Source organism: Lissotriton vulgaris, chromosome 7 (assembly GCF_964263255.1).
Source record: "Lissotriton vulgaris chromosome 7, aLisVul1.2, whole genome shotgun sequence".
NCBI lineage: Eukaryota > Metazoa > Chordata > Amphibia > Caudata > Salamandridae > Lissotriton > Lissotriton vulgaris.
Genome location: NC_141695.1, coordinates 979,716,801 through 979,788,889, shown reverse-complemented (window position 1 = coordinate 979,788,889; position 72,089 = coordinate 979,716,801).

The following is a 72,089-nucleotide window of genomic DNA, read 5'->3' as shown; positions in this document are numbered from 1 at the left end:
TACAAACATACCTTAAAGCTTTCTGCAATCAGCATTAATATAAGGCCCAAACGGCAGTAAAATCCATATCTTGGAATAGCATATACAATGACTTCTTGTAGATAATCTTTAGTAACAAAACAAAAACGAACACAAAAAATTTGTAGGGCCTCTTTATCCGTTAATGTATGTTTCTATAAATAATTCTGAAACCGAGTTCTAAACAACATCTTGCCTATCTTGTATATCACCAGAATGCAAGTAGAAGGAAAAGAACAGGAACTCCTGTGGCCAGAAGAACATATCAGATATGTATAAGCAAATAATATACAACTTGTAACAGACCAAGTGTTGAGCAGATTCCCGTCTTAGAAGACTCTGATTCTTTAAATGTCTTGTCCTTGGTGTTTTGCAAGAAGATCCAGCCATGGAACAAGGAGTGGTGCCAAAGTGTAGGAGGATGCTGAGCAAGATCAAAGTAAACCGGTGAACTTCAGCCCACTGGAGAGGTCGACCGCGATGTATAGATGCACTGCTGCATGCCGTCTACTGGCCATTATGTATATTTTCATTTCATTCATTTGATCATTTTAAACAGATTTTCTCTTCTTTAAACCTCTTTTCCATTTCTTTGTATGCAAATCCACGTTCGGTATGTTTTGCCTTTTTTCCAGACTTCTGATATTAACACTGTGCCCCTCCGGACCTCTTGTGAAAATACAAGAAATGCAAGGTTCATCACAAGCAGTGTTTTATTCAATAAAATCCCAATGCATTTTGGGCTGCGAAGCGCCCTTTGTCAGGGGTCACTTTAAACAATTGTTAAAAACAATCACCGTTAGTATTATAGTCTTGAACTCACATGTTACATTTGATTTAGCAACATAAACTCCTGTTCCGAATTAAACACCATATTAAATCTATGTTATTCCTCATTTACTTTCCCTATGGTGTACTCTTCAATCAACAACTGTTTTCATAATTGCGACAAACACTCCACCAAAACAAGTCACAGCTTTCAATCTTATCACCCTCCCTTCTCATATGACCATCGTTTAATTCACAACCGGCCAACCTTCGTTTTATCAACCTCTCTCTCTACATCCCCTCTGTACCGTCTGAATCACCACCCAGTTATACAAACATTTTAAACCCTTCACATTGCTTAATAATAAACTTTTTTCCTTTTCCTTCATTTCTTTCATTCAATCATAATAAACTTTGTTCTATCAATTCAAATTCAAACAGTCCCCCTTCGTTACACGATCTTTAAACTTACTACAACAAACGTCTTAACTCTTCTCGTACCTGCTGTGTGAATTAAAAACATTTCATCCTTCCTATCATTTTCAAACTGTGACCTTTACTTCGATCTCGCTCCCACTTATCCACATTCTCCCCCTCCCGACATACTCCAGATTGGCCCAATTCTATAATTTTTCCCGCCAATGTGAGTTATGCAAACTCCATTTCCCATAATGATGTTCACCAGTAACATTTCAACTTGGATATTACGATCATGTACTGAATACCTAATCATGGCTGTTAAACATTAATCTTTTGACCACACCAAATACGTAACCAGTTAATTTTTTTAATGCTTCAAGTTCCATGTTTGTGATGAACTACGATGTTTCACTGTTATTGTGGATTCATAAAGATGCTTTCCTTTAAATATCAGTCATAGGGGTGGGATGCACCTCATGTGTTTCTCATTGTAATCTCCGTAATCCAAGGATGCGTGCTGAATGGTGAGTAGCATGCCCAAATGCCACTGAAACAAAGAATTACTGCATGACATGGGTGCAACCCCTTTGCTCCAAACAGACGCACTGCTGCATGCCGTCTACTGGCCGTTACGTATATTTTCATTTCATTCACTTGATCATTTTAAACAGATTTTCTCTTCTTTAACCCCTCCCCTGCTGGTGACGGAACCACTCTGTCATCAGCCACGGTCGCGCTGTGCTGATGACGGAGCGGTTCCGTCACGGCCCGCTCGGCACGCCTGGGCGGCACGGATTCCGCGCCCGCGCTGAGCGTTCTATTGAGCGGGCGGGGCCGTGACGGAACCGCTCCGTCATGAGCACAGCGCAACCGCGGCTGGTGACGGAGTGGTTCCGTCACCAGCATGGGCGCGCCGCGCGCGCCCCCGCCCCCTTAGCACTGCGGCGGAATAGCCGCCGCAGTGAAGGGGTTAAACCTAATTTTCCATTACTTTATATGCAAACCCACACTCTGTATGTTTTGCCTTTTTTCCAAACTTCTGATATTAACACTGTGCCCCTCCGGACGTCATGTGAAAGTATGAGTAATGCAAGGTTCATCACAGGCAGTGTTTCATTCAATAGAATACCAATGCATTTTGGGCTGCGAAGTGCCCTTTGTCAGGGGTCACTATAAACAATCGTAAAAAAGAATCACCCGTGATTATTTTTTACGATTGTTTATGGTGACCCCTGACAAAGGGCGCTTCCCAGCCCGAAATGCATTGGGATTTTATTGAATAAAACACTGCTTTTTTTTTGTTCTCATACACCATTAGATGTATCCAGAGCTAGTTTGGTCTACTCTGCAGAGCCCCAGTTGATTAGCACCAGCAAGAGATCTCTGATATAAATGCATTTACTTTACACAAAATCTCTCATATTCGGTCTGTTCAACTCTTCTATCTAATTGGCCTCCGGAACTGAAGTGTTTCTATGTAGAGGCATAATCATTGGACATATATGCCCTTGCTTACATAAATTATCCAACCAAACCTTACAAGGCAACCAAAACTCTTTCTTGTTCTTGCTCTTCTTTTCCCATATAGTTTTAGCTAATTGCATTACATACTTCATAGAATTAATACAATCTAAAAAGGTTGGCGGTATGCACTTAATCCAGCATTTACAAATTCCAAATTTACAAATTCCTCTTTACAAATTCCTCTCCAAGTAGAATGAGGTAAAAACACAGCTTATTTTTATCTAGAGATAATAGTTCATAGTTTGAAAACATACCAAAGAATACTAAAGATGTGCTCACCTGGATATCAAAACCAAATATGTCTTCCATACCTCTGATAACAGAACCCCAGAATTGATGGAACATAGGGCAACTTATGAACATATGATCATCATCTCCTTTTTCCTGCTGACACTTTGGATAGCATGGGATAGCTCCCCCAATGCAAACTTAGAAAGCTTAGAGGGAGATCAGTATACTCGTGGAGAGAGAAGAGATGATTTCTCCTTAAATTGGCAGCTTGTGCTTTAGAGTATAGTAAATCAAAAGATACTTGCCATATTGCTTCTGTGCAGGAACCCAGCAAGCACTCTCCCCACAGCTGCGATGGAAGGGTGAAATCACCATCTGCCAGATCTATCAGGGGCTAGTAGAGATTTGCCACCTCTTTCTTATTCCATAGTCTCATTCTTAAGGCTGTCTCATAGGGTCATATGTATCAAGCAAAATTGCATTTGCAAACGCCGAAATTAGCAGAATTTCGGCGTTTGCAAATGCAATTTTGCCAAATCGTATGGATTAAGGCAAAATAAGGAATTGCGAAATTTGTGATTCCTTATTTTGTGATTGCATTTAAGGAATCGCAAATTACCACCAACTTCAAGCTGGTGGTAATTTGCGAATTCCTTGAAAAATGCACTTTTCTGCATTTTTCAAAGTGCAATGTGAAGCACATACATGCCCTTAGGGCATGTATGTGCACCACATGTGCACCCATGCTAATTTCAAGGGGTCAGCAGGGTGTCCTTTGGACACCCATGCAGCCTTGAAATTATTCTCAATTTGCGATTCTCAAATTGCGAATCACAAATTGAGAATACCTTCCCATTCATTCCTACGTGCCTCCTGGCCCATAGAATGAATAGGAAAGTATTCCATAATTGCGATTCGCAATTTGCGAATCGCAATTAAGAATACTAAGAAATTGCAAAAAAATTGTGAATTTGCACATACATCCCTATTTGCGATTCTCAAATAGTGATTTCTAAAAAATCGCTATTTGAGAATCTCAAATCAGGTTGTTGATACACATGGCCCTAAATCGTTTGTACAGCCAACCGTTATACCAATTGCCTGGGACCAACTTTTTATTTGTTGGTATTTAAATTTGGATAGTTGATTGTCTGTGATTTCCATCAGGTATTCCCAAGATAACAAACAGCCATTAGGAAAAAGTTGGGCCCAAGGGTTTATCCCGGCTGATTTTAGTGGTGTTACTAACAAGTCTTTAGTCCACTCAGGTGAGCCTGGTGTGTCCCAGATAGGAGCCATTGCGCTGTAGTAGCTGATCTTTATGAGCTTCCTGATTTTAAACCAAGTGTTAGCTAAGTGCTTTAGAGACATCAGATGTACCTTCTTGGCGAAACGTGGATCTCCAAATGTATATAAGAAAGCCTGATCTCCTCCATTTAGGTCCTGCAACATTTCCCTAAACATTTTCCCTATATCTGAGGTATTTGGTTCACTCATAAGCATTTTCCCTGTCCTCATTAGAAAGACCCATGCATAAAAGATTATATCAGGCGTACATAACCCTCCCTTATTCTTCATTCTCCAAAACTTTGTATACGAGATTCTTATTACTTTGGAGGCTCATATAAAGGAATTTATTTTTGCCTGTTCCTTAGACCTTCTTCTTTAAAAGCCAATGGTCTATTTTGAAACAAAAAACTAAGTCTTGGTAGAAGCATCATTTTTATCAAATTGACACTCCCTATTAGTGTCAAAGGTAAGTATGCCCAGCTTTTCAGAGTATCGGAAATGTCTTTATCAACTGTACGCAGATTTGTATTAACTATATCATTAATACCTTGGGTGATTCTAATACCTAGATACCTTATTTCTCTTTTCAATTCAGGGGAGCAAACATTCAAATTCCAGGTCATACACCCAGTTTTGGACTGTTTAATCTCATACCCCGAGATATAACCTAATTGCTGTGATAAACTGTACGATGGGGATAGCCGTCGCGAGGTCGGACGTATATACACCATCATATCATCGGCATATAACAATACTTTTTTCCCCAGTTTTTGCATTTAAAAGGGAGTATGTCCTCATGCCTCCTAATCCTTTCTGCAAGAGGCTCTATATATGATTAAAGAGCAAAGGTGAGAGAGGGCATCATTGCCATGTCCCTCTCTGCACTACTATAGAAGAAGAGAGGTTCCCGTTTATCAGTATTCTGGCCGTTGGAGTTTGGGAAATCGAAGAAACTGCTCTACAGAAATTTTCCCCAAAATTACATTTATTCAATACATGAGTTACATAGGCCCAGTTGACCCAGTCAAACGCCTTGGTAGCGTCGAGCGTGATGATAGCCATTGGCATTTTATATAGGGTTGCTATATCTATGGCTCCGATCAGGTTATATGTTAGATCCTAAATGCCTCGCCCTCTGACGAATCCCTTTTGGTCTTCATGTAGTAAGCCTGTTATAATTCCATTCAGTCTCTCTGCTAAAATATTGGTAAAAAACGTATAATCAAGATTAAGCAGAGAGATTGATCTGTACTAATCACACTGACTGGGTGGCTCAGATGGTTTTAAGATCAGGGCAACAGTGGCCTCATCCCACGAGGAGGGCATTTTTTCACCCCTTTCAAAAATATGAGAAAATAGTTTATTCAATACTGAGATAAGGACCAGGCCCAATCATTTGTACAGCTCGGCCGGTAGACCATCCGGTCCTGGCGCCTTGTCTTTTTTTCCAGTCTCTATTGCCTTCCTGATTTCATTCATGCTTATTGGTCTATTGAGATTACTAGACATCTCATCACTGATCTTTTTTGAAGGGAAGTGTTCAAGCCATGCTTCTATCATCTTGGGCTGTGGAGTTAGATCTTCTCAGTAGACTTTATTAAGGTGTTTTCAAAAGGCTTCTTCAAAATCTGCTAGACTCTCACCAAGATGTCCAGTAATGTCACATACTACTTCTTTTATGTTCGCTTTTGCTAGTTCCTGTTTAGTTTTCCAGGCTAAGAACCTCCGACAGCCTTCCCCATATTCAAAATGAGCCAGCTTGCTGGCCTCCCACCTCTTCTTCAGCCTAGCATATAACACCCCTGCCAGATCTGTTTTAAGAGATTGCAAAATCTTGCAGGTTCTCTCTGCCCTTCTATCCCCCTGAGGGGTAGGCTCATTCTCTAACTTCCGGATTTCCATTCTATTTCTTCTACCTCTGCTTTGTATTTCTTCTGTATGGAGATTTGAATTGAGGATATGCAGCCTCTTAAGAAGGCTTTATAAGCATCCCATACTGTTTCTATGGAGGTACTTTCCATGTTAATCAAAAAATAGTTATGTATGTCTGTTACTAAACTTTCGATTACTTCCTCCTCTAACAGAATGGCTCAATCTAGGGTCCATCTTCTGTTGATTATTTATTACTGCCACATGGTCAGATAAGTGTCTCCCTAGGTGCTTCGTGTCTTTCACCCAGTCCCTCAACTCCATACTGACTAGGAAGAAATCCAATCTAGACTTATGGCCATGTTTCTTATTATGAAAGTATACCCTCTCCTGCTTCCCATTCTTTCTCTCCATATATCCATCCACCCAAGATGTTTCATTGTGCTTTTCAATAAAGATCTCATTTTACAATTCTGGGGTGTTCTTCTGTTTAAGATCTGTCCATTACAAATTAAATTCACCTGCCAATATTAAGGGATCTCGAAAAAGCAGTAGCTCAGCAAGTAGATCCTTTAAAGGGGCTGGGTTGTCTATGTTATGACCATAATTCCCTGCTACTGTAAATGTATGTGTATGGAACCTTATTTTAACTATAGCCCATCTTCCCATTTTATCAACTTTGAAACCGTCTACTGATAAGGCAGGTTTTTATAATGATGATTGCCCCCCGCTTTATTGTTATCTGTTGTGTCGTGCATATTACTTCGTGAATCCAGCTTTTAGTTTTGCACAAACTTCTCATCTCTTTCTCAGTAAGGTGTGTTTCTTGGAGAAGAAGGATTTGTTCTGGAGTATTTTTCAAGTATTGAAATATCCTGTGTTTTACCATCAGCCCATTTAGTTTCCATGACATCATCCTCAAATATATTTCCTGATCAACTGGGCCTGTGTTATCTCTCCCTATGTGGATGACAAATTGCTTATAGGATTTATTTTGGCGAACTGGACTTTTCATTTTAATTTTTTCCCTTATGCTTCCCACCCAGTGGCCATCCCCTTACCACCCCCACTCCACCCACCCCTGTGCTCCCCTGGAAAACCCTACTCTTCCTCTTATTACCCTACCCTGGCCTTTGAGGCTTCCCTCTCATTGGTCAGGACAGTTAAAAATCCATAGCTCTTGATTTAGTTGCTAGCTAGTGCTTTCAAAGATTAATTTACAGGTCTTCTCCTAGTTCGCCTAATTGTTATAGCAGAATTACCCTGGAGATTTGAAGCCAAAGGGATTGGCTAAGCTAATGAGCCGGTGGTCCACTACCTTGCCCTGAAATAAACTGCGAAAAAGTTTCTGCCTCCCCACCCGCCTAAATACGTGCATTTAGTTGTTAAACATCACTTTTAATGTGGCCGGCAATTTAAGCTGTGCTGTTTCACCTAATTGTCTGAAAGGATCAAATAACTCCTGCTGTTTAGATGATGTTATGGAGGAGACATAAGACCGAATTTGAAAGAAGAGCCCATCCGCACTTAGAACATTCGACTTCAGTGCTTTGTTCCATATTTCATCTTTTAAATTATAGGTTAGAAGTGAATCAACATTTTTCTGGGTCTGATTTTGTTCTGACTTAGTCTGAATGGGTCGCTATGCACCCTCTGGATATCAGCAGCAAGAACTGCTCAGAACAATCAATTTTAGTTGTTTCCTTAATCAGTTTTACTACAAATTCTATGATATTGTCTCCTTCAACTCACTCGGGGACTTTAAGTAACCAAAGATTATTTTTCTGCTGAGAGTTCTCAATAGATTCCAGCTTGTACTGTATGCCAAATTAACGTTCTTTTAATCTAGTAAGATCTTTTGCATTCTCATCTGTTTTTACTGTTAACTCCTCCACCATGATCTCTAGAGCTGTGGCTCTTGCTGTTAATGAATATAGCTTGTCTTCCATTTTCTCGCAGAATACCTTAATTTCAGCTTGTTTTTTTTCTGACACCTGGAACCTACGTCTCACTTTGTCCGTTAGGGCTGTTAAAGATCTAGAGCTGTCCGAGACATGAGTGAATTCGTTATGGCCTCTTTTGATGTTTTAATGTGATCTGCTTCCTTATCCAGAATTTGGCTATCTGTTAAAGAAGTCCCTTCCTCGGTCAAATTTATTGCATCGCTACTTTTATCTGGCATCAAAAATTCTTCTGACCTTTCTTCTGGTGACATACCTACTAGTGGCCGGAACTTATTGGGACATAATAGGCCCTCAGGAAATTGAATTGGCTTACAAGAACTACAGGGGTTGCTCTCTTTATGTGTAGACATATGGTCTACTGGCTTTAATACCAGTGCATTAGGCACTGCTTTGAAATAATCTCTTAATGAGGGCGTGAAATTTGCCCTTGTTTGATTATGTATTAATGCCTTCGCCTTTCTCTTGCTATTAGGTTTATATTTTGCTAGTTTTATTTGGTTCTTGGTGGTAGCCTTGTAACCTGAAACATCCAAATCAGCTGTTTTTAAATGATCTGGTGAATTCCTGTATATACTTCTTAAGGCATACCGCGATGATGTTTTAGTGCTTACTGATTCTCTTTTCTTTTTTTCTTAGAGAGCCCTTTTCCGACAAACCTCCAGAATTCCCTAGTTCCATGCAGTTTACTCTTACTGTTTGTTGCAGCTTTATAACTGTGTCTTCCAGAAGCTCCACTTGTCGTCTGCTTCCCGGTGCAGTTCTGGTGGGTTGTGTGGGTTCAAGTCTCTCTCCTCCACCTCCTCTGCCCTTGCTGCTATGAATAGGGAATCCCCCAGAGCCGCCCATGACCATAGGGCAACCTGCCCTCCATGACTCTCTCTCAGCTTTTCACCAGCAGCTGCTAGCGCTACCGCATTGGGAGCGGAAACAGCCATCCCTGCCACCTCCTCCGCAGGTCCAGGGAAATGACGGCGAGAAAGATACCGCAGAACCTAGACCCAATCTGGAATGTGTCAGCAGCACTTTTCCAATTCTTTCACCGCATCTACCACAGCTAGCTGGAAACTCGCCCACAGCTTCACCATCAAGGTGCACTGGTTCCACTCACTTCCTCCATCCTCCGGGGTTAGCTTGACAACAGACCCCTGACTTACAAGATTACATTTCTTTCACTAGTCCAGCAGATCTCAATGCGCTTTCACAAACATTTAGAAGCTGTTACAGGCTGTAAAGACTGGTAAAACCGCCCTGACCCTTTTGATCCTTGCGCGACCCGCTAACTGCTGGCCGCCATGTTCTCTCAATAAAACACTGCTTGTGATGAACCTTGCATTACTCGTATTTTCACAGGAGGTCTGGAGGGGCACAGTGTTAATATCAGAAGTTTGGAAAAAAGGCAAAACATACAGAGCATGGATTTGCATATAAAGAAATAGATAAGAGGTTTAAAGAAGATAAAATGTGTTTAAAATGATCAAATGAATGAAACGAAAGTATACGTAACGGCCAGTAGACGGCATGCAGCAGTGCGACTGGTTGGGTGCAAGGGGTTGCACCCATTTCATGCAGTAATTGTTTGTTTCAGTGGCATTTGGGCATGCCACTCACCATTCAACACGCATCCTTGGAATACAAAGATTACAATGAGAAACACATGGAGTGCATCCCACCCCTATTACTGAGAACTTTATGAATGTGGCATTTTAGAAATGGTAATAAAAAAACGGAATTTACCATAAAATAGGGCATTTCACTACAATTACAAAGATGTCAACATGATACAGCTACCTGCTCTCAATTGGAAATAGCGGATTTTTATATGTAATAAGAAATCCCCAATATTTATTCAATGGGAGGAGTAGGCCTCACAGTAGTGAAAAGTGAATTTAGGAGTTTTTTACTAACAACACATGTTTTATCGTGCTACTTAAGTAAATGGCACAATAAGTGCTGCAGGCCCAATATATAATTTAATTTACAGGACCTGGATATGTGGTGCACCACCCTACAAGAGACTTACAGGTAAACTAAATATACCAATTATGTATAAGCCAATCTAACTAGTTTCATGGGGGTAAGCACAAACACTTTAGCACTGGTTAGTAGTGGTAAAGTGAGCAGAGATCTAAGGCCAACAAAAACAAATTCAGCAAAAAGGCAAAAAATCTGGGGGTGAGCCATCAGAGAGGACCAGGTTGTTGGGGTGGTCTCTCTACAGGGTAAGAACTTTACAGTGAATTATAGAAATGGGACTGAACATGCTAATGCAGATTGCCTTTTCAGCTTCTTATGCTTAGATGATGAGAACTGCCAAGGGGATTTATGAGTTCCTACACCTTTCATCTGTGGGGAATGTATGAAAATGCACTCTCATTTGTTCTGGACTGATACTGCACGTTTTGTGACTGGGCACTATGACACTGCCAGCTAGGCCCCAACACATGACTTCTGATCCCTACAATATGTCACAAATGGCTACACTCCTGATTGGCATTGTTAACTTACCTATACATGGAGTGGAGAAGTGTGGCTCAAGTGGTTGGAGCGGCAAACCCTGATGCAGAGGTCTGGCCTGGACCAGGGTTCAATTCCCCGCCTCGGCGGGTCTTGGGCTCAAAATTTCCCCGGACCTGACAATTCTCGCCTTGGTGCCTATTCCAATCATGGAGTCCCACTCTGTAACTCTGGGCAATAGCTTGCTTAATCTCCACAACGGCTCCTCGCAGCGGGATGCCTGGCTTTCACCTTGGGGATGCCCAGTAATGGGTTATCTCGCAGGGGAATACCAGGACAGGTTCCCTAAGCAAGCGCTGGGACGCTTTCGGGCAGCCATGCGCTCTACAAATCAAATTTCATTTCATTTCTACAAATCAAATTTCATTTCATTTCATTTCATTTCATATCCTTAGTATATGGTACAGAAGAGTACCCAGGACCAGTACATTAAAAGTCACTAGTGGAATACAGCACCTATTGTGCCATTATTAAAAGCACCATGCAATTCATGTCTCCTGCACTGCTCCTGCAGCCTGGGTAGGCAGTTTAAAGCTTCTGATTTGACTTGACAAAATCAACTTTTTTTCGACTTTTAAATACTTTTAAATGACATGTAATGTAGGCCAGTGGGGTAGGGTGCTTGGTATTCAAAAAGCAGAACGTCTACTTATGTTGCATGTCCTTTCAGTGAAATTCCTCCAAAGTTGTTTTTCACTGTGTAATGCTGGCTGTTACGTAGGATAAACACTGGGTTACATTATAACACCTTATAATGCTTAACTTCAGTTTGGCAAATACCTAGAAAATTGATTCAAGGGCACATTTAAATGGTAATTTAAAATCCAACAAGTCAGATTTTAGACTACTATTTTGAAAATGAAGCTTTTTGAAAGTTGCCATTTTCCTGCTTTAGTTATATGTGCCTTTCTGTCAGTGTTCAGTGTCACCGGATTGTTGAGAGTTCCCTTGTGGGAAAAATTGCATTGCTCCTAGACAGCAGATAAAGGACTTGGGTGCGGGAAGATGTTATTCTCCATGACAGGACAGCCATCTGGTCTGCGCCAAGGAACTAATTTCAAAGAGTGCCTACCAAGTCACAGACAGATGAAGCTAATAACTGGGCCTGCCTCTCTATTGTCCTGCTAGAGAGTAAGGCATCATTCCTAGTGGGAGAGTGGCAGCCCCAGAACCACTTTTGAGTGACAACGCAGGAAGGTTTCCCATTACCATAGATACATCTCTGGGTGAGCACAGGGAGCTCTGCATGGGGGCAGAAAGGTTCTACCATGTTGGATTTGGAAACAGAGGGGAACTGTGATATTCTTGAAGTAAAATACACAGGAAGTGTTGCAAAAGTGCATAAGGTCAACCTTTGGAACATTTACAACATTGGTTAGGGTAGTTGCCCACCCACAGGCTGGCATTATGCATAAATATGGCACACCTGGTGCTCTCTTCGGAAAACACCTCTGGGCTTGTTGAAGACAACACAAATGATGACATCTGCTATTTCGATCAGTGAGGAGACCCCCAAGGGATGGACCTGTTTCCGTTTGTATGCAGGACTGAGAAGAGGACTCCAAGGGTCAGTTGGCTGATCTCCTGTTAAGCTAAAGGAACACAAAGCTGTAGGAAACCCACTTTCCTGAAGAGCCCAGCCGACCAGTTCCAAATGGATCTGCCCTAGAACCATATTGTAGCTTCCCCTGGAGTGAATCCTGACCTCTGAGTGGTGTTTTAGGTCTTGGGGCCCTTAGATAAGTGTCAGAGTGTACTCCTCTCCCTGCCTAACCCTAAACGCTGGGACTTAAAAGTTTTAAAGAGGTTTTTTTTCTGAAGAACTGACTGAGGACCGTGGAAAACTTGCTAAGTTCTGACGAAGGTGCGTGGCTGCTGGGCCAAAGATTCACATGGCTCCCACTTGAAGCTTTCCCACAGCCGCAAGTCCATTTCAGTAGGACGCGTGGAAAAGGTATCTGGACTTGTGGAGCCCTGTTAGGACGCATCTTGCTGACTTGCCCCTCTGGAGGAACCTATGCTCCAAATACTTTTTAAATCTGAAGATAGAAATCCTCAGCGGGCAGTGGCACCAAAAGCGTTCAGCTATAGAGAGAGCTCTCCCACTCAGAGGTTCCCAACAATTGCTTCACCTGCACTTTGTCCATTGGCTATCCAACCTCATTGAACTCATGTTGGCCACAGCCTACTTCCTTACCTTGCTGGGGACCTTTGACTTCCATTTCAGAGACATTGTCAGAAGTTAAAACCTCCGACCACGATGAATCTCGTCTCTAGCTTTTCAGCGCTCCATTGCAGTGGACTTTAAACTTTAACCTTGTACCCTTCTAGCATGACCAGTTGCACATAGTTGGCCCTTTGAGCTTTTTGGAGCTATTTATCTAAAATATAAAATATAAAAACTTTTCTCTGGTTCCCTATATTTGGTTGTTGTTGTTTTGACTTTATTTTGTTTATTAATATGTTATCTATTTTTTTAAATTTGAGTAGGATTTGTAATGTGTTGTATTTTTGACTTTTTAACTGTTTTGGTACTTCTAAATCATTTACACAGTTTCCTATTTAAGCACGCCTTCTCTGTGCCATAGCTACCAGGGATTGAAATCAGGTTTAATTTACTGAAACATTTAATGGACCTAACGAGGATAATCCCATTATTGCTTGTGGTAGACTACAATCTGACCCAACTAATAATCCCTTTTCTCCCAGGGTCCAAATGGTGTTCTTCCTTTGCATCATGGAAAATGAAGCACTGTATTAGGTAAAATGATAGAAAGGGGCAAATGATTTGAGTAAAGTGTATATGTAACTGCCTGGCGCAAATGCATCAGGACTGCATGTTGCGGGTGCCAATGCCTATGGGATGGGTAACTGAATCATTTTATGCTATGGTGCAGTTGATGATAGACACTGGTATCGAGATGTCACTTACGGTATTATTGGAGATGCAGATGAGAAGTTTATATATGTTGCTTTAAATGTGAATATGTGTAACCTGAAAAGCTTGTCTGGAGGTCGTCATAGAAGTAGGAAAAAATCCTGGGTGAAGAATGAAGATAGAGGTAGAGAGGTTGAAAGTAAGTAGTGGAAGAGATCTAATAGGGGGTGATCTGGATGAGCTTGGTTTGGGTTTTAGTGTAGAACAATTCTTTCTCCCTAAAGAAAAGTAATTGGTATTTGTTTCTGTTAGAGGGTGAGTAGTATTTCTATATGGGACCCTAATTCGATATTCCAGATTCATGCCCTTATGTGGTTATAACAAATAATATCTTTATAAAGGCATAGGAATCATATCCATATTTAGTAATAGCCCATGCAGTCCAAATCACGGCAAGGCTACTCCCATAGACTCCTAGAAAGCACAACGCGTTCTTTAAACAAACCAAGCCTCCAGCAGCCCGGGAATTCCCCCTGGTTTTGTTTTGATTTGCACAAGAACTCCTGGAGTGCAGAAAGAACTGTTAGTTCTTAGTGACGTCTTATGTCCAACCTTACGTCAAACCCGGCACCTTTCAGGTATAAATATACCAACGTTGCCGTAAGCAAATACACAGTGGTGGGGAGCAGAGCGAAGTTCTACTTGTCCGAGAGCCCAGCTGTTGCCAGAGCCAAAGGAAAATGCCCCTCCCTTTGACGCACTGAGAGAGACGCTGTCTTTTTCTCCAGCCAAGAAAATCCAGCTCCGGTGTGCCCAAGTCACCCTCGCTGGTTGCTGGGAGATCGAGTCCTGAGAAACGAGATACAAGACCTCCCTCATTCTGTAACCAAGGTACGGAGCTGATTAAAACCTTAGAGAGAATTCTTGATTCCGATACTTGGCAAAAACCTAACTTAACTTAAAACTGCAACTTACTTAGCTCAAGAACGCTTTTGGACGGAGGAGGATCAGTGGCAGTGATCCTCCTCGACCTGAGCGCGGCCTTCGATACCGTGAACCACCAACTTCTTATCAAAAGACTCAAGGGAGTCGGTGTAGAAGGCACCGCCTTAGCCTGGCTGACATCCTTCCTGGGTCAACGGACCTATCAAATTTGGGAGAATAACGCACGCTCCTCCGAAATTCCCCTCCAATGTGGTGTGCCTCAGGGCTCCTCCCTGAGCCCCACACTATTCAATGTCTATATGTCCACATTGGAGGAGGTTATCATCCCTTTCGGAGTGAGCGTCGTCAGCTACGCCGACGACACACAATTGGTCGTGTCACTGTCCCACCCCAAACAGCAACCAGCTGACCTGTTCAATTGCCTCGTACAGGTCCATCATTGGATGAACTCTTCCGCCCTAAAACTCAATGGGTCTAAAACGGAGGTTCTGCTCCTAGGCCCAAAAGGACTCACACTGTCCCCGAATATCTGGCCAGCTTGTCTGGGCCCCCTCCCTGAACCCAGAGAGGAAGTAAAGAGCCTGGGAGTGTGGCTCGACTCCGACCTCTCGTTCACGGTGCAGGCAAAGAAAGTGGCCGGGAACTGTTTTGGACTGCTAAAATCACTGAGGAAAGTTCTGCCCCTCCTGCCCACTGATTCCCAAAAGTTGCTAATCCAGGGTCTAATAATCTCGAGGCTAGACTATAGCAATGTGATATACTTGGGCGCCCCAGAGGTTACTCTGAATAAACTTCAGAGAATTCAGAACACGGCGGCCCGGATTCTCACTAATACCCCCGCCAGAGTATCGGCCAAACCGGCCCTAAAACTCCTTCACTGGCTGCCTATCAGAGAGCGGGTCAAATTCAAGGCCTTGTGCCTGGCCCACAAACTTCGACAAAATCAAGGCCCCCCTGCCCTCAGAAAATTTGTCACACCCTACAAACCCTCAAGATCCCTCCGTTCTAACACAGAAAACCTGATTGTGGCTCCCAAATTCAAGAGAGCCCGATCCGGTGGTAGGCGTTTCTCAGTCCAGGCTGCACGACTCTGGAACTCACTCCCCCGAGCACTGCGCCTCGAACCTCAATACCTCCGCTTCAGGAAACAACTCAAAACTCATCTTTTCCCACAATGATTCACTCTTGCCCCTTACTCTGCCCCGCTGTTCCCTTTTCTCCTGCCCTCCTTTCCCTGTCCATGTCCCACTGTACCTAGTAGATAGGTTTTATTCAGCGCTGGGATACCTCAGGGTGACTACGCGCTTTAGAAAAATAAATAATAATAATAATAATAATAATAATAATAATAATAATAATACTTACTCCTTCCCACGTATTAGGCTTAGGTCAGGTATACCGGGGTAGGCGTATCTTAGAAGCATCAGTTGAGTTTGTTAGTCAATGTTTTTATGTATGTATATATTTTATCCATTTTAAAGTAACATATGGCTAAGAAACCATATCAATGCTTTTACAGTATTATTTCATAATACTACTTTTACTGTACGCACTTTACTTTACAATAAGTATTGCAATTGTGGCAATTCATTTCTCTTGCATGAGAAAGAAGACTGCTCAATAAAATAACACCTTTTATTGAAAACGCCCGTCTCTCTATTTCTCTGCACTCTGCTGAAATTAAGCATGAACGATTGACTGAGTGAAATAGCTGTCTATTGTTTTCACACGACTCTAGAGATACACTCTTTATTCTGAGGGAGCAAAGTTGTCATGTTTATGTGGTTGTCAGAAACGAATCCCTTCTTGTCTAAATCAGGACTGTTAACCTTTCCTGAACATTCGAGAAAGTTTCTAGTGACCTCTGAGCTAGCTGGCAAAACTATTTAAGTCTAGCATAGTCAGTAGAGACCTAGATGACCTCAGTACTACGTCTACACTGCTGTTTATGTTATTCCAATGCGCAGAGCCTATTGGGAATATAGGAACTACACTACATGGCGCCCAACGTTTGGTAAGGCGATAATCTAACGCAAGACACTAGAGTAACTCAGTCATGCTTTTCACACAGACCCCTTTCTCCCGTAAAAACACCACTAGACATCTGGAGTGGGTGAAAGGTTAATATCCGCCGTAACTTAGTAGGATTAGAATCCTATATATTAGTTTTTGGTTTAGTCAACGTTGAAGGATACAGTGTTCCAAAATATTGTGCACCTAATCTTTGTTTCCTTGAAACTTGATCTGCAACCAAAAAACTTTCTTTCAGTAAAGTGACGGATAATGAAGAAGAAAGAGAAAGAGAAGCCATAGCAACTCGACTCTTAGAGGAAGACACAAGTCTCCAGCAAGGTGACCCGAATGCCCTAATCATTCCGGTCAATATAAGAAAAACTATAACTCTTAAACTTGTAGAAAATGGACTATCACCAAGAGGTGGTACAGTCATATTCGTGATAGAGGCACATGAGTATCGGCAGACAGAGGTATTCTATTCATGGATCCATTTTCCAGCAGCACACGCTGTGACAAAAGATTTCCACTATTACAAAATAGAGGAACCTCCGGATATATACACTCCTTTCGAGGACGTTGAAGTCCCACTAACATACCAAGAGCACCTGCTCTGGTTTAAAGGCACCCTAAAACATTAAAATCACATCACCAGGCATGGTCCACTAGGTAGACCAGGAGCCACGTGGCCAGTTCTAGCCAGCTACACACCACACCCAGACATTGATAAAATGTCGGACCTGGAACTTTTAGCTCAGCTAAAACTATTAATAAAAATACATAGACAATTGGTCCCATATGTCATCTGGACTGCAACAGTCCAAACAGCAATTAACATCCCACAACTGACCCCTCTTCAGGGGAATACACACAAAATTATACCACAGAACATACAATCATGTCTTGGTAAAACACCCATAAAACGGGAACAAATTCCATTCTGGTTAGCGCAAAAAATAACTCAAATAGAGGCAGTATTTCCTAATACTACACCTCATGAAAAACACAGAATTCTGACTATCTGCCTCCCAATGGGGGTCGCACCACATGTGGAGGACTGTGACACTTGGGGCATGGTCTTTGCTTCCATCTACACAAAAACACATAGTGTTCCGTCTATGGCGGTCATACCAGATGTACTAAGACAAATTCAGAACGAATACGGTCCAGAACCCGCTTTAACTCAGGGTATGAAATTACTAAAAGACTTTAAGCAGGTCTCGGCTATATTCTTGGCCAACATAAAAGGAGAAGCAGCATGTGTGGCAATCCGCCAGAAATTGAAGGAGACAGATATAACAGACCAACCATTTGAACTTTCCAGAATCATAGAAAAATCCAATGAAGAGCTAGGAAGAAATAGTTTGGGTGGGAAACCAATAACACCCCAATTAACTGAAAATCCTGAAAAAACATTTATTAAAAATAATCTAAATACTCAAAAAAAAAAGTTGGGATGGTAATAAACAAACCACTCCCAGAGAAAAATGATTCCAGTCCAGAGGAAGGTCTCCTCAACGGAGAGAAAGATCTCCTAGCCGAGGAGGCAAGTCTCCCCAAAGAGAACCCTCTGAAAAAAGATATAATCTTAGAGATAGGGATAAATTGAGAAAACCTGATAGATATAAAGATATTGATACACGTCCCTCTTGCTCTTTTCAGACTTCCTCACAGAAATCGGAAAGAAGAGGACGGTCAGAACACAAGGAAGATCACGTCAAGTCCAAAGACAAAGAGCCTGCTCATCAAAGTAAAAAATCACAATTTCCCAGAAAGAAGGTAACAAGTATTAAAATTAAACATGCTGAGGATTCTGAGGACACAACTGAAACGGAGAGTGGGCCCAGAAAATGCTAGACAGCGCAGCAGAAGTGACCATAGCTCGCAAGATCCTGAAGAATCTTCTGGAGACAGTGGACACGAATGAATACATTCAGGTGGAAACTGCAGACACACGAGTTAGCGTACCCCATAAACTATATGAAATAACATTACGTATAGAGGGAGATAAAACTAGGAAAATAAAAGGTCTCTTTTGGTAGAATCTTTTTAAAGGCTATGACATCCTGTTAGCTGAAAAAGACTGGCCACCAGAGTTTGTCAGGGAGTGTCCTCATGGCGAAGAAATGATTATGCCTGCCTTCTCAAATCATATTCCAATTCATAAAAAATACACATTCGCAAGAAAACGGGCAGTGGCCCAAGCCCCTGCATTATACAAAAATCATGTAGGATGGGATGAGGACTCTCCTTACCACAGAATCCAATTAAAAAATCAACCTACTGCACATAGGCAGTACCCAGTTAAACAAGAAGCAAAAAAGCAAGTGAGGGAGATCTTAGATCAACTTGAATATCAAGGGGTGATTGAAAGATGCACCTCACAAATGAACAATCCTTTGTTTCCTGTCTCCAAGCCAGACGATTCATATCGTCTAGTTTTGGACTACAGACATTTAAACTCCTGCTGCAAAACGTTTGCAGTTCAAAACTCACACAGTGCAGCACTGATGAACAACATCATATGCAAAAAATATAAAACGACATTAGATATCTCTAATGGATTCTTCTGTCAAAACATTGTACCTGAAAGCAGGTATTTGACCACTTTCTCAATAATGGGGTCAAAAAAACAATTTTGCCGACTCCCACAGGGATTCAAGAATAGCCCAGGATTATTCTCAGCAAGGGTAACAGAATTACTACAAATATATGATGATGAGGCATTATCATATGTCGATGACATCTATCTTACAGACGATGACCTGGAGACTCACTTAAAAAGAGTGAACACCATAATTCTTGGGTTCGCATCAGAGGGTTACAAATTCAACTTTAAAAAGTCAAGAATTGCCCATCTAACAGTCCTATTTTTAGGAAATGAATTACCAAGTGAAGGCAAAAGCCTGGCAGACAACTTCTTAGAGAAGTGTGCAGTACTCCAAGCACCAAGAACGCTGAAAAATTTACAATCATTACTAGGCTTCCTGAATTTCGGTGGAACATACATTTTAAACTAATAAACCCTGATTTCAAACCAATACATTAGACTCAAAAACACACAGAAATTTTGAGATCATTACAGACAGACATGTTAACTAAAACAAAACTGCAAACTCGCGAAAACGTACGCAACCTTGTAATCCGAGTCATCCCAGGAAGATGCGGATTCACATACCTGATATCTAATGAGGGAGAAACGGTACCTATAGCTTACAAATCACACTTGTACACACAGGCTGAAATGAAATTCAGTTCTACAGAACAAATTTTGACAGCAGTTCAAACTGCTGTAGCAATAGAGAGCCCTAGCCCAAGGCAAAAGAATAACTATTTATACAGCACAATCAGCCCTTGAAGCCTTAACAAGTCAACGCAATCTGAATGCAGTGGCATTAGATCCAAAATGGATACAATGGGAAAATTATCTTGCTGCAGAAGACGTGAAATACTATTTTGACCCGAAACTGAAAAAACTAGATGATCTTGAATACGAACAAGAATATCCTCTGCCAATCGAAATTCTGGATCTTGAACAATATACCTGTGTGGTCTATATGGACAGATTTGCACACCATTACGATGTAGAGAAAAAATCCTACAATGCAGCGTGCGCGATTGTTAAAGGTCGCTGGCGCTCTGGTAAATTCAAACCAATGATTACCAAAACTGAATCACTCAGAAACTGTTCAGCTCAGCGAGCTGAAATAAGATCTTTAAAGATGGCGCTTGAAAATGCAAATCGCGAATTCCCCACACTGACAGTGTGCGATTCGCATTACTGCGTAAAGTCATACAATAGTGACATACAGACATGGAGCAAAAACGGTTACAAAGATGACACAGGTGCCACAATAAAGCATAAAAAGCTTTGGGAACAAGTAGTTCTTTTGCAGAAAGAACTGCAAAAGTCTCACGTGAATAACGCTCTGAGTCATCGACGTGCTGGTGTTCACGTTGCAGGGAATTAATTGGCTGATAGAGCCACAGCGGCGGCTGGTCAACCGGCTTCCGTAGCAACTAAAAAGCGCTCAGAAAAACAAATAGATGGAGAAACCATGCTGGCGGTAAAAGCATTGTTAAAAGGCGATTATGCAGCATTACCTCTCAACTATCCACTCAGTATTACATACATAATTGATGCAAACTCCGTTCCTTTTGCTCAAATCCCTGGAGTGGGGATAGAGTAATTCCAAACACGAACCGGAGAGTTTTCTTGATTAAAGACGCAAACATGGGACTGTGTCCGAGGTACCAAGAGATCTTGAAATCTCTAATAGAATTACAATCAGAATACTGGTGGCCGGGGATGAACTTGCAAATTTACAAATTTGCAATGGATTGTCCAGACTGCAACAGAGATCGCAGTTGTGAACCGGACCAGACTATTGCAAGGACACCTTTATTAGAAAGAATTAGGCGATCTATACGCAGAAATCCAGCTGGAGAAATGCGTCCCCATAATTATTAAGACTGAATTCACTTAAAAATGTAGACCCCAGCGCTCGGCTGACGCCAGAACTGTTATACAAGATTTGCAAGTCTTTATTGGCACATACGCAATTGGCATGCTACATTCTGACCAGAGTCCTGCGATTAGCTCTTGAGCTTACAAAGAGGCCATGACCAGCATGGGCATTGCATTGCGGTACGCTTCTCGCTTCCATCGTGAGGGAAATGCGGTAGTGGAAAGAAAAAAACGTGACATAAAGCAATCTATAACGGCGAGGGTATTAGGTTCGGGTGATGGGTGAGTCAAACATCTAATAAGTGTCCAACGTAGTCCTAATAACATGGCAAGAAATTCTCTAGAAGGTATCAGTCTGTACGAACTTTTGTTTGGTACTAGAATGATTCTACAGGATCTGGATCTTCAAACTTCAGTGGTAGAAGAAAAAACTTTTGATATCAAAGATCGTTTGGCTGTTTTACAGGACTTGAATGAAACAAGAAAGAGTCTAAGTAGCATAAAGAGTAAGCCAACAACCACTGAAGAACCACTTGTCCCAGCAAGACCTGTCTGGATTCCAAAGATTGGGGATTTGGTCAGAAAAAAGATCGCGGTGAAGAAGGAATTTGGGCCTTCTTACAGAAAAGCAGTACCTGTCTTAGCTGTCAGCAGAACAAGATCATTAGTACTACCGCCACTTGCTGGTAAAAAGGAAAACAGAATTGTTTCCATCGATCTCGTGAAACCACAAGCATGTGGCCGATAATAATTAGCAGACCCAGTGGACTACCAAGAAATAGCAGAAGACCAAACTTTGCTACAATCCAAGAGGTTCAAACTGAAAGACTAATCACATTCGATAAACCTGCAGTAAATAAAAAGGGACTATGCAACAAAGCCATGGAACTTGTGCCTCTTGAAACCCAAATTGCAACAATTCATGATGATACACCAATCTACAACGATGTAGCATCAGAATATACAAATGTAACAAAAGAAAATGCAAAGATCAATGGAAATCCGGAAGCAATCCCCCCAATTGACAGAACTGCATCTGGCTATTTTATCAACTTTGATGACTTTTCCGATGATCCAAGTGAACATGGAGACAAGCCAGCAACAAAAACTTTCAAAGAAAAAATTACCAAGCTTTTTCACCAACTAAAAGAAACATATCTGATTTCACCATAGATTGAATTTTGGATTGTGTTAGGTGTACTTTTCCTCCTGCTTTGGCTCATCATGGTTTTATGTTTGGGTAGATTCATTGATGGAAAATATAGTACAATGGACACAGCAAGTCAGAACATCAACTTGGTCCTAAAGTCTCACAGATCCTCTCACATCGAGAAAAGAGAACTATCATCAGTAAACATCACAGCTAACCCAATACCTGGGGGTATAGCATGGGACAGAACTGAACTATGATATTTATGGCCCGATTAAGCTCTTGAAGTATCCACACCAGTTTAAGGTTTCCTTAAGTGACTTTGTGATACCAAGTTCTTTTTTTGATGATTGGGACTTTGAAAATATTAATAATATGATGTCAGATTTAGTGATGTCAGCTAAATTTACAGAACATGATTATTTACAGGGTTCATCAAATTATGAAGAATTATACAGTTACAATCACTATGGTCATCACTATTTGCATAAATCTGCTCAACCTAGAAATATTTTTACTTATAATCAAACGGAACATTGTCCAACTCCACCAAAAGGAAGTTCGAAGATATTTTATGAGAAATTTCCATACTTCTCAGGTATTAACAACAGTGATCCAGAAACGTTTTATTTTAAAATGTTAAATAAGACAGGAATGAAAACAATGTTGACAAATACCAAATTGATTTATTCTGAATGTCAACATTTGGTTTTGAATTTTGGAAAAACAACATTGAAACAAAAACCATCTGGGGAACAAAAGACTGGCAGGTACATGGTCTAGAATCATTATTTAGAGCCTGCATGATCCCAGAACAAATAATAATCCTGAATGATACCATTCAACAAACTACTTGTCTTGGATTAGCTAAGATAAAAGACTTAAATAAACCGTCTATTCCGAAGCCCATACCTGATGACAATAGTACTACGGATGTGGAAATAGACGTATCCCATATTTTTCACCAAAACAGAACAAATCCTGATTGGAAAAAATGGTTGATCTGGCCCACAGACACAAACAACTGTCAAGATAGATTCCTGAACAAAAGACAGGGGTTCAAAATGACCAGGCCAGACCCAAAATATTCCCAGAGACAAAATCCAGGGATAGTTACAACATACAGTGTAGGGAAATTATGCCTTGAGTGGCTACAGAAATCCACACTGGCTGAAATTAAGCAACACTTGACTTTACTTAAAAAAGGTGCTGACTTGCGAGATTTCATAATGGGACCTTGCAAACAGCGTCAAAAACGTTTCATAGCGGCCGGTATATACGCTGCATACAACAAAGCTTGGAAAGTAATGCAAATTGAAACAGCAGAAAAAAATACGAGAAATTGATCGTATAAATTTGGAAAAATCACTTTCTGTTGTGTACAATGGGTTAACGACTCTGTCTTCCAGAATATATTCACAGGACAGTATTGTATCATCTGCCTTTGATATAATAGAGCAAGACTTGCTAATGTTACAACATGGTCAGTCCCAATTGCGTTCTATTGTACAGCTTGGCTGGACGTTGCAAAACCTACGTTCAGGCTACGTGCCATGGCGTCTAATCAACATAACGTCATTATTTTCTATCTTTAACCTTAGTGATAAACAAATCAGTTTGGCACAAAAAGGAGCAGATTATACGATGATTCTGAGCATTGAAAAACTTGAGAGATTACCATTGACAATGTCAGAGATACCTGTCATTGAATGGATATGAACGGAACAATTACTATTCTGATAACAACTTTCCAGTTCAAATATTGCCAAGAATATATACCAGCAGGCCAGTATGAAAGGTTGGGTAAAGGATACATCAAATCAACCTGGGATTTACCTTACACACACAAATGTTATACGGAAGGGAAAAAGGAGGTATTCCTTAGTGGCAATAATTGTAAAAAATCACTAAGCGGTACACTTCTGTGTCAAGGTATTAACTTGCATGGAGCCTGCGAAGGGTCTTCAATTAACCTTTCACGTCACCTGCAAGGCACTCCTGCAACACAGATAGAACCATTCTTCAGACAACTCTCCAACGGTAGCTACGTTGTAATAACTGACCACAGCTGTTGTGGAATGGTGCCAGGAGAATGCTATCTCGTAACTGTTACTTCCAGGGTCGCTTGCTGTATGCAAGTATTGTATCCAAACAGCAATCCAGACATGGAGGCGGCAATATGGCCTTATGTGAATATCTCTTCTATTCGAATTGATACTTTAAGCAGAATGAAGTCTATTCTTTTACAGACAACTGTGCCTTTGACCTCATCCAAAGAAATGTATGATCTGCAAGTTGCAAGGACAGCGGCAAAGATACATACCCTTTTATCGACAAATTGCCCCGTGCATTTCGCAGAAATGTTAAGTCAAATTTTAAACATGTCTGATACCAGTGGCATCGCACATGTATTTAAGACAATTTTTTCAGGACTGTTAACAACATTTGAAACAGTTCTGGGCATCTTCCCGAATTTTGTCTATTCTCTCTTTGGCGGCCTACCTTTAATTTTGGGACTCATAGCAGGGATTTTAATTTTGTTCCTTCTGCTCTGATATGGCAAGCCAATTGTTGACCTCAGTTTCCTCAGGATCAGTATGTAGTTAAAAAGGCCCCCTTCAGATCTATCCAAACCCAGAATGCTATTAAAGCCGTGGGCTAAAGACGGATCAGATGAGGGCTGCAGGAACAAACGGGAAGGAAAGGAAGGGGACAGCAGGGAGGGAGAGCTGCAAGACAAAGAACAAAGATATTGGAATCTGTTCTTATTCAAAGATACATAATCAAGTGCGTACATCTACTCGTTCCCTACCTGATAAATGAATAAAGGCTGCGATACTCAAAAGATGCTTCTCGTCTTATGAGAACAGGCCCTGTCTGAATAACTGGGACCTCCCTTCTGTAATACACAATTTGAATCAAGGTATGAAATGTCATGCAACAAAACTACCGTAGAACAAATGGAAGGAAGAAACTGAAACTCCACCTACCCTAAACTCCCTTTGTTCAGGTATTAAGTGGGGGTCTATGAACATGCCTTCACAACAGCCATGTGGTAAAAAATAATAATGGAAATGGGTTACGTCACCCTAATAATGTAAGGATCAGCAAGTACCTTAGTTGTTTGGAGACACACGAACCCGCCTCCAAAATGTTGAAGAAATGCAGCCCTGGTTAACTCCACCAAGACCTCTCCTCCAGAAGCAATTACTGACAAATTAATCCTCTGCAATAGCCGATGAAAAAAGGCTCGCCAACAGAGGATTAAATAGAATTGGCAAAAACCCTTTCCGCATTAGCCGATGCAAGAAGGCTATCCAACGGAATAGGGTTACGATGATAGGAAATTACAACACCTCCGTTTCCGCAAGAGCCGATGCAAGGAGGCTCGCCAACGGAAACGGGGAGACTAATGGCGCGCTTGACCCTTAGATTACTGTCCTCCGCATGAGCCGATGATAAGGCTCGCCAACGGAGGTACAGTGAAATCAGCGCACCAGAGGAACTCTGGACCGCCTTCCGCATGAGCCGAAGAGAAGGCTCGCCAACGGAAACGGATGAACACGCACACGGAAATCAAGGTCTCTGGCACAACCAACCACGGAAGAAACACTCCAGCAAGAAGAACAGCCAAACGGACGGATCCACACGATGAACACAAGATCGAAGCAGGTCTCAACCCAGCCGGGTCACGAGTCAGAATATCCGACACCGGAAACAGGAAGTTCAGGCCCTTTTATTCCCTCCTCCATGCCGCTAAGCATTCTGGACCCTGTAGTTGTTTGATCTTCATGTCTTTAAGGTGAGGCGAGAGTCAGATCATAACACCAATCCACAGACAAGACTCCAGCAACGATGGAAGAAACGATCCTAGCAATACGATTCCGAGACCGTATCACTAAGGTCCTCGGATTGGCCCGGCTAAGAGATCTGAGTACAACTTGGTTTCTTTCATTCATACCAATCTGGCAGGATTGCATCTTACCTGTGCTTCAATGTCTGCTATGCGGAGAAGAATGCATGTTGGACGTCTGTCTTACACTACCATCAGTAGTACCAATGGATATCGATACTTTGCTTTGTCCTGTATCGACTCATGCAACGTGTTGTCCCCAGCGGCTACCTATTCTGATGACGGCATTCGTTGAGACTTCACCATTACGAGTAGGTGGCGGTGAAGTACGAGAGGAAAGCAGCACAAAACAGGTACAACCTTCTGTGAGCATTGCTGATCCAAACAACGATGATAGCAATCATGCACAGAACTGCACAGTTTCAGTATTTTCAAACTTGGTCGAACTTTCACCTGATGTTGTAGACCAATTTTTTGCAAGCCTGTCTGATAAGATGTTCTCCCCTGAACAACGAGAATAACTTTTAAAAACAACAAGCACACAGCGTTCCCTGAACTCTGAATTTGGCCTTCAGTTCTGTTAAACAAAGCAACTGAAAACATTTGGAACTATTTTTTCCCCTGAAAGCGAAATTATTTTTCTTTCAAATCAAAATATTTACAATTTTTTCCGGCACATGGTACTTTGCTTAAAGTAGAACTATTCTTAGAGAACAGAGCTTCTATTTTTAGAGACAATATTTTACCTCAGCCTCTAGCACATGTACATTATCATATAATAATATGTGATAAAATGGTCTCGACCTTCTTTTCTGTATACAGAGCCATTTCATGTGTAATTTTCGCAATTCATTCAGCTGATATATATATATGCATTTAACTGAATGATAACCCTGCTTGAAAAATGTACAGTACAAATACTCATTTTCGTGTATAAACCATACACCATTTCAAATGCAATTATGTATTTTGGGGTGGGTTGGAAAACACACATGCATCGTATGTTTAATATTGCTTATTTTTAGTAATGATATACATTAATACGTGGAGTGGGTATTATATTTCTATCTAGGACCCTAATTTGATATTCCTGATTCATGCCCTTATGTGGTTACAACAAATAATATCCTTATAAAGGCATAGGAATCATATCCATATTTAGTAATAGCCCATGCAGTCCAAAACACGGCAAGGCTATTCCCATAGACTCCTAGAAAGCACAACACTTTCTTTAAGCAAACCAAGCCTCCAGCAGCCCGGGAATTCCCCCTGCTTTTGTTTTGATTTGCACAAGAACTCCTGGAGTCCAGAAAGAACTGTTCGTCCTTAGTGACGTCTTATGTCCAACCTTACATCAAACCCGGTACCTTTCAGGTATAAATATACTAACGTTGCCTTAAGCAAACACACGGTGGTGGGGAGCAGAACAACGTTCTACTTGTCCGAGAGCCCAGCTGTTGCCAGAGCCGAAGGAAAATGCCCCTCCCTTTGACACACTGAGAGAGACGCTGTCTTTTTCGCCAGCCGAGAAAATCCAGCTCCGGTGTTCCCAAGTCACCCTCGTGGGTTGCTGGGAGATCGAGTCCTGAGAAACGAGATACAAGACCTCCTTCATTCTATAACCAAGGTACGGAGCTGATTAAAACCTTAGAGAGAATTCTTGATTCCGATTCTTGGCAAAAACCTAACTTAACTTAAAACTGCAACTTACTTACTCCTTCCCACGTATTAGGCTTAGGTCAGGTACCCCGGGGTAGGCGTATCTTAGAAGCATCAGTTGAGTTTGTTAGTCGATGTTTTTATGTATGTATATATTTTATTCATTTTAAAGTATCATATGGCTAAGAAACCATATCAATGCTTTTACAGTATTATTTCATAATACAACTTTTACTGTACGCCCTTTACTTTATAATTCGTATTGAAATTGTGGCAATTCATTTCTCTTGCATGAGAAAGAAGACTGCTCAATAAAATAACACCTTTTATTGAAAACGCCCGTCTCTCTATTTCTCTGCACTCTTGTGAAATTAAGCATGCACGATTGACTGAGTGAAATAGCTGTCTATTGTTTTCACACAACTCTAGAGATACACTCTTTATTCTGAGGGAGCAAAGTTGTCATGTTTATGCGGTTGTCAAAAACTAATCCCTTCTTGTCTAAATCAGGACCGTTAAGCCTTTCCTGAACATTCGAGAACGTTTCTAGTGACCTCTGAGCTAGCTGGCAAAACTAATTAAGTCCAGCATAGTCAGTAGAGACCTGCATGACCTCAGTCCTACGTCTACACTGCTGTTTATGTTATTCCAATGCGCAGAGCCTATTGGGAACATAGGAACTACACTACAGGTTGACTGGTCTCTGACCCCCCCAGTCAAGTAACTAGAGTAACTTGTGCCTAACCTTGGTTAACTTTGCATAAAAATCAATAAGGTTTAACCTGGAGGATATGTGTAAAGTATTGATGCAATGGAAGCAAACAGCAGGAGGATACCCATAAATCAAGTTGAGACTGGGTGTAGAGTGTATATAACAAACAGCAATCTCTCAACAGGCAATATTTAAAGACAATTACAGAAGAAATGCACATGAATTGCATAAAGAATGAGCCATGGAGGCATTAATGATGGTGGCACCTATTGCAAGGAGTGATCTGTATTTAGACAAGGTAAGAAGAAGACAATGATAACACTCTATTACATTACATGTATATGTAACCATTACAGTCTTGTGCACAATAATGCTCATGGAAAACAACCTGAACGGCACAAGTGACAAGTGCAGAACAGTGAACAAACGAAGCAGAAAGGACAAGATTGTCAATATTTACTAAAAACTTTTTGTGGTTCTGATTCGTTAACTGGGAATTTAATGAGGGGTGAATGATCTTGGTGGACCACAAAGGTTAAGTCCAAAATTGTGCTGTAAAGTCAGACTTTACAACACAATTTTGGGTGCAACCTTTGTGGACCACCATAATCAATTACCCTCTGTAAATTCCCTGTTTTTGAATTGGAAAATGATAATACTCTATAACATTAAATGTATATGTAACTTGTACAGTTTTGTGCACAATAGTGCTGGTGCAAAAGAAATTGTATGAGCAAGTGACAAGTGCAAAACAGCAAAAAACAGCGCAGAAAGGACAAGATTTTCAATATTTACAAGAAACTTTCTTTAACAGGTAATTCACAGAGGGTAAATGATTATGGTGGACCACAAAAGTTGCGCCCAAAATTATGCTGTAAAGTACAATTTTGGGCACAAGGTTTGTGGTCCACTATAGTTTATCAATTGACACCAAAATGACAAAAATCTAATCAGTAGAACCGGAGTTATGAATCCTTATAGTTTTTAGTAAAAACTATCACCTGAAAGATCAAAGCGCCTACCACGGAAAACAAGTTGCAAAGATCGGGTGCAAATAAAAAAATATGCCCAAACACGATGGAGCACGGTTCAGATACAAGAAGTGGATTGAGCATGGCCGGTGCTTACCTTCGGACTTAGAAGAATTTCTGAGAAAATGTGTCTTATAAAGTAAATTTCAGCAATCATGGCTGCAGGAGGTGTCTGAGGAGGGAGCTTCATAGTCAAGCGGCATTGAGTCATCAAATGGACCTGCCTTCATTATCCCTACTCCTTTGCTTTTCAACAAGCATCAGCTATCTCTATAGCAAATGAGGACATTTTTGGATATTATTCCACTATAATATGTGGAAGCCTGCAATCCCTGAATAAGAACAGCCCTATATATCATTTATTTATTAGAGTTGAGTTATGGCATTTTTTATCACCTGTAATAAGAAAATGAGGATGCAGTTCAACTGCTATAACTTGTTATAGTTGAGGTATGACTTGATAATGCCTACTGCCAATGGCCAAGGTGGAAGGCACACCACGTACAATAATTTTAGTTGCGTTGTAGAGAAAGAAACAAGTTCTGTTTTCTCCTTATTCTGATCTGTTTTGTTTCCTAAAATGAGGACTGTCCAATTTAAAGTAGAGCTTGATGCCAATGTTTTTTTTTTGCACCTTGATCACAAAAAGAAAAAAAAGATCTTTTCAACTCACTACTGATTCTAAGATGCAATGTTACATTTAACTGATTCTAGTATGTTTTAGCAGCAAATTGCAGAATACCTTTGTGTATAATTTTGCACTAGGGATTTCATTTATATCCTTAATTTTCATCCCTCAGCATAGTTTTTGAACTCCTCAGAGAACCGAAATCTCCATCTCTGGGATCTTCAGGATAATGTGTCGAATGTGAGGAACAGAAAGGTCCTGCATGTCTCTGTAGCACTGGTAGGCATAGTTCTGGCTATACACAATCAACAGCGCATGAAATGGATGGATACAAAATGATGCAACAGATAAACAACATACTAAAAAACACCATATCTAACACACTTGTAAAATCATTTGGAAACAGCTATCACAGGCTTTAAACTGCAGAAGACTTGGGACCTAATTACCACTTTGGCAGCCTGGGAGCAGGCCGACACACCACTGCCAAAGTTGACCACCGCCTGCCAGCCAGATTCTGAGTTTCCATATGGTCTGACAGGCAGTGCTTTGGCGTTCCTGTGATGGTGCAGTCCTAAAGCTCATATGTGCCAGCACCTAGGGAGCGTAAAAGCCTGATCCTGCATGACATGGACTGTTGCAGTCAATGACGTGCATGAAAAGGGGTGTATGCAAAAAGGGGGGGAACAAAATGTGCCACCCTGCATGCACCTCCATGTATAGGGGCCCCAGGGGGGCCTGTAGGGCCCCTTACTTTCCTGACAACTTCACTTTTCATTGCAAAGCTCACAGCCATGAAAAGTGCGTAGGTTTGGAAAGTCGTAATATGCTTGGCAGTGTCATAGCACCACCAGTATATTGCTGCCCCAGACCACCATGCCACTGATGAGGGATCATGGATCCCTAGTGGATTGCTGGTGCGGCGGGAGCCGCATCGCCACCTCTACACCACAGTGAATTTGGCAGTCCATGGACAACCAAACTCATAATCAGGCCATTATACATTTGTTGGTTCACAGGGTGCCATCAATTAACCAGGTCCACTTACAGGTGAATCACTCTTTAGTGACAAAGCATTTCATTCATCCCTACATACATAGGTGGGTAGAGGGCCATAAGACTTGCCTCCTAAACTGATATCTCTGAAGTGGAGCCCGAGTACAGTACATGGTAACTACTATAAAATAAATCAAACTATGTCAACCTTTTTGCCTAATATTAAACAGTAACAGCATCTCTCAAGAGTCCCAGGTCCATGCAATTGCAGATCATGTACTCCAGGTTTTTTTTTGCTTTCTAATCATACTTTTCCCTTTATAAACAGGGCATTAAGTCCCAAAATGTGTAGCAAGAACCCATGACAAACTACTCAAGAATGGAGCTGGGAATTTCGAGAGATATGCATGAGAATTTCATAAAATGTAGCAATTTGTGCTCATTTTCCAGAGCACAGTGCTTGTTCTTGCTGCAGAAAATAAGAAGGCAAATCCTTTGAAAAACGTACAACTGTTATATACACACTAGAAGCAACATAGTGACCTTCTTAGTATCTTTATTATTCAACATCTGTGTCAAATAGTTTGGTAGGAGTATACTGTAGCACTGAATATACAGCAGTACATGGCCACGGAATGCAATGCTGATAAAATGTAAATGATAAAATATGAATTTCACATATAAAAACAGTTAAAAACACTCAGGGGCATATTACCTACAGTCCGCAATAAATATTGCAAAGCGCGCTTAGCGCGATTTTAATTATCGCCGGCTATCGCTGGATTTCATCGCTGTGTCAGCGGCGTATTAGCAACGCTTAGCTGACAGGCAATGTGAAATCCTGCGATAGACTTCGATAATGAACATTAGCATGTGAAATCCTGCGATGATTTCACAGGGTTAATGTCAAGCTTGGTAATGGGGGAGTGTGGACTTAACATTACAATACACCTCCCATAGGCATTGATGGCAAGTCAGGTTTTATTCAGGCGATATAATATTGTAATGATGGGGTTTAGCGTTGGTTTTCACATTGCTTTGTTGTTCAGGGACAGCGTTGGTAATACCGCAATGTAGGTTTTGCGGGCATTGCACTGTTTGTCATAGGAGGGAACGCCTACTTTGCATCTCATTAGCGATGTATATCGCCAAGATGCTTGGCGTTAGTAATTCAGCTGCTAACATGCGCTGATGCATGTTAGCACCGCCTTGGTAATGTTGTGATGGAAATATCGCTGCTTTAGCGGCGGAACTGCCCTTGATAATAAGCCCCTGAGACTTGCTGAGACACCTATATCTTCTGTGCTGGATCCTTTCCTGATTACTTTGCTCTTTGTTCACATCCCAGGCAGGTAAACATGGGCGCCAAAGAGACAACAGTCAAGAGGTGGAGCACTCATACTGCCCTGTATGCTTCATGCCATATATAATTCTAGAGAGCGTTATTTAACATGAAATCATTTTGAAAATGTGCAAACAAATAACGAAAGAATGAATGATCTGTAATGGGGTGAGCAACAGTCTAGTCGTTGGAGGGTGGAGATGTGGGAGAGACAGGAAAGGGAGGAGCGGGGACAGGATAAGGACAAAATAGAGTAGGGACTGATAGGGCAGGGTCGCACAAATAAAGACTCTGAAAAGAGTCTGTGTCCTTTATTGCAAGGTCGATGCTACAACTGGCGACGAGGGTAGGATGGATTGCGCGCTGCTTAAATGCGCTAATCCCTGAAGCTGGTGACCCTGTCCCCGTGGTGGCGCGAGTCCAGTGTATCAGTCGCGATGAGCGTGCCCCTCCGAGTGTGTGCCGCGGCAGAGTCAAGGCCGACGACATCACGTCCCTCGGACCCGAACTCCATGGCCTGGAGGCTGTGTTGAGTGGAACTGAATAGCGCGGTCATACGCTGAAGACTGGGTGCCCACCCCTGCTGTGTGCGCTGCCCACATGAAAGAGAAGACGCTGGGAGCCCACCCCGGCTGTACCTGACTATTGAAAGTGCCACTGGTCAAAGACGGGAGGCAACCCCAATTTTCCACGTTGTGCCAGAGTCAGCGTGGTGCCTACATGCCCGGTGAGTGCCCGCCTGCTTGCTCTGGAGCTGAGTAATGTGAGCTGGAGCCAAATCTCGAAGAGAACGAGATTTTGAGGACGGCAGCCATCTTAGAGTCAGGCTTCCCCACCTATCCCCTGTCAGGGATAGCAAGCGGCCATTTTGAGGTCAGGCAACCAGATTTTTTCAAACAAACCCAAGCCAATTCAAGCTCCGAATTTAATATTCAGGACTGCAAACCTGCTGAGAGATGGTGGGAGTGTAATGGGAAGAAAGAAACAGACATTTCAAAGGCACTAGTGAATTTGTGCAAGAAAAGCTCGCTGCCACCAATAAAGTGACTGTTTATAAGCACCAATTAGTAAGAAACCAAGAGAAAAATTTCTGGATCACCATCACCGTCCCAGCTGCGACCAACAGACCAGGCATGATGGGCGTCTCCTTTTTACGCCCTCCTGAACCGCTCGCACTTGTGGCTGGAGGAGGAATGGGCCTCAGATGGCAAGAATGGCTTGAGGACTTTGAAGATTTTATGCAAGGGTATTAGGTGACGGAAGAAGATCAGAAATTAATTGCTCTGCGCAACCTTGTGGGAAAGGAAGTTAGTCAACTCATCAAGGAATTGCCTAGTGATGATACTGGATCATACACCAAAGTACATGACGCCCTGAATAAAAAGTTTCTGCACAAAGAGAATGTAGACTATGAAAGATACACCTTCAATCTAGCATCGCAGGAGAAGGACGAACCAATGAGCACATTCATCACATGACTTCGACGGCTTGCCCGTTACTGTGAGTTCGACAACTTCTCGACTGAAGATGCCCTTAGATTGCGCATTCTAGGGGGATGTCAGTCAGAGTCCCTCAGAAGACGACTTCTGAAGAAAAGCTACACCTTAGATAAAATCGAAGAGATGACCAGAGTTCATGATGAGGCAGAGGAACATGCCAAGAAGATGGAGGCGGGAAGCATGGAAAAACGTGAGCAGGCATTCCAACTTCAATCGCGCACCACCCGCAGACACTCTCGTGACAGACAGAGGACGTCACAACCCAAAACCCACCACCCGCAAACACGGGTCGCAGATGTCATGACTCAAGCAGAAGGGACAGGAGACGGGAACGTCTGCTCAAATGCTACCGTTGTGGATACGATTTCCCTCACACAGATGCATGTCCCACACTTGGACAACAATGTCAGAAATGTGGGAGAGACAATCATTTCGAGAATGTCTGTGGAGAATATCGGAAAGACAAGCAAAAAGATCAGGCAAGGTCGGCTCGCCCAGCAACCGTGCAACATCATGCCAAAGCAGTTCGAGACTGCCGAGGATCATCCACCGGATCCTCGCGTTCGAGCAGAGAGTCTCGAAAATCGCAGTGGGCAAGAAGGTCACCGTCACAAGAGTCAAGATCACCGTCACCTGTGTCACAAGACAGTGATGAGTACATCTGCATGGTGGCTGACCCGGACCAACTTAAAAGTATCTACGACTGGACATCCGCGTAGGAAATCACGAGACAAAATTTGTGCTCGACAGTGGCGCCTCTCTAAATTACATTCCAGTGACCGAATACCGGAGAATGAAGCCGACTCCGCCATTAAGCCCAGCACACGTGAGGGTGTATACGTGGATGTCTAAAAAGCCACTTCTGTGCTTAGGAAAGTTCGCAACCACTCTCACACACAAGAACCACACTGTGCCTGATCATATACATGTGATCAAAAGACCAGAAGTGGATTGTCTCCTCAGCCTCCCCACCGCTGAGATTCTCTATCGAGTAAATGATGACCCAGACATCATTCACAAGTTTCCCAAGTTGTTCACTGGACTCGGGAAGATGGCACAATGTCAAGTACGCTTACACATCGATGAGCAGGTGACTCCGGTCGCTCAGCATCATAGGCGAGTCCTGTTTCACCTCCAGAAGGCCGTGGAAAACGAATTGCAAGAGTTGTTACAAGCCGACATCATTGAGAAAACAGATGGACCCACTCCTTGGGTTTCACCAGTAGTGATCGTGCCGAAAAAGGGTTCTCCAGACAAGTGTACCAAATACTGCCATTGAGCGAGAGCGTCATCCTGGTCCACATCTGAGTGATATGATCGCATCCCTTTATGGAGCCCAAGTCTTTTTCAAGTTGGACCTTAATAAAGGATACCTCCAGCTTGAGCTACATGAAAAATCACGATACATCACTACGTTTGCCACGCATCTTGGACTGTTCAGATATAAGCGGCTCAGTTTCGGAGTCTCCTCTGCCGCGGAGATATTCTAAGAAACCATAAGGAAAACAATTCACCACATTCCAAATGCACTGAACTACAGTGAGGATATCCTGGTGTATGGTGCGACAGTGCAAGATCACGACACAGCACTTGCTAGAGTTTGGCACGCCCTACTAGATGCGAATCTCACTTTGAACAAAGAAAAATGCGAGTTTCACAAGTCCACCTTGAAGTTCTTTGGACACATATTTTCAGGAGCAGGGATGAAACCAGACCCTGAGAAAGAAGCAGCGCTGAATGACACAAAAGGTCCGCAGGATGTCGGTGATGTAAGGTCTTTTCTAGGAATGGTGAGCTATTGTGCTCGTTACATCAGAGACTATGCCACAATTAGCTACCCTTTGCGTAATCTCACCAAGCAAGGGCAGCCATTCCAGTGGACTCCACAATGTGAACAAACTTTTCAAGAGATCAAAAAAGCAGTTGAATTTGCAGACAACTTGGCCTATTTTAATCCCAAGAGAAAAACAGAAATCACGGTTGATGCCAGCCCTGTTGGAATAGTGGCCATCCTTGCGCAGTTTGATCATGACACCGATCAGAGGCACGTCGTTGCATATGCCAGCAGGAGTTTGACGGAATCGAAAAGGGCGTACTCCCAGCCTGAGAAGGAGAGCCTTGCCATTGTATGGGCTTGAAAACACTTCCACATCTTCGTGTATGGCAAGCACTTCACGTTGGTCACGGATCACAAGGCACTAGTCACCATCTTTGGCAATCCACGAGCCAAGATGCCTCCCCGGATAAAACGATGGGGCCTACGCCTTCAGGAGTACACATACACCATCATACACAAACCCGGGAAGTCTGCCAACCCAGCCGACTATATGTCAAGGCATCCCAAAATCTCATGTGCATCAGGGCCGTCGTTAGCCCAGGAATATATCCACTTTATGGTCGACCAAGCCAGACCACCGGCTGTCCCACTGGAAGCCATCTGTGAAGCCACCACTCAAGATGCCGTCCTGGAACAAGTGAAGCTTCGGGTGCAAACAAATACCTGGCGACACTCAGATGATGATGAAAACAGAGATCCAGGTGAAAGGCAAGAACTGAGTGCATTCAAGCATGTAAAAGACGAGCTATCTGTCACAGCAGATGGACTCATGCTCCGAGACCAAAGAATAGTCATCCCCATGCAACTCCGCCAAGGCATAATCAATCTAGCCCATGAAGGACATCGTGGAGTGGTGGCGACTAAAAGAGCGCTCCGAGAAAGGGTGTGGTTCACGCTATTGGTCCAGATGGTCGAACTAACTCTCAAGGACTGCCCTCAATGTCAACTGGTGAGCCAGGGAGAACCTCCAGCTCCCCTTCAGATGTCCACATTACGCACTGGCGTCTGGCAAGATATTGCTCTATGATTTCTTTGGGCCTCATCAATCGGGGAAATACTTTCTAGTCATCATGGACAGATATTCAAGGTTTCCTATTGCGCAGTTTGTTTCCCCCACCAAAGCCGCCATTACCATCGCTGTCCTGGATGAAGTATTTGCTGCCAGGGGCATACTGAAAAAAGTTAAAACAGACAATGGACCACCGCTCAACGGTCAAGAGTTCGGGGAATTTGCCAAACATCTTAATTTTAAGTATTGCAAGATTACCCCTCTGTGGCCGCAAGCTAACGCAACGGAATGGTTGAACGATTTATGGCTACTCTGAAAAAGACACTTCAACAGGCGGCCTTCGACAAGAAAAATCCACAAGTTGCCTTGAATGAAGTCTTACAGGCGTATCGCACAGAAAAAGGAAAGGATGAAGTCCTATGCTGATGCCCGGAGGAGAGCCAAAGCACTGTCCATTCAGGAAGGAGACTGGGTGCTAGTCAAACAAGAGCAACAAAGGAAAACCGAATGTCACTTTTGGGCTGAGCCCCTGATGGTCACTCAACAAAAAGGAACAATGATAACTGCGGAATCTGACAACAAAAGGATCACACGGAATGTGTCACATTTCCAAAAGTGCACCTCGGCAGTCAAAGATGCCCTTGACAGGCCACCAGGAATGCCAGCCAATGAGATGGCAATCTCCAGCAATCCTCTGCCAAGTCCTGAGAATCAGCTTGAGTCTGAAAACGAGAATGTAGAGGCACATCTCAGACCTCGACGAACCATCCGCAGACCTGCGAGGCTGATTGAGGAACTATAAACATTTCATGATCTAAGTTTGCATTTGTTTAAGAAGAGGGGAGATGTAATGGGGTGAGCAACAGTCTAGTGGTTGGAGGGTGGAGACGTGGGAGGGACAGGAAAGGGAGGAGCGGGGAAAGGATAAGGACGGAATAGAGTAGGGACTGATAGGGCAGGGTCACACAAATAAAGACTCTGAAAATAAGCTGTAAAGTCTGTGTCCTTTATTGCAAGGTCGATGCTACATGATCTATTTACATTCTCAAATTAAAACAAATCAATTATGTACACATTATTTAAAGTATCAAACAAATCAGTGCAATGCATACAATTTCCCTAGCAAAGATGTCAAAAGTAATAGAATACCTAAGTCTATTGAAAAAGCTGGTTGTACATTCAGGTGACGAAGTGGAGGAAATAAAGCGTGAGCATGAAGTAATGCAGAGCCATACATAGGTCCTGAGCTGCTACAGGAGGGTTGAATAATCTCAGCGCATGGGAAAAGCTACAAGTCGTCAGACACAGCATCACTTTTTGCCAAGTATAATGGTGATGCAAATGCCAGGTTACCAGAGGAGGGGGTTATTTATGTTTGAGTTGTCAGTTAAGCACCACCAATGAATGCAGAGATCAGTCTTTAGACTGCCCAGATGCTGTAAAAAGCTCAGGATTGTTTCATTCAAGCACTACACAATATAACCTGGTCGACATGCAAGTTCTATTTATTTTATCATGGCACTGGTAGATCAGTGCCATGATTTCAGGAAAACTGATGAAAACGCCTATAATGCACAAACAATTTAGAAATATCAGAGACAGAGGCACATGATGGTAATATTCGATTAATTTGAGAGTGTTGATGATTGATATGTTTGCTTGTCCTCTGCCTGGCAATATTATGATAGCACACTTTAGATAGATTTCCATGGAATTTATCTTTATGTTTAGGTTATTTCTCGTTCCTCTCTGTGAGCAATTAAAGAAGAAGTATTAGCATTAGTGGAGAAGTGTGGCTCAGGAGTTAGAGGCGGCAGACCCGGAAGCTGAGATCGGTCCTGGACCAGGGTTCATTTCCCTGCCTTGGCGGGTCTTGGGCTAAAAAATTCCACGGACTGGATAATTCTCGTTCCGGTGCCTACTTGACTCATGGGTTCACACTCTGCGACTCTGGGCAATAGCTTGCTTAATCTCCACTACGGCCCCTCGCGGCGGGATGCCTGGCTTTCACCTTGCGGATACCCTGCTGGGGTTATCTCACAGGGGAATACCAGGACGGGTTCCCAAGGCAAGCGCCTTGATGCCTTCGGGTGATACGTGCGCTATATAAATCGCAATACATTTACATTTACACATTACATGTTCGATGTGATCAAAGAGAGGAAGGGTGTGTTCTTTGCTCTGAAGCACACATAACTGGCTCATAGGCACTTATCCATGGCAGTTACTCGTCCAGTCGAGAGCTCGAGGTCTTCAGCTTTATCAGTTATATATAGGGATTTGCAAAATACACTCAATTTGATTTTGCATAATTGCGAGAAATGTGAATCGGTCGTTGAGTATATATTTTAGCCCGAAATGACAATCTTTGATTCAAGAATGCATTTTTGTGCTAAAAAACAAAAGACCAGCGAACAATATCTGCACCTGTTCTGTTTTGTTTTTCTTATGTATACTCTATACATTTTGACCATTGATGATGCGTTTACAGTAAATGGTTACAATTAAAGTCGCCTAATCATATGAAGTGCAAGAATGGTGTAATTTCGAGAATTTTGTATAACATGTGCAACTAAAACATACCCATAATTACGCAAATGACACTGGCATAATTTAAAGTTCGCCCCGACCTAATAATATGCTAGTATAAGAAGCTGTTGTATGCAATGTGCTCTAACTTAAACATATGGATTTCGATTTTTTCAGTCAATGTCAAAATACTATTTTTTTACACTGAAGAACCACTTAAAGGTGAGATAAGCACTAGAATCAAATGCTCGCTGCCTATGGAAATGCAAATGTAACCATCCATTCGTGGAAACTAGCCTACCAAACCTAGGGGCATATGTACAAGGGGGTTGCGCTATTGAAAGTCACTTTTCTCGATGTTCCAGTGGTGCAATGCCCTGCACCATATTTACAACTCAGAGTTAAGCCACATTGCATGGCTTAACTCCGCTTTGTACATATTGTAGCCTTTCATGGAGGTATCTGCTTCAAAGGGACATGCAATGAGTGTTGCTGTGGTGTTCCATCGCAAAACTCATTGCTTTTTGATGCTGGCCCAGATTTACAGAGAGGTGTAAATCTGTGGCAGTGCCACTCACTAACACCATGCAAGAGCAGGTGTTAGTTTGGTGCAACGAGGAGAAATGCTTTTTATCTTCTGCAGCACACATAGGAAGAGCAAAAAGCTATTTATGAATGTTTAAGTGCAGGAAGGTATCCCTTACTGCACATAAACAATCAATAAATAATGACAATTTGCTACTTCTATGTGTGCTGCATTCTACAGATCATATAAAAATAACGAGCCGCTGTCGGTAGTGGGTGTACCTGCAGGGCAGTGGCGTGGGGAGGGGGAGGGGCATGGTAGGGGGTAGTGTCGCAGGGATCCTGCTCCTACACAGAACTGTGCATAGAGGCTCGGAAACTCAGTGAATTAGGGTGTGCCAAAACTCACCTCAGTATCCAAAATCCCCTACCAGACTACCAATCAGTGTCTCATTGGTTCTTACACACCCCCAATGATTAGACAACCCAAAACATGGACTTAGAACACTTCAGGTCACGTAGAACACATGAACACTCTTTCGTTATACTAACATATCATTCCATAACGAGGAGTAAATGATGACACGCGCACATTTGAAATATTTATTTTTAATGCAGTGTTCTCAAGCGCAGCATCTTAGCTAATACAAGCAAACATATTATAAGGAACAAGGTTAGCAGCATAGTTACTATTCCATAAAATACAAAGGGTGAAAGCATGTTAAAATGCTAAAGGGAAAAGGTCTAAATAGAGCCTCAGTTTACCCTCCCTTTCTAGTGTATTATATAATATCTACAGAAGGTTCTCTTTGGGTTTAGAAGGGCGGGCCCATACCTCTGGTCTTAGAAAGGGACCACATCATCTTCCGCACCAAATCTCTGCATGCGAATATTCATCAAGTGTGTGTGTGCATGCTCTGTGCAGTGCATTATTATACGTGCCAAAAAAACAGAGTTGGCCACAGCTGCATATGTATTTTGTCTAGACCGTGCGCTGATCAAAACCGAACAACAAGCGATGTGTTGAAATAACCTTGAAGGCCTCGGCACTCACTGTTCAGACATAGCTTACCAAGCAAGGCTGATATTATAAGCAAACATTTTATTCTTGTGTGAAGCAAAATATTTTACTAGGTGAAAAGCTTTAATAACAAAATGTGTCGTGTGCAGAGGCTGCAGAAAAGGAAAATGACGTTTAAACTTCTAATAAGCTCATGCTAACATAACACAGCGTGAAGGCAAAGCCTATCTACATGACACCCTCCCTTTAATCCGCGCACGGATAAGACAAGATAAGGGACACATTTAGGAATGCAGAGTGCAAGATCGATACTCAGAACACAAGACTCCAATTTGATACCTCAATAAAAGAGATAAAAAAATAACCATCATTCTGAAAAGAAAGACATTGATAAAGTCAATACGTTGGGTTCCAAAAAAAAAGTGCTGGAAAAAACAAATAAGATTATCCAATGAAAGGTGTCGGTCAAGGAAGTGAGACTATAAACATACATGTTCTTCAATTACTGGAGCCTTAGGCACCATCAGAGGACAACTGTGTGGGTTTTCGAGGATGCTGCGAGCCAAGAAATCTTGTGCCGCTGTGAAATATTCCAACAACCAAGTATTCCATGCATCGCTGCAAAGGCCATAATTCCTCCAACAAAGCAATGCATGAGCAACTAAGGGGCTCATAAGTTAATTTTAATGCGCATCGGGAGACACTGTATTGCAGAGACACAAATCCAGGGCCCATTCGAAGTCGCAACTCAGACAATGAAAAACAGGCTGGACGCATGTAAAGTAGGAAAATCAAAACGATAATCCATAAGCTGCACTCAATGTAGCAAGAGGCAGCGCTCCATAGTGTTCAAGCATTCGGGCAAGAAGCAGCCCCAGCCGAGACAGCTTGTTTTGTAACACAGAATGTGCATCCATTTTGAAACAAGCAAAATAGCAATAGCACGCCAGCAGCAAGAGCCAGTAGTAAAGGAAATCGACTGAACAGGCTGGAAAAAATCGAATGGAAGAAAGCTGGAAAGACACCAAATATCGTTTGAAACAAAGTCACCAGGCCACTGCTTACAACTTTAAAAAAGTGAGCTAGCCCTGATGTGGAGGATGCATTGAAGATAGTGTGAATTAACTCACCGAAATGCAATAAGGCATGCACCTCTGTGCGAGTGTTAGCCATGTGAAGGACGAATGTTTCAGGATCAGATGTGAGGGCAACTTCTTTTTGGGACAATAGAGCTCTTATGCGACTCATCTTATGAACTCTGCTTTCAAGGTTGGAATCTTAGGCCAGATGGAAACATCAAGTTTCCCATGCGGGGGTGGATACATTACATTCTTACAGCAAACCACATGCTCACTGACAGTAACGACATAAGCAATCCCTTTTATTAACCCACAGCAATCTTCATTGTTTAAAAGTAAATCACTCCCATTTGCCAGTAATGTGAATGTGGGAACGATTGCAGGAACGTGGGTACCTTTCAAAATACAGGCTAAATTTGGCTTGTTCTGATTACAGGAGCCGTGTAGTTGGATATGTCTATACATTAATGAGTGATCCGGTGTTTTAGTGCATTCTTCACTATTCAAATAAACTTCCTTACCCTCCCTAAGGCCTCTATAGGTAAATGGAAGCAACCAAGCTTCAAGGAGATAAGAACTTACAAGAGGCTCTTATCTACCAATGGCAAAGTACTTCATACAGCCCTTGAACTCGAACAGTGGGAACGGGAGAGTTATTAAACCGTGAATAAGCCACGTTGCAGTATTGGCCTCTGTTAGAACCGGCTGTCTCTAGTTGGCAGAGGTATACACTTCTGACAAATAGGGACACTCCTTTTCTAGTCAGGGCAAGGGGATCACACCCTTCGATAACCCCTGCTCACCCCCTTGGTAGCTTGGCAGAGCAGAACAGGCTTATCTCAGAGGCTGTGTGTTAAGCAATTATGACCACATACAGTAATAAAGTGAATACACTACAAATGGACACGACACAGTAGTATTATAAAAATAAGTATCTTTATATAAGACTTAGCACAAGACCAAATAACGGCAAAACTGTACACAATCGGAATAAATACGTTCGGGAAGAAAAAAGGATAGTTCAAAGGTAGTTTCTTCTTTAGCACAAGAGTCTTTTATATCAAGCAAATCTTCTTCTTGGAAACACAGTTCTTAGCAACAGGGTAACTCACACGGGAGCTACACAACGCTGGGGCAAGGATAATCCACAGGTTCGGCGTCGACCGCGAGGAGCGCTGCGCCGGGCCGGGAGTCACACGGACCCCCCAACAACACAGTACCTTAGGAAATTGAAGCACACGATGATCAGCGGCGTCGAGCAATCCGGCGTCGCGTCTTCGGTGTCGATCCGGCCACAGCAGGCGTTGTCGATGATGCAGTTGCACAGAGTGAGCAGCGCTCACGGCGTCGAAGGGCACACGGTTGATGCGATCAGCAGCGGGGCAGACACGAGGTCCTCTGGAGTTAGAGCCGTACTCCTACTCACTGCCGTTGCTGCTGGCGTCGGTCGGGCCCAGCGTCCGATCGTCGTGATTGCTGGTCCTTTTCAGAGGTGCTGGATTCACACTTCCAGCGGATAGCACTTTTTAGCAGGTGAAGTCCTTTAGCCCTGTGACTTCGGCAGGAGACTGGCACTCTTCCAGTCCTTGGAGATTTTCTTAGCAAGCGTGAGAGTACACACACAGTTCCTCTCTCCTGGTTCCTTGGCAAAAATAAAGAAGCACTGCAGGATTCCCCCAACAACAGCACACTGGCAGAAGGGGTAGGCAGTCCTTTAGATCAGCAGGCTTCTTGTCCTTGGTTACAGGGTTCCTTGTCAGAAGTGATCTGATTTCCTAGCTCAGGGGTCCTTCTCTTATACCCCTTTTCGTCTTTGATCCCTTTGTCTATGCCGGGGGTTTCCCAACATCCTGGGTCTGCGGTGGGTGGAGCTAGGCAGTCGCACCTGGCCTATTCATTGAGCCGGGCCGGGTCCTCAGACGCCCCGCAGGAGGTGGAGCCAGCATTGATACTGGCAGGAGCAGAGCTATCGCCCTCCTGGCAGGAGGTGGGGCTAGGATCGTCCATGGCAGGCACAGAGCCATCAGTCGCTTGGCAGGAGGTGGAGCCAGCATTGTATCAGGCAAGGCAGGCTATCAACAACTACTCTCCCCCTACTCTCAACGTAAATGTCCCACTCATCCCACACTGACTCATCCAGACCTCTTGGAGCCACCCAGCTCCTGTCACACACACGCAAGACCAGCAGAGACCAGATATGGTTAGACAAGAAAATAGACACTTTCTAAAAGTACTACTTTCGAACCCAGAGTCCAAAAACCATCCACACCAACGGATGCGTAATTAAACCCCGAGCTCAGGGATACCAAACTCGACATTGCACCGTACTCTCCGAGCCAGCTAGGATCATAGCATTAATAATCCCGGCGGCCCATTCTATCCAACGGAGAGCAGGCTACCTCGCAATAGTGAAGATGGCGGCACTTCACTATCAGGACATGCCAACTTGGTCAGGCTTGTCCTACCTTACACTTACAATGCACCCTGCCCATGGGCCTACCATAGGGGTGACTAACATGAAGTTAAGGGAAGGTTGGAGGGGCTGGCAAGTAGGTATACCTGTGCAGCCGACGTGACAGTGCAAGACTGCACGTGGGTCTCGCAATGACTGACCCGTAGACATTCTTTTCCTGTGGGTGGCACAACACGTGCTGCAAGCCCACGAGCGGCATTTGTATTTACAAGCCCCGGCACTCCTGGTGCACTAGACATGGGACTGACAGTAAACCAAATAAGCCAAACATGGATACAATAGATTCATCATTTTAACAGAGGGAGCACTTGCGCTATGGCACTGATCAGCAGTGACACGGCGCCCAAAGCATATACCAGCAAAACATCGTAAAACAGTAGAGGCAAACAGAAAAATGGAGGAGAGACTCAAGCCAATGATGTCAGGTCTAACACGTGTCCCCTCCAGCTGAAATGTGGGGAGAACTACCCTTAACCTAGGGAGTCCTCATCACTAAGGCGGAAAAATCTGGACAGACCATCAGCATTGGCGTGATCTGTACCAGGGCGGTGTTCCACCGTAAAGTCCATCCCCTGTAGAGCAATGGACCACCTCAACAGTTTTGGATTCTCACCCCTCATTTGCATCAACCATCTGAGTGGCCTGTGGTCTGTCTGAACCCGGAAGTGAGTCCCAAACAGGTAGGGTCTTAGCTTCTTCAGCGCCCAGACCACAGCAAATGCTTCTCTCTCTATCGCACTCCACCTCGTTTCCCTGGGAAGTAACCTCCTACTGATGAAGGCTACAGGCAAGTCTCTGCCCTCTTCATTCACCTGAGCTAGAACAGCCCCCACGCCATGCTCTGAAGCGTCCGTCTGAACAATGAATTCTTTCGAAAAGTCGGGTGCCTGGAGTATAGGTGCTGTGCACATTGCAGTTTTCAGGGTGTCAAAGGCCGTTTGACAGGCATCGGTCCAGATCACGTTTCGTGGCTGCTTCCTGGAAGTCAGCGAAGTCAAGGGATGCACAATGTTACCGTAATCCTTGACAAACCTCCTGTAATAACCCGTGAGTCCTAAGAAGGCTCTCACCTGTGTTTGGGTTTTGGGCGGTGCCCAAGCCAGGATGGTATCAATCTTGGGTTGTAGGGGGGCCACCTTACCACTCCCTACTTGGTGCCCCAAGTACACCACAGAACCCTGCCCAATCTGGCACTTACTGGCTTTGATTGTGAGGCCTGCTCCGCGCAGGGCCAACAACACTTCCTGGAGGTGGCGCAAGTGTTCCTCCCAGCTGGCGCTGAACACTGCGATGTCGTCCAGGTAGGCGGCGCTGAATTCCTCCAGTCCAGCCAAGACCTGGTTGACCAACCTCTGGAAGGTGGCAGAGGCATTCTTCATCCCAAAGGGCATCACCCGGAACTGGTATAGCCCATCTGGTGTGGAGAACGCTGACCTCTCTTTTGCCCCATCAGTCAAGGCGATCTGCCAGTACCCAGACGTTAAGTCAAACGTACTAAGGTACCGGGCAGCCCCCAACCGATCGATGAGCTCATCAGCTCTGGGGATGGGGTGCGCGTCAGTCTTCGTGACCGAATTGAGTCCTCGGTAATCCACGCAGAACCGGAGTTCTGGTGAAGCACCAGGCGCTGCAGCCTTCGGGAGCAAGACCACTGGGCTGGCCCAAGGACTGCTAGAGGACTCAATCACCCCTAACGCGAACATTTTGGAGACCTCCTCCTTAATGTACGCTCTGACCTTGTCAGTCACCCTGTAAGCCTTGTGCTTCACAGGAGGGCTGTCTCCGGTGTCAACGTCATGGATACACCAATGCGTGACACCCGGAACCAAGGAAAACAGATCCGGGAATTGTCCCAACAGGTGGCGACAATCCTGTTTCTGCTCAAGGGTCAGTGTGTCAGAGAGGACCACACCATCCACTGACCCGTCTTGCTCTTTAGCATACAGAAGGTCAGGAAGAGGCTCACTCTCCTCCTCCGTTCCATCATCTGTGGCTAAGAGCATGCCCACTTCGGACCTTTCTAAGTGGGGCTTCAAACGGTTGACATGCAGGACCCGCAAGGGGTTCCTGGGAGATTTCAAGTCCACCAAGTAGGTGACATCGCTCTTCTTCTCCACAACCTTAAACGGTCCAGTCCACCTGTCCTTGAGCGCACAAGGTTCCACAGGGGACATGACCCACACTTCCTGACCAGGCTGAAGCTCTACCAGAGTGGCATTCCGGTCGTACCATCGCTTCATCTCCTCCTGGCTGGCCTCCAGATTTGCCTGAGCAAGTTCCCTGAAGCGCCGAGTCTGGTTCCGAAAGGCCAGCATGTAGCTGTGTACATCCTGGGGAGGTTTCCTGGGAGATTGCTCCCAGCCTTCCTTGACCAGACTCAAAGGTCCTCTTACCGGGTGACCGTATAGGAGCTCAAAGGGGCTGAACCCTAGAGCCTTCTGCGGCACCTCACGGTAAGCAAACAACAGGCATGGCAAGAGGACGTCCCATTTCCGCCTCATTGGTTCTTCAAGACCCATAATCATGCCTTTCAGGGTCCGGTTGAATCTCTCAACCAGCCCATTTCCTTGAGGGTGGTAAGGAGTGGTGAACTTGTAGGTTACCCCACACTCCTTCCACAGAGACTTCATATAGTTCGAAATGAAGTTGGTGCCTCGGTCGGACACCACCTCTCTGGGGAACCCCATCCGGGAGAAAACACCCATCAGTGCCCGTCCCACCACGGGGGCCGTCACTGTCCTGAGAGGGATGGCTTCCGGGTACCTTGTGGCATGGTCCACCAAGACCAGGATGAACCTGTTGCCCAGGGCTGTCTTGGGGTCCAGGGGCCCAACAATGTCAATACCCACCCGGTCAAAGGGGGTGCTGACCACCAGAAAAGGTTGGAGGGGAGCCTTCTGCTTCCTTCCGCTTTTCCCACTTGCCTGGGAAGTGCGACAAGTCTTGCAATGGATGTCTACATCCCTACGCATCTGAGGCCAATAAAAATGGGTGACAAGCCTGTCATAGGTCTTGTCCTGCCCCAGATGTCCAGCTAACGGTACGTCATGAGCCAAACCCAGTAGGAAGGCTCTGAAGCGCCGGGGTACCACCAGCACACGGGCTGACCCAGGCTCAGCAGCCTTAGGCTCGCTATACAGGAGGTCGTTCTCCCAGTACCCAAAATGTGACCCTGACTGATCACCTGAGGATTGGGCTGAGGCCTGCTGCCTCATGCCCACAAGAGAAGGGCACACCTTCTGTTCCGCACAGAATTCCTCCCTGGAGGGACCACCATCCTGCTGCCAGTGGGTCAGCTCGGGCAGATCTCCCAGTTCGGCAATTTGTTCCCCTGTGGGCTCCAGGGCATCCCCCTCAGGGTCTACCTCCTTCTGGACCACGGGAACAACGGGGGCCGGTTTCCCGCGCCTCCTGCCTCTTCTCTTCACAGCTGGGTCCTGGGCCGTACTTTCAGGCTCCGGGACCCCATCAACACCCTTACTCGCTGTCATGGATCGAGTGGTTGCACACACCCACTCTGGTACACCCAACATTTTCAAGTGCGCCGCTCGCTCCACCTTAGCCCAAGGGGAGTCTTCCAAATCATTGCCCAGGAGACAGTCGACAGGCATGGCGGGCCTCACAGCAACCTGAAGAGTACCTGAAACTCCCCCCCATTCAAAGGAAACCTGAGCCACCTCACACTCTTTCTGGGAGTTATCGGCAGCTATCACGGGGTAGAATGCGTGGGGAACCACCTGCTCTCTGGACACCAAGTGACACTTGACAGCTGTCACACTCGCTCCGGTGTCTCTGAGAGCTTCCACTCTATGGCCATTAATGGTCACCCACTGCCTATATTTACTAGTGTTACTAGGCAGAGGGGGTGGAGGGACCATTTGCATGTCTCCTAGCGAGACCAGGGACATTTCTGCGGGACCCCTCCCACCATGGGCAACCATCTCCTCCCCTCCCAAGGCTACACTTGCCAACTGACGAGGGGGTGCACGCGGCGGTGCATTCGAATCCTTCTTGGGACACTGGGGGTCATAAAACCGGTGTCCCACCTGCCCACAACCGTAGCAGGTTAGGGGGCCCCTATGAACAGGTTTACCCGTCGGGGCCCCTGGCTTCTTCTCAGGGGGAGGCTGGGAACCTTTCCCTTGGTTCCCTTGGGGATTACTTTGGGGCCCTTTCTGAGACTCCTTCTGTTTACCCTTGTCCCCCCCACTCTTCTGCTGGGGACCCTGCCCACCTTTGGCTGAGTCTCCCACTGGACCCTTGTGGACCCTGGTACTGACCCAGCGGTCCGCCTCCTCAGCAAGTTTTCTAGGGTTAGATATCTTGCTATCAATCAGGTGCTGGCGCAGCTCTGGAAAACAGTTATTAGACAAGTGCTCCCACGCAAACAAATCATAGAGAGCTTCATAACTTTCCACTTTGCTGCCCTTTACCCAACCATCCATGGCTCTGCAAAAATAAGACACATATTCAACCCACGTCGTACCAGGCAATTTCTTACATTCTCTAAAAGCTTGTCTGTACTGCTCGGGGGTTAAACCATATCGCAACATTAAAGCATCTTTCATATGAGCATACGACATCCTATCCGCAACAGGCATGTCTAACAGGGTATCTCTTCCCTCATTCACAAAGCGACCCCACAACCCCGCTCCCCAATTCTTCTCAGGGACCTGGTGGGCCAACAATGCTAACTCATATGCTTTAAACCATTGACCAATATCTTCATTCTTATTGTATCACATCTTTCGGGAAGTAAAACTTACTTTCTGCAGGCTCGGATGGAATGCTGCCACCAGAGGGATTCAACTCTAACTTTTTAGCCTGGATATCCAGTTCCCTCAACCTGGCTTCACGCTCCAAAGCTAACTTCTCTCGCTCAAACTCCAACTTTTTGATCTCTAAATCAGCTTCCCTTCTACCTCTTGCATTTTCTAACTCCAACTGCCCATTTATCTTTAGCCTTGCCATCTCCATGTTGTAAGCTCGCTCTTTCGCCCTTTCTTCTCTTTCTTCAGGGGAAAGACCTTTGGAGGAAACACTGCTTCCGGGAGAGGGCACAGGTCCATTCACTGGCACCTCCTCATCCCCTTCCTCTGTGGGTACCACCACCACATCAGAGGGATTTCTGGATTCCCACCAGGCCTGTAATGCTTTATAAAAATCATCTTTTCTCGAGAGGCCGGTGGTAGGAACTTCAAACTGGTTGCAAAAGTGTTTCAGCTCATCTTTCTTGAATCTTTTTAGCTTACTCCTCTCGAACTCTTCAACAACAACGATAGCAGGGGCAGTGACTCCGTTGTCACTCATGGTTAAAACTGGCAGTGTTCAGAAAATCAAGTTTCAGGAAAGCGGAGAACAAAAATAGGATCCTTCCGAATCAGATTGTGACTGCGTTATGGTCTGCTTTCACTACGTAGCGCACACTAATCACTGTACATGGGTCATAAATGCAAGGTCCAAATCCTCTCGCTGCTGCCAATGTTAGAACCGGCTGTCTCTAGTTGGCAGAGGTATACACTTCTGACAAATAGGGACACTCCTTTTCTAGTCAGGGCAAGGGGATCACACCCTTCGATAACCCCTGCTCACCCCCTTGGTAGCTTGGCAGAGCAGAACAGGCTTATCTCAGAGGCTGTGTGTTAAGCAATTATGACCACATACAGTAATAAAGTGAATACACTACAAATGGACACGACACAGTAGTATTATAAAAATAAGTATCTTTATATAAGACTTAGCACAAGACCAAATAACGGCAAAACTGTACACAATCGGAATAAATACGTTCGGGAAGGAAAAAGGATAGTTCAAAGGTAGTTTCTTCTTTAGCACAAGAGTCTTTTATATCAAGCAAATCTTCTTCTTGGAAACACAGTTCTTAGCAACAGGGTAACTCACACGGGAGCTACACAACGCTGGGGCAAGGATAATCCACAGGTTCGGCGTCGACCGCGAGGAGCGCTGCGCCGGGCCGGGAGTCACACGGACCCCCCAACAACACAGTACCTTAGGAAATTGAAGCACACGATGATCAGCGGCGTCGAGAAATCCGGCGTCGCATCTTCGGTGTCGATCCGGCCACAGCAGGCGTTGTCGATGATGCAGTTGCACAGAGTGAGCAGCGCTCACGGCGTCGAAGGGCACACGGTTGATGCGATCAGCAGCGGGGCAGACACGAGGTCCTCTGGAGTTAGAGCCGTACTCCTACTCACTGGCGTTGCTGCTGGCGTCGGTCGGGCCCAGCGTCCGATCGTCGTGATTGCTGGTCCTTTTCAGAGGTGCTGGATTCACACTTCCAGCGGATAGCACTTTTTAGCAGGTGAAGTCCTTTAGCCCTGTGACTTCGGCAGGAGACTGGCACTCTTCCAGTCCTTGGAGATTTTCTTAGCAAGCGTGAGAGTACACACACAGTTCCTCTCTCCTGGTTCCTTGGCAAAAATAAAGAAGCACTGCAGGATTCCCCCAACAACAGCACACTGGCAGAAGGGGTAGGCAGTCCTTTAGATCAGCAGGCTTCTTGTCCTTGGTTACAGGGTTCCTTGTCAGAAGTGATCTGATTTCCTAGCTCAGGGGTCCTTCTCTTATACCCCTTTTCGTCTTTGATCCCTTTGTCTATGCCGGGGGTTTCCCAACATCCTGGGTCTGCGGTGGGTGGAGCTAGGCAGTCGCACCTGGCCTATTCATTGAGCCGGGCCGGGTCCTCAGACGCCCCGCAGGAGGTGGAGCCAGCATTGATACTGGCAGGAGCAGAGCTATCGCCCTCCTGGCAGGAGGTGGGGCTAGGATCGTCCATGGCAGGCACAGAGCCATCAGTCGCTTGGCAGGAGGTGGAGCCAGCATTGTATCAGGCAAGGCAGGCTATCAACAACTACTCTCCCCCTACTCTCAACGTAAATGTCCCACTCATCCCACACTGACTCATCCAGACCTCTTGGAGCCACCCAGCTCCTGTCACACACACGCAAGACCAGCAGAGACCAGATATGGTTAGACAAGAAAATAGACACTTTCTAAAAGTACTACTTTCGAACCCAGAGTCCAAAAACCATCCACACCAACGGATGCGTAATTAAACCCCGAGCTCAGGGATACCAAACTCGACATTGCACCGTACTCTCCGAGCCAGCTAGGATCATAGCATTAATAATCCCGGCGGCCCATTCTATCCAACGGAGAGCAGGCTACCTCGCAATAGTGAAGCACTAAGATGGCGGCACTTCACTATCAGGACATGCCAACTTGGTCAGGCTTGTCCTACCTTACACTTACAATGCACCCTGCCCATGGGCCTACCATAGGGGTGACTAACATGAAGTTAAGGGAAGGTTGGAGGGGCTGGCAAGTAGGTATACCTGCGCAGCCGACGTGACAGTGCAAGACTGCACGTGGGTCTCGCAATGACCGACCCGTAGACATTCTTTTACAAGGCCGCTCCTGTGGGTGGCACAACACGTGCTGCAAGCCCACGAGCGGCATTTGTATTTACAAGCCCCGGCACTCCTGGTGCACTAGACTAGGGACTGACAGTAAACCAAATAAGCCAAACATGGATACAATAGATTCATCATTTTAACAGAGGGAGCACTTGCGCTATGGCACTGATCAGCAGTGACACGGCGCCCAAAGCATATACCAGCAAAACATCGTAAAACAGTAAAGGCAAACAGAAAAATGGAGGAGAGACTCAAGCCAATGATGTCAGGTCTAACAGCCTCTGCCACAGAAAACGGTAAAGGCTCCAACCTCTCAATGTGTAACATGGAAAAAGAAGCATCCTTCATCGATAGTAAGCGCTGCTTGTCAGTCAAATTAAACGGGGCAAACAATGATGACGTATTCATGTAATGCCATGGCACTTTTCCAGCCTTAAGGGTCTGTAAAGGGTAGAACGCAATTGATTTTGACCATGGTACAAAACAGACACTTCATCTTGCACAATATCTACAACAGATGACACAATATTATCTAACGTGTAAATGCGGGAAGAGAGTGTGTTTATGCTATTATCTACAACTGCTACCACTTTTACTAAATTGGCTTGATCTATAGCTCTAAGGCGGGTAGCTGCCTCAATCTGGGATGTTTTCCAAAATTCGATATAAATAGCATATATCCATCTTTTAGATCTACCTTTAGCTTAGCCTTTCATAAAATCATTCAGATCAACATCGTCAGTCAGTTTAGATAAAAGCAGTTTAACTTACGCCAAGGTAGAATGTCTGAGCCAATTCTAACATAACTTGCCTACAGAATAGGTAGTCACAGAATGGCCACTCTCAAAACGGGGATCTACCCTTACCTGTGTAAAGCCATGAGCTAAACCCAGAAAAGGATGCTGGCATGAGTCAGCACTTCTGTTTCAGAGGAACCAGCCTTTGGGCTCCAAACTGCATATGTTAAGGAGGAATTCAATAACAGAGTTTGTAACTCTCTCATGGAAAATGTTGTAGTATTACTCCAACAGCAATATTCCTCTAAGTCAGGAAAAGAAGGAACATTTAATCTTTTAGCAGTAGCCAATCCAAAGCATGTTGTATGTGAAATTGTAGAATTCAAAAACAACATATGGTTCGGGATGAGGCATGCATGGAGCAAAGCCTCAGTGCCTTGCACTTGCCAGCTTTTAGAACCCCAAACTGATTTAAGGTCATGGTATCCTTCCACAACTCGTAGCCCTCAACAGCTAACTGGTCTAGAAAAGACTTCGAGTACAATAATTTAGTATCTGTAAGTTTAATTTTGGATGTGGACTTTTCAGTCATTTTAAAATAAAATGCATTGGGATTAGACTGATTAAAATCTGTAAAGTAAGTGAACCTCTTCAAAAAGGAAGCAGAACTGCCTTGTATAGAAGCTGGACAGTGTTCCCACTGGGTATAATTTACAGTGAGCCTCCTGGTATTAGTTTTATGCAGGTAGTGATTGCCAAAATGTTGGTAACAATACAAATCACTGTAATTTGCAGACTCCAAATACAAATCTTCAGCATCAAAGGCAGCATAATATTTCAAATCAGAAAACAATGATTCTACGGCCTGAACATCCCAACCATCAGAACGTATATTTTGTTTAACTACATCCCCCATAGACACTCTAAGCACATTACGGACATTTATAACCTCAGTGGGCCCATGGATTTGAAATCGAACAGCATTCCATACAATCCCATCTAAGACAGGCCAAGCAGTGGCAATAACAAAAGCCAAGTCTCTCTTCAATCTATGTGATGAGGAATGGGGAGCCAGTGTTCCATTGATATGTCGAATGCATGTTCTCTCCTCAACATAGTGTCCATTGATGAGGGGCAGGGTGGGCAGTGGACGCAACAAAATTAGTTTTATTTATTTATATGTTTACTAACCTGTAAACCTCCGTAATCCATAGTTTACTCCCCCCCACCTTGCCCCTCCCCCTCCCCACGTCACCGTCTGGCAGGTACTCCCACTACCGACCGCAGCTGCTCGGGTTATTCGTTAGTAGAACACAAAGATAAGCTTCATCTAGCTAAAAATATATGACATGTGGTGCATATAAGCATCACAATACATTATTAATACTATGTTACGGGTTTATATGAGAAGATTGCATCCAAGCAAGTCTCTTTTTAACGAGTCCTTGCTCCATCAGGGGGAAAAACAGGCTAGTGGGCATATGTACACTGAAATGGCACAGTCCTGCAGCAACTTTTGCAGCGCCCCGTTATTTCAAAAACGCAGGGATGCTCCGTATTTAGAAGAATACAGTGCATAGATAAATAACATGGAATCTTGAGGTTAAGTATTGAGCCTATGTTGTGTGGTTCCTATATAAAATATACATTATCTGAGCGTTTAGACAACATATAATATAGGATTGCTGTCAGACGAACTCTGATCACCCCCATCAGGTATGCTGGCCTTCTTGTACCAACTAGCTCACAGTGCCACTAGAATCGCCTCTTGGTCAACCATCAAACATGACAACCCAGATTCCTCATTAACGTGGAAAAAATATACTATCTTTCACTCAGTCAATCATGCTTACTTAGTCTGTCTCAGAGAGATACACCGAATAAAACAAGCTGGGTATTTTCAATAATCATTTATTGAACAGTTGTTATTCTGGTGTAGAATAGATGTGCTGCAACAACCGTTGAACAGTAAAAGATATAAATGATCAACAGTACTATAAAGGTAATAGGATGGTATAGTTCAACAATCTTACTAAAATCATGATTATATTCAAGTATATAAAACACATGATAAAAAGATGCAAACTCCTACGATGCCTCCCTAACTAGATGTACCTAAGTGTACCTAGCATGGGTTTAGGTGTTAAGCCAAGAATTCGTCTAGGGTTTAGTCAACCCCATTACCTGAAGTGAGACTATGGGACCCCGACTTGGTCTTGAGCCGGATACCCCACGAGGGATGTTAGACCACTGCGAGCTGGATTGTCTGCATGTAGGAACCTCAGCTTCTCAGGTCAGTGTGTCGGCCTGGAAGTCTCAAGCTCCTCTAGCTATCTTAGCAAGATGTGATGTATATATACCCATAGGTTTCCCCAGGGGTCCTACCTTGCTGTATTACTTTGTCGGCCTAATGATGTCGTTGGGCATGAACTTTATAGATATATTTTATACAGGAGATGGCAGTCCTGCCGTGCTTCCTAGAACCCTCCGCATAATATATGAAATTCTGAAATAGGGAAAACCTGCGTTCTGAATGCAGTGTAATAACTAGGTAAAAGGTCAGTCCATGTAAACCATGACAAGTGTAATGTAGGGAGATAATATAGGTTAAGGGTACCAGTTTACAGAGGCCCTTAATATAGTACCAATATGGAATATAACACCTAGTCAGGCTGAAATTCCATGTTAAAGGGGAATCTTACCATATACTACACATCCCCTTCTTTAAACACAATAAACTAAAAGCATGAATATAAAACAAAACAATTCCTAACTAAAAGCATGCACATAATGCAGTACAAGATATATATACATCTCTCCCTTCATAAACATAAACCGCTTATTTAAGCACAATGCTGAAAGTGAGGGAAAAATATAAAAATACAAACAACTTAAATGATTGCATGCATTTTTCAATAAGTAAGCATAAAGTAATCCACTTTAATTGCATACAAACTTTCCAAGATCTTAGGTTTCCTAATCACCCTTCCTGGCCTGCTGTTTCTGATTACTTGATGACTGGCACACTCAGTTATAACAATCACATCATCCCTATTACTGTTTTCCCTATTAACTTCCTCCAAACTGTGAATCTCAAACCTCTGTGTCCTGTGATTATCCTCCTACTGTTCCTTATCACCAGTGACCTCCAACCACCAACACCACCTTACCTTTTCCTCAACTACTTCTTTATCCTGTGAAACCTCAACATTAGTTCTGAGCTTAACAATAGCTACCTCAATCATATGATAAATACATTCTGGCATCACAATACGTTTTATTAATTTCCTGTGAAGACACAATATACTGTTTAACACTTTCCACAGCCCAATCCACCATCCTGCTTCTCTTCATCCAGCCAGGATTCAATTTGTGATGGGGTACTCTGCAACTCATGAAATAATATGAACTATGCCCCACTGTCTCATATGGTGTCATACGGTAAGTCCACCCCATCTGTTTCAGTTCAAAATCCCAATTACGTTTTCCTTTCCTTGCCAATTGTATGATGCATTTTACCACTATATTAACTCTCTCAACAACAGCATTTCCCCAAGGATGATATAATGCCATACATTGTTGTTTAATACCTCATGTCTTCTGATTTAAACTGAACTTCATTATCAGTCAATATACATGCAGGAAAACCTCTCAGAAATATTTCCTCCAAAATTTCGATAACAGTGCCTGTGTCCACCTTGTTCACTACTTTCAATTCAATCCATCTGGGAACAAATCCCTCAACATAATTACACATGTGCATTTCCCATCTTTCCTTGTAACATGGCCCATGATATCTAATGCTACTTCCTCCCAAGGTAAATTTGGATAACCAATAAAAGATAACAGGGGATGGAGAGTTCCCAATGTTTTTCAGCATTTTCACAATCAACATAAATTCTCACAAACCTCTCAATCTTCAGATCCATTATCGGACACCAATACTACATTTTGATGTAGCATTTGGTTCATGTAATACATGAATGTCCTTCATGTCCTATAATAATTAACTGTCTGTGAATAGCACTGGGGGAACAACTCTTTCCCCTGCAAATGAAATAATCACATGCACTTTGTTAATATCCCACTTCCCAAAAAGTTTTCAACTCATCATTCCACACTTTCCTGCGTACCCATCCCCATCCATTTGTAATTCTATTCTTTACTTCCATCAATGTGTCATCTTTAAAGTATGCGCCCATCCATTCTTCCTTCTGTAAGAACAAACACCTTCTTTTAAAAATAAAAAAAAATACTAGCATCAGAGCACTCCCTTCATGAATCCTGCTCAATTTCTTTTAGTGGGAATGACATTATACTAAGAATATTGACAGTTACATTCTTGATGCCAAGAAAATACTGGACTTCATACACAAAATCCTGTAAGTCTCATGGACAAATGAGCAATTCTCGTTGATGCTCTGGAGAACCCTTCCGTTGGTAATACTTTGGTAAGTGGCTTGTGGCCTGACCATAATGTAAACTTTGTGCCCCAAATACATTTTCGGAAGTGTTCCATGGCCCGGAAGTGTTCCATGGCCCAGACATGTGCTAATGTCTCTCGCTTTATCACTGAGTATTTTTGTTCTGTAGGTGAGAGAGAAGAGGCAACTGCAAAAGCCACCTCTTTGCCCCATGCAGACTTTTGTACCAAAACACCCCCTTAATCCTGAACCGCTGGCATCCGTGGTAACAAAGGTGTCCGCCAAGGGATTAAAACCTTTTAAAATGGGGGCATTCACAATGTCTTGTTTGATTATTTCAAACAACAGCTAGCAATCTTCATTCCATTCAATCGAATGTTGTGTTTCTTTGATAACCTCATTTTATGTGAAAAATTCTCCACAAACTTAGCATACAACTCGGCTAAGCCAAGAAAGAATTGTAATTCTTCCTTATTTCTGGGGTAGGGAAATTGACAGTGGCTCCCACCAACGTTCAGTTATCTCCTGGCACAGATTTGTAACTTTCTTTCCAGCACATTTGCATTTTGAACTCTGAGTAGCCAAACCTTCATCCTTAATGATGCCTAGAATCTTCCTTAAAACCTCATCATGGTGGTGTTTATGCTTACCGATAACTAGGATATCATCCTGAAAGAAAATCACTTCTGGTATATACTCAAATAATTGGATGTCCTCTCTCCGGTTCCAACACCACCTGATGATAAGTTGCCCATGTGTCCAGTTTGGAGAACCACTTAGATTGCCTAGTCAACATTAGCATTTGTCAGTTCTTGGTAAAGAAAACTGATCAATTATAATGTTGCTATTTAAACAGCGTAAGTCCACAGATAGACAGATCTTGCCATTGGGCGCTCGTATGACCACCAATGGAGAAATCCATTTGGAGGCCTCCACTGGCTCAATAATGTTCAAATCCTACATTTTTTCTATCTCTTTCTTCACATTATCCCTCACAATGAAGGGTATGGTACGTGACTTTTGTTCTTTGGGGATAGCACCATCTTTGAGTCGTATTTTGTGTAAAAAAAAAACTAGAAAATCCCTTGAGCTTTCCCATTTTGCAACCAAACACAGAGGGAGAATCCTGTAATGCCCTTTCTATAGTTTCCTCACCCTCACACACTGGCAACACTTGTTCTTTTGCTACTAGGGTCCAGAATGATGTTAAGACTTCTCTGATTCTCCCACCACAAAACTGAAGGACCTTCTAAAGCAATATACAGTTAGCATGAAGCATGTCGTTCCTTGAATCTAAATATTAATTGTTTGAATACTACCATATCTATTCTCTCTCTGCATACCGTTCTGGGGAAATGTCTAGTGGTTCCAATCAACCACCAATTTGACCAGCAAACTGCTTCAGCAACAATGGTGTAAGCTGAGCCAGAATCAGCAGCTACTGGTTCTGACCCACCAAACGTTACCCAGCAAAGGGGTGTAGAAGACCCCTTCCCAGAAATGTTCAAAACAACGTAACCATTTGCGCTACCCTTCGTGCTCACATCTTCATCACTTATGTCCGATTAGTCTCCATCATCACTTTCCCTCACACAAGCCACTTTGTGAGCTATTAATCATTTATTTTTCTGTTTTCTTTTACACACACTATCAAAATGTCCAAATATCCCACATTCCAAAGATTTTTCAGACTTGGGAGCAAATCTTGCTGAAATTGGCAAACTTGTGCATCTAAAACAAACTATATTAGTACTCATGTTGAACACTGTCCCCTTTTTATTCTCCTTCCTTGATCTCTGGTATGTTACTGTTCAATTTATTTTATGCTTGCTATCTGAGATCTTCCGTACCACCTCAGTAACACTTTTTTCCTGCGACAGTGTAGCCTTTGGCACAATGATCTGAAGGTTCTTCTTGTTTCACCATAGCAACAATCTCCCTAAGAGTATTTTCTCCTTCAAACTATAACTTGCCTTGAATGGCCTTATTTTTAGTATACATGACAATTTGGTCACGTACTAGCTTGTCATGCAAATTTCCAAATCTAAACCTACTAGCAAGATACTTCGGAGCTGCAACGTAGCCCTCAATGATTTCACTTTTTGTCTTCCTCCTTTTGATAGAAAGCATGTCTTGTAACAGCTATGCATACAGACGGTGTGAAGTGATCATCCAAATCTATCTTAGCACTTTTAAACACATCAATTGCACCCCCAGCACTCGCTGGTTTATGTAACTGGTTATAAATGCGCAATCCTTCTAGTCCTAAGCAGTACATAAGAATACTTTTTTATCTTTCTGCAGAAAATACACTACTGATGTCCTCTAAATAAGCAATGTAATTCAAGAAATAATCCTTTCCCAGCATTCCATTGGCCTGCCAGGTCACCAGGTTAAGCTATAAATTCCTTGGGAGATGGCAAATGTAAGGTCTGAGCAATGCCTTGAGTAACACTTTTTCTGATTCCCTGGAGGACATATCTATTTAAAGTACCCACGGAGCACAACACAAACACTAATCTGCAAAATGTTACCCTTTTTTATTATGATTAATATTATTATTATTATTATTATTATTATTATTATTATTATTATTATTATTATTATTATTATTATTATTATTATTATTATTATTATGGTTATTATTATTATTATTATTATTAATATTTTTATTATTATTAAGCTGTATGCATCCTTGTGAACATTTTTAAAAATACCTGTTTCTTTTCTTTCTTCTTTGTTTTTATGTATATTTTTTTAATGAACAGCCAAACATCCGGAGCAAATTCTTCTTGTCTGCATCTTCTGACGCTTCTCCTGTAATACATTATTACTATTTCCTGTTTTTCCTCGAACCAAAAGAAAATGACTGCATGTAACGTGTCCTCTGATGTCCTGAAGGTCATGCTGTACTCATGCTGGGGTTGATCGTTGACGTGCTGAGTTTACAGCAATAGATGGAATTCGCAAGCAGTGCGCATGGCCGTGCAACACTTAAATGATGGAAACACACTTTGGAATAATGACGTGCCAGTTTGCTGAAGAAGACTAAGCTTGCAAGACAGAGTATATGCTGGCACAACACTTAAATGACAACCGTTAGTATGAGTGTCGACTCAGATTTCTGTGGCAAAACACAACACTTACAGGCGGCTTCTCAGGGTGTACTATAGGGGAAAACATGGCAGCCGGCTAGTAGCGGGTCGCGGGTGTGAGCAGTGGCGGTGGTGCACGTTTGTTACTGCAGGCGACCCAATTGCTGTTTGGCGGAGGGATAGGATTGCGGCTTCTCAGGGTGTACTATTACACTATTACACATTCTAGTGTAGTTCGCGGTCCTTCCGTGACTTACATACCGATACTTGCGCTTCTGTATGGAGCCAGGCGACGGAGAGCTGACCTGCGCTGCTAGCGAGGCTCCAGGGACGCCGGAGAAGCTGGAAACACCGGAGACGCCGGAGGCGCTGGGGAGCGCGAAGCCAGCTGTGGAAACCTCGCAGGAAACCGAAGAGGTAACAGCTGCGGGAGTTCGGGCGGATTCAGTCGGCTGGGGAAGGGCTGCAAAGGAGTTAGGAAGGGGGCGGCGAGAGGCTGCTAAGATCCCCCTGAGACCGGCAGGAGGGTGCGGAAGAGGGGCAGGGGTAGCTTTGGGACTTTCGTCTAAAGAGACTGTTAAAAGTAAAAACAATCAGTCCAGGCTAGAGGCTCAGTCCGGGACTCAAATAGGGGAATCAGGAGAAGACATCCTCGGGAGGACAAGTAAAACAAACAGAACAAACTAAACAGACGTATATTTTGAGGAGTGCAGCAAAAGGCTTGAAAGGAACGGTGGAGAAAGTACCTGACATTTACCTGGCTAGTTCATTGAAGAAGGTTCTTAAAAATAAAACTGCCAGTAAACAAAAGGATGAACTGCTAAAACATTCAGTGGTGTATAAAACAAAACCAATTCCCTCTCTTAACGCATATTTTAAGCCCATTCCTAAAACATTAATTTTAAGATCGGACACTAAGGACCAAGGTCCAGATTTAGAAGGCTGGCAAGATTGGTCTCCTCATTTGAGCCCCAATAGCTTTCAAATATTAGCGACGGGGACAGATATCGAAATGGAAGGTGTGGATATTTCAGACACTCTAGAGCCAGCAGATAAAACGGACCAGGACACCTCAGTGAACATACTAGATGAGGTAGCGGAGTTGGGGAGGTACCCGTAAACGAGGTGGTGGATCTAGGAAAAAAAGGAGGAGGCTGTGGATAAGCAGGGCATTTTAGATGAATATGACGAATCAGAGCATGGCAACCCGGACCTACCTATAATAGCATTACTGCAGAAACTTGATAGAGACATGCATGAAGGTTTCGAGATATCACGGGCAAACCAAGAGAGCATTCACGCTTCTTGTAACATGTTAGAGGCTAGGTTCAGCGAGCTAAGCTCTCGCACGGTAGTCTTAGAAAACGAGACAAAACAGCGCAGAGAGACGGTAACAGAAAATTGTAAAGAGATTGAGGAAATTAAATTCAGAGAGAGGCTCCTGGAAGATAGAGTGGAGAGATTGGAAAATATGCAGAGACGGAATAACATAAAAATTTTGAACTTGCCCGAAGGTAAAGAGGGTGCTGATATCAAAAAATATGTGGCTCATCTATTGAAGACAGGGTTAGAATTGGAAGAGGAGGAGGAGCAGATCTTCATAGATATTCAGCGGGTGCACCGGGATCCCTTCAGGTTAAATGTAAACAGAACTAAGCCTAGAAAAATATTAATTCATTTTCTTACATATAATTTAAAGGAGAAAATCCTGTCAGCTGCTTTAAGGAAGAAAAGCATAACTGTTGACGGAATAAAAGTTGCAGTAAGGTCTGACCTGTCCCCCGTAACAACTAATAGGCAGTGGGAGCTAGGGAAGCAGATAGACCCGCTTAGGGAACTGGGAGCAACTGTCCAACTTAAATTTCCGGCATTTCTGAAAATAATGTGGAGAAATAAAATGTACTCTATTCGCACTGTTGAGGAGGCTGACATATTTATTGAGCAATGTCGAGAGTTATCGAAAGAGGCAGCTGTTTAATCCCTAGCTCCAAACTTAATCTAGGCTAGTAAAAAAGACCTGCATAAAACTATGTAAATAATCTGATGATAAGAAAGGTGCATACCACGGCCAACCGCACTCGAAGGGCCTAGGCCATGGGTAGGATGGTGGGGTTTTCCAAGGGAGGGTTGAGGGGGCACAGTGGGAAAGGGGGTGGTGGGAAGGGGTGTGGTTGGGGGAGGGAGGGGAGGGTGGAAAAATTGAAAATGCTCCTCAAAAGCCAAATATTAGCCTGGTTGATTTTTGTATTTGGTGACCTAACCAATGAGTGGGGCTAGTATATTTGAAATAAAAGTCTTGTCATTGATTACGTGTAAAGTCCAGGAGACAGTTAATTTTGAAATATTTAGAATATTCATTGGCCCATATAATTATCTTACAGGAGACACATTTAACTGCCACTGAGTCTAAAGACACATTTGGAAAACAACGTTGGGTTGCATACTCTTACTATACATCCCAATCAATTGTAACTAAGAGAGTGGCAATTTTGGTAGGCAAGGTGTACATTTTTGTTTTGAATCTATGGTTGCTGATTCTAGAGGAAGGTGGTTGATTTTGCAGGCCAAACTGGCAGGAGAAAATTTGACTATTATTGGATACTATGGACCAAACCAGGATGATGTCAGACCTTTGGATACTCAGGCTTGTGAATTATTAAATTTTTCAGGGAAGATTATTATAGCGGGGGATTTCGACACAGTAATGGATGGTAACTTGGACCGTTCTGGGAAGAGAGGACAACGTAATGTGAAGATGTCAAATAGGGTTAGGCTGTTGCTGTCCCAGTTTGGTTTGTGTGATATTTGGCGCAAAAAATGTGGTCAACAGCTTGGCTATACATATTACAATCAAAAATATAAACATAAATCTCGAATAGATTACTTTCTCTTAGACCTGAGATTAATAGATCAGTTAATAAACATCAACCATGTAGGAGTCCATATTTCGGACCATTCGGCTATAATATTAACTTTGGGATTTAAAAAAGACAGGGTGGACACAGTTTGTAGGCTTGACCGAACTCTTCTTCTAGACGAGGGGTATTTGAAGATTATAATGGAGGAATTAGAAGTCTTTTTGAAGCAAATAAGGGATCGGCTAAGCCTGAGATAGTTTGGGAAGCCTGTAAGGCCTTTTTAAGGGGTAGGTTAGGTGCCCTGGGTGCAGGAAAACGTAGACAGTACTACAACAAGTTGGCAGACTTGGAAGAGAAGATTCGGCAAATTGAAGGGAAGGTCCTGGTGGAGAGAGATTTAATGAAAAGAGAGCAGGAGGTACAGGAATTAGCTGTTTTGAAATCTGATTTGGAGGCCGTGCTGGCACATAGAATCAAAGAGAAATGGGATGCTAGTAATATGGCACATTTTAGTTATGGGGAGGGATGCAGCAAATACTGTCTTGGAAGGCAAAAAAGAATCTAGTCCGCAACTTTATTAAGGAAATCAAAAAAGGTGATTTAGATATTACAATTTCAGATACCACAAGGATTACAGAAGCTTTTTGTGAGTATTTTTTAAAGGTCTATCAAGAAGATTTAGAACCGGACCTCTGGGTTGCTAGAGAGTGGGTGCAACTGGTAGACCTACTTCCACCCCATTGTTAAGAGATTTTGAACTCTGAGATATCTTTTACGGAGGTTGAGAGATCTTTAAGGCTCTGCAAGACAGGGAAAGCGCCTGGCCCGGACGGCCTAACATCGGAAGTATATAAATCATTGACAAGGTTAATTGCTCCAATATTGCATCAGCTATTTAACAATATTTTTCAAGGAAAAACAACAATGCCAGATTCTTGGAATGAGGCGGTTATAGTCTTTATTCCTAAACCCGGTAAATCCCCTAAAAATTTAGAATCATATAGACCGATATCACTGCTCAACTGCGATTATAAACTCTTTGCTAAGATATTGGCCGATAGGCTAAGTTTAGTCATAACACAGATAGTACATGAGGATCAGAAGGGCTTTATCAGGGGAAGATTTTTAAAAGATCTCACATTTCAATTGATAGGTCTATAGACATTGCAACAACTTATAGGCTCCCATTGGCAGTAATCGCTCTTGATGCTGCCAAAGACTTTGATTGTGTCAACTGGTCTTTTTTGAAGGTTCTTTTAGGGCACCTTGATTTAGGCACAAGTTTTACCAACACTATATCATCTTTCTACTGTTCCCCTACATCTAAGGTCCTGGTAAATGGCACTTTAACAAAATCTATTAACCCCTTCAATGCTGATGACGAGCTCAGCTCGTCATCAGCCACGGGTGGCGTGTGCTGATGATGAGCTGAGCTCGTCATGTAACGCAGCTTTTAAAAAAAAGCCGCACAGCACAAAAATCGCCGCAGCAGCGATGCGGTTAAGGTACAGCGTGGTACACGGCAAGGGTGTCCCCTATCCCCACTACTATTTAATTTATATATCGAGCCTCTTGCTTCAAGGATTAGGAATTCAGACAGCATATCACCATTTGTAGTAGAAGGCTGGGAGAAAAAAATAGTTCTGTATGCTGACGACATTATAATTTATACCCCCAATCTGCATTATTCACTGCCGAGCTTATACAGAATAACTAAGGAGTTTGACCAGGTGTCTGGATATGAACTTAATCAGGATAAGACTGAAATTATGTCTTGGAATTTGGACACAGAAGACATAATAGTAAAAAAAGACATGCGCTACTTGGGGGTAAGGATGACCCATGACATAGCAGATCTGACTAAAACCAACTTTAAGAAGATACAAAAAGAAATAAGCTCCACTCTGCGTAGGTGGGGTCATCTCCCACTTACTATATACGGACGTACCAATTTGGTAAAGATGATGATTCTTCCAAAGATGACCTTCTTGTTTGAGACAATACCTTTGCTATTTAACACAGTCTGGATTAGGAGGCTCCAAAGTGAGGTTTGTTCGTTTATTTGGGCAATGAAAGGGTCTCGCTTATCCTGGAAAAAAATTAGGAGGAGACTATGTAAAGGTGGATTGGCGGCCCCGGATTTTATGTTATATTCTTGGGCTTTTCAGTTAAAGAACTTTAGGATCTTATTAGGATTTCCAAAGGATACAGATGTTGGAATCATGTTTTATGTTATGCTTGAAAAAAGTAACTATAACAAGGAGGGCTTTATGTGTAAATTCTCTGACCCCAAATTCTTTAAGAAAGTTAGGTTGAAAATTTTGCGGGAAGCAGCGGAACTGTGGTATAAGGTCAGGAGGACTATGAGGATCTTCTATTATGGACATAGGGCACCAATATGGGAAGCCCCAGGCTCTCCACTCTGGTCTCAGGATGCCTTGGCTACACCGCTTAGAGCAGCAGGGCTAGTCTGTTGGGGAGATTTATTTCCGGGTGGAAAATTGATTGAATGGGGCCAGGGCGAGGCTACATGGGGAAAGGGATTTTCAAAATTCTAGTTCCTCCAGATACAAAGTTGGGCAAGCAAACTGGACGTTGATATTGTCCGGCAAAACGATTTGGAAGATAAACTTTTCTCTAGTCAAGCATACAAGAAAGAAGTTGCTTTATGGTATTGGGCAATGTTGGAAACTGAAGACGGCGCGTTCCAGCTCCAGAGGCTCTGTGGGGAGACTGCTTGCCAGACATCGCTACAGAAGAACAATGGCAAGTAACGATGGCTATGTTGTATAAAATAGTCAAATCTGCTAATTTAAGGAGAAATCTTTTGTTCACTATTCACAGAGCTTACTGGACTCCTCGAAGGCTTTCGAAGTTCAAGGCTGGAGGTATGGTGGAATGCCCTAAATGCAGAAGTATCAATGTAGACGATCTGCATATGTTTGTCCAATGTCCAAATAACAGAAATTTTTAGGAGGAAGTAAGTACAAGCTAGTCAAAGGTGCTTGATGTAAACATGGAGGTAAGCCCTGAACTTATCATTACTGGAAGACATGATTTGCGAAGTAAGAATATTACAGACAAGGTCAAATTGGTGTTCTATGGAGTTTTGCTTGCCCGTAGGGAGATGTTTAAATTATGGGTTTCACCTACATCCCCAACTCTATTAGACTGGGTAAAAGCTATGAGATATTTTGCTAAACTAGATTCTTTGGGTCAGAAAAGGAGAAAGCACAGATTTTGGTTACCTTTTTTACAACACTTTGGTTAAGGGGGAACAATAAAAATCCAATGATTAAGGTCTTGGCCTATCTCGCTGGCGGGCTTTTTGGAGGCTATACAGATAAGGTAGCAGCTGCCGGAAGATTGAAGCCTCGGGGCGTTTCGGTTAGTATAAAGTTAGAGGCCTAATATCTACTGGGCGGTAGCACAAGCCTTTGATGTTAAAGTCGGCGTATGAGATAAAAGCCCATGGACGGTATTGTTTTGAGTTTCACTCTGGTATATGGGTGGCTAGGAGGCTAATGAGGATTAAAAAAAAAAATATATAGAAAACACAACACTTACAGTCCCAAAATGCACAACCAATACAACTACTTTTCCCAAAGGACTTACGTAGGATAATTATAGCAGTAGTTCTTCCTTCCTCCTTTCTTATTCGAAGGCAGTGAAGCACTGTACTTGGGTCGCCTGACATCCAATTGATGCTTGTTACACTCCCGCTCGTCACCAAAATTCATGTGATAACCACACATAGAAGGATTTGGTGAGAACGTATTTATTTAGTTGCAGAGTCAAAGGAAGCCCATGCCTTCTCTGGTCATGATCCCTTCTGTCTTCTCTATAAAGGTTCCATTACATCATATACATAACATGGAATCTCAGGCTCGAGTATAGAGCCCAGTCTGGCGGAGATTCTTCGTTAAAGGGGACACCATATATTACATAATACAAGGCAGGCAAATTGCTGCATTGCATTAGTTTGCTCAAGGGAGGCATTCCATGAGTATTGCGTGGGTGTTCCAGCGCAACTCCCATGATTATTGATGTATTTTCATGTTTGCCAAACATGGTAAACCTGGGAATGCGCTGAAAAGATTTGTCTCCCCAGGAGAGAAGTAAGAGGAGAAATATCTTTATTTCTCGTTTTTTTCGGCTTTCTATGTGTGCTAGATTCGGTGGCCCCCAAAATGTATGCTTTAGGAATCTAGTTGGCGTCACTATTGCACCAGACAACATGATACCAGAGTGATGCAAACCTTAAGTCATGTGTTTGAATCCAATCAAAGGCACTTTGCATGGCTTTGAATCACTTAAAAAATCTGGAATAATGCAACGTACCACAAATCCCTATGTTGCATTACTCTGCCAATGGGAGGTGTTTAATGTGCGCTGTGTAGGAGTTCCCACACAACTCCTACGTTTTTGATGCACTGCTATATTTACCATACCTGGTAAACCTGGGAATGCACCAACAAGTTATATTTTCCCAGGAGAGGCGTAACAAGAAAAACTATCTTTATTTCTCCTTGCTTTTTCCATCTTTCTACGTACACTGCATTCTATGGTTCCCCACAATTTATGCTTTAGGAGTCTAGGGCCATACGTATGACCCAGTTTGTGTCACTCTTGCCCCACGCAACATAGTGCAATAGTGACACTAACCTTGAGTCGTATTTGTTAAGCTATGCAAAGGGACTCTGCGAGGCTTTAAATGGCATAAAAAATGTGGAGTAATGCAACGCACCGTGAATCCCAAATCCTATGGTTTTTGACACATTTACAGATTTAACAATCTGGTAAACCTGGGAATCCACGAAAAAGATACACCTCCACAGGAGAGGCGTAACGAGGAGAAACATCTTTATTTTTCCTCATTTTTCCTCTTTCTATATGTGCTGCTTTGGACACGAATACGCTGTGCAAATTCCTGCCCCTCTGCGTGATGCAGGGTGGGCATCACAACAAGGCGAAGTGCTGTGCTGCCCTGCACCACAAAGCTCATAAATATGCCCCTTTGTATTTTTGACTTGTCAGTGACTGCAATTTCCTAAAGGAGTGTGGCAACATGATCTCTGTTTAAAAGGAGATCTTATTCTATAATTGGCATATCTGTTTTTTACTAAATCAGGTGGCTGCAGCTGCTTTTAGACACTTATATCCCATTTAGCTTGTTCCTGTTATCCCACAGTGATTCCTGCACAATCACAAAACTGCATCGCAGAAGGTCAGTTCGAAACTCCTCCCAGAAACCCATAATTAATGAGGAGAGTGTTGTGACCTAACATGTCCTTGCCTCTTTAATAGTGATGAACCCAATAGATTTTTGAGGCCATCATTTGGAATGTAGGGTGCCCTTAGTTATAAGCTGTTCAGTTGCTGAGAAGAGGGGCTTGAGCTGGCTGTGCTGTTTCATGCTGGAAGCTTCCTTAAAGATGTTGTGACCAGTTTCAAATGTGTCCTTGTCCTCTTAACAGTGGAGATGGATTGAAGCGACCACAGAATAACCTGCTTGTGAACTGCAATGGACCCGCTTTCTGTGCACTATTTTTATACAATTCAACTTCAAAGGTATCAATTCAATTTGTAAAGCTTTATTCGACAATTGTCATAAAAGCATCCTTCCTAACCCTAATACAATAAATACTATATTTAAAAATAATTTTAAAACACATATTAAACATTTTGACAGCCGAATATTACATGGTAAATACTATGAAGTTAAAATTCAATTAGTTTCTATATAAAAAGAACAATTCATACAATGCAATAGGATAATTTGGTAGAACAATACTAATTCATAATATATTTACATTTGACTTTAAAGTGCGTGTGCGTATTGACCATGCCCAGGCAAGAAATTTAGCTACGGCAACTACAAGAGGTGTGGAGCAATCCGTTTCAAGTATTCTCAAGGCTGTTGATTGACTACGTGTGCCGATATTTTGGCACACTGGCTTCAGCCATTTACGTCTAGGGGTAGCATATAGTGGACAACAAAACAGCAGATGGGAAATATGTTCAATTTGGTCCTTACAAAAATAGCAATGATCATCCCACATGGGAGACCAATGTTTTTTAAATGCATTTACTGGTAAGGTTCCAATGCGGAATTGGAAATACAATTTCCTATCGTAAGGGCGTTCTATAATATCCCAGTATATTTCACAGGACGGATACATTTTAATGTCCCAGAAGCGAGTTGTCAATGCTGATTGGGAACCTTTACAAAACGTTACTACGTACACCATTTCCCAGTACAGTTCTTTCAATTTTGCTTTCGAAGGAAAGCTAGCCACATCATAGTTTCCCCATAGATGATCCAATTTTAACAATACAAGAAGCCCCTTGAGTTCCTTTAGCCATTCGATACAATGGAAACGGTCAAACTCAACGACATCCTTCAAAGCTTCAGCGTAATGGCCCAGCTCTGGGGTCACCATCAAGCGCCTCCAGTATAGGAGTGGCCGTAGTCTAGCTATATCCTCAATATTTTTCTTGCCAAGGTCCAATTTCAGAGGAAGCATGGGAGTGCTTTGTGGGACCATAACAAGCCCTCGCAAAAACCTATTTTCTGCACGTCCCAATACTCTCAGATTTGAAAACCCCCACAGTTCAGACCCATACAAGCAGGCGCCTAATACTTTCATATTGTATATCTCAAGTGCAGATTTAACCGGTTTTGTTAGTGATTTGCGATGTTTCAGTGCTACTGCACCAGCAAGCTGGTTAAACTTTAATAGAGTATTATCAATATGCGATTGCCACTTCATGTTTCCTTGCATGGTGATGCCTAAATAGGTAAAAGCGTCCACTTTCTCTAGAGGGGTACCTTTATATTTGATTACTCCTTTGAAAGAGGACTGGTAGTTTAGGCACATGAATTTAGTTTTAGTGGTATTCAATTCAAGACCTCTACTATCACAAAATTCCCCAAAGGCATCGACCACTTTCTGGAGACCGCTCGGAGTGCGTGAAAGTAGGAGCGTATCGTCCGCGAACATTAGAACTGGGACGTGGCGACCTGCTATAATTGGGGCGTCACTTGGGGATTTCATTAGATGGTCAACAATTCCATTAATGTAAATTGAAAATAGTGTTGGAGCTAGCACACAGCCTTGTCTAACTCCTCGTTCTACTGGGAAGGGATCTGTGGCTTCACCTTGCTTGCCCCATCTAATTTTGGCAAAATTATTGTCATGGAGGCGGACAAGGAGGGTGATAAATTCCTGGCTTAGACCTACATCAGCCAGGGTCTGCCACAATTTTTCTCTGGGGACTAGGTCGAAGGCTGCTTTTAGGTCTACAAAGACAGCGTACAACGATCCCTTTTTGAGTGTGACATTTCTCCAGTAGATGGTTAAAAAATAGAGAACTTGGTCAACACTACTAGTCAGTGGGCGAAACCCTGCCTGATATGGGGATAGTATATTTTTGTCGTCAATCCATTGTTGTAACTTGTTCTGGACTAGTCGACCCATCAATTTTTGCGCTGTGTCTATGAGACTAATTGGTCTGTAGTTTTGGGCTAGTGTTTTGTCTCCTTTTTTAAATATGGGGATTATTTCTGCTCCCTTCCATGAGTGGGGCACTTCCCCCCCCATTGCCACAGCGTTAGCCAGCATTTTAAAATATGAACACCACGCATTCCGGTCCGACAAGAATACGTCGGCCGGGATGCCATCCATGCCTGGCGCTTTTCCTCCTGCTATGCCATCCAATGCTTTAGTTACTTCGTTCTCATCAAATATTTGGTTTTTGAAGAAAATAGATGGCGGAGGTTGAACAGAAGCATGGACCGGGTTGCGGGCATACTGTGGTTTAAAAAACTCAGTCCATTTATTGATGGGAACATTATTTTGTGGCTGGGCAGCTATTCCTCCCCTCTCCCATTTTACTATAGCCCAAAAGCGCTTGGAATCCTTGGCAGCGCAAGCTTCCTTCAATTCCTGCCACCCTTCTTCATCCCATCGTTTCTTGGCCCTTTTTTGGGCTTGTCTGTATGCATCTCTTGCTCTCCTAATTGCTATTGCATTGCCTGTTTTTAGCTCTAAACTCAGATTAAGTCGTGCCAATCTGCAACTTTTGTCGTACCAACCTTGCCTCTGTTGGGTTTTACTCTCTTTACTAGGATCTACTCTTTTAATAAAAAAACTTTGGAGTTTAGAGAAGAGTTTGGCATGGGCCTCCATCATGTAGTCTTGGAAGCTAGGCATCCCTTGTTTGGACTTGATATTGTTTACTTCATTTACTACTAACACTTTAAGTGCCTCTAATTTTACATTATCTTCTATCATCATTCTCCATTTAAGGTGGCGCAGGTTGTTGGAACATACTACATCCTGCGTCACCATTCCATTGTCATTAGAATGCGGTGAGGACTTGTAATGGGAAAAAAAGGTTAGTTGTAGGGGATTATGGTCGCTTTCTAGTCTAGGTTCTACAACCATGTCTAGCATTTTGCTCCAAAATTTTACATCTATTAATATGTAATCAATTCTACTAGATGATCGCCCATTATCAAACGTATTATTACCTACTAGATCGGATGGCGAGCGCCCATTTGCCGCTCTCAACCCTCTGGCTAAGCAGAGACTTTTTAACTGAAGTGCCACATTACTCCATTTTTTAATGGCAGGCAAGTCCAACTGGGGGATTCCCCACTTGGCATCCTCTTCCTCAGACAAAATCCTGTCCTCCTCACCCAGGGGCTCATAAGTTACATTGAAGTCACCACCTACTACTATTTGATTTTGTGGTGGTAATAATTCGATGTTCTGTTCTAAAACTGCTAAAGTATTAGAAGATTGACCCCTAGCCACTCCCCTGGCGTAAACGTTAAAGATGCTGAGCTCTTGGCCGTTATCCCATCTGACAGTAAGGGCCATAATGTCATTAGATGGTATTGATAGTTGTGTTATGATGACATTTAAGGATTGTCGTACCCATATTAACAAGCCTCCGGAAGGACGTCCGAGGCGGTTTCTAGTTGCCGGGATGTGATAATTTAAATATCCCACTTTGAATGTTGGGGTAAGAGACCAGGTTTCTTGCAGCATAATAATGTCGTGCTGATTAATATATTCAGCCCATTCCAGAGTGTTTATCTTGCTTGCTATGCCTGCAATATTCCATGATACAAGGGATAGTATATTAGTTTTACATTGATCTAATAACTGATCTTCTTTCTGGTCGCTTACATTGGCTGGCACTTCTAATACTGATGTTTTTCCCTCCCTTGAAATAATCTTGGTCTCTTTCGCCCCAGTAGCACACATGTAAACATCGGTTGCT